The sequence below is a fragment of the Bombus huntii genome, chromosome 13, assembly GCF_024542735.1.
Source record: "Bombus huntii isolate Logan2020A chromosome 13, iyBomHunt1.1, whole genome shotgun sequence".
Taxonomy (NCBI): domain Eukaryota; kingdom Metazoa; phylum Arthropoda; class Insecta; order Hymenoptera; family Apidae; genus Bombus; species Bombus huntii.
This window is the reverse complement of record NC_066250.1, coordinates 5321214-5375002: the sequence shown is the minus strand read 5'-3', so window position 1 is coordinate 5375002 and position 53789 is coordinate 5321214. Positions and strand designations below refer to the sequence as shown.

The 53789-nt window shown below is 34.9% G+C and overlaps 2 protein-coding genes across 7 annotated transcripts; one reads left to right on the top strand and one right to left on the bottom strand.

Annotated features, from left to right (window-relative positions):
* Window positions 1-1540: 1540 nt before the first annotated feature.
* Window positions 1541-21637, top strand: LOC126872389 (ankyrin repeat and death domain-containing protein 1A-like). 2 transcript variants are annotated; one of them, XM_050632287.1, is made up of 14 exons: window positions 1541-1708; window positions 11962-12122; window positions 12901-13004; window positions 13847-13945; window positions 14217-14315; window positions 14758-14964; window positions 16164-16361; window positions 16430-16528; window positions 16592-16690; window positions 16769-16867; window positions 18559-18654; window positions 19328-19562; window positions 19800-19928; window positions 20006-21637. In XM_050632287.1, exons 2-14 carry the CDS (start codon window positions 12029-12031, stop codon window positions 20089-20091), a joined length of 1644 nt encoding a protein of 547 aa, XP_050488244.1. In that variant the 5' UTR covers window positions 1541-1708; window positions 11962-12028; the 3' UTR covers window positions 20092-21637. The 2 variants fall into 2 exon arrangements, with proteins under 2 accessions (XP_050488244.1, XP_050488243.1); XM_050632286.1 differs by having other exon boundaries at window positions 19788-19928.
* LOC126872390 (heterogeneous nuclear ribonucleoprotein 27C-like) lies at window positions 21322-51997 on the bottom strand. 5 transcript variants are annotated; one of them, XM_050632288.1, is made up of 8 exons: window positions 51825-51995; window positions 50548-50755; window positions 50252-50438; window positions 48322-48404; window positions 47427-47820; window positions 45864-46064; window positions 43818-43973; window positions 21322-24289 (listed from the first exon to the last, which is right to left on the bottom strand). In XM_050632288.1, exons 1-8 carry the CDS (start codon window positions 51860-51862, stop codon window positions 24147-24149), a joined length of 1410 nt encoding a protein of 469 aa, XP_050488245.1. In that variant the 5' UTR covers window positions 51863-51995; the 3' UTR covers window positions 21322-24146. The 5 variants fall into 5 exon arrangements, with proteins under 5 accessions (XP_050488245.1, XP_050488248.1, XP_050488249.1 ...); XM_050632291.1 differs by having other exon boundaries at window positions 21322-22932; window positions 51825-51994; XM_050632289.1 differs by lacking the exon at window positions 21322-24289 and adding an exon at window positions 24833-26209.
* Window positions 51998-53789: the final 1792 nt, after the last annotated feature.

Below are 53789 nucleotides of genomic sequence, written 5' to 3'. Positions count from 1 at the left end.
ATACACGTAATCGTCAGAAATACAATCTTCGCAGGAGTTCATTCCTCGCGGTCATAAATCATATCGTAATGCAAAAATGCGACTTATGTAAAATCGTAGGAATATTTTGAAGTAATGCATACCCAAGAAAACATTTGTGGTGGAATATGGTGGAAGCTATTAGCGTGGCTCGCTAGCTATTTCATCCTTTGAGAGTAAACCCAGATGAAATGTTAGAGGAAACACGTCCGTTTCGCATTTTTCAGCTACGAAGCATAATTTGCACGTGTCATTGTAATTTTCCGCCAGCATGAAGAAACGAGCAACGAGCTCGTTTCATCCCTTCGTTTCTGATTGAAAACTCACGCTCCGGATCAAAGGAAAAATGTGTCGGTTGCTCATGATATTTGTGAAATTCACTTTTCTATTTCAACTCAGGAAGACGGATAGCTGTTTGTCTCGTGTTCAGAAATTTAATTTTCGCTGGAACGATGGGTGGAATAACAATAATGCAGGCAGCGACGAGGCACACATTGTGAGCCAGTTTTGCGTGTTTTATTTTTGATTATGAAGCAAATACGCGTTCCACTGACGGACGAGACAATGAGAAACGGTTGTAATAGGGGAAAACAATATCGGTGGATGAAAGCCGGGAATCAATCGATCTACAACGGAAAATACAGTTCTTCATGGAGAATTTAATTAAAACACGAATTAATCTGACCACTATGCAAAACGTGTTTCTGGTTATTAAAAGCCGTTTGCTTTATCGATTGACACGATATTACCGCGAATTAATCGTACGTATATTGATATTATAATTGACGAACAAAAATTACAATGCAAATGAAAATCACGATACAAATAAACTGATAATTAATATCAAAAAATGTAGAAAGTATGTACGGCAGTGATTTTAGTAAAAACTGAACGACATCGAGCGTGGAATTAGTCCAGGAATTATAAATTCGATTAAAAGGAGCTTTCACCGAAAGAAAATCCGTTTTTATCGTGTTTATCCGGAACTCCAAAGAAAGAGTTCCCGATCGATGTATAAATAATTACACTTTCTAAATGGCCGTGAAGGTGGCAACGTGGAAGTTGTATCAGAGAAATGGTACAAAAGCGAACAACTACTTTAAAGTAGCTTTCTGTATTCAGAGCACACGAATGAATTATAAATCAAAACTGTCGCGCTTTATAAATTTCATTCTTTCCTCTCTGAAAAAGAATACTTAACTCTAAATTTAACTTAACGCTAATATTGATATTTCACTTTAGAATCTTCGAAATGGACTGCAATTCCACTCGTGTTAAAAATATTATGTTTAAGCAGAAAAAAAGTCTTAAAAAAAAATCACTGCCCATTTTTCAAACAGTACAAAGGACACTGGCGAAAGAATAGGGAGAACTAGCTAGGTGAAAGAAACATAAAGAAGGAACAACAAAGCTCTCGAAATTCGACTTACTGCGAGCGCCTATCATAGTGGTTGCAACCACCACGTAGCTGCGCTGCCGTCGACCTGATAATGGGGTGAGTTGGGGGTGAGACGGGAACTATTCGGCCAGTAGCATGCCGCCCTTCGTGCTATAAACATCGTGCAGCTTACTTGAAACGAAACGTCGATGGTATCTATCCACTGCATTTGACTTCTTCAACCGCTGTTTCAACATCTGCAATCATAATACAACGACGTCATCAGCAACACACTTCACAGAGTGAAACCGCGTGAGTAAATTCTTTTAGTTATTGACAACTTTATCTAATTATAAATGCAAACATGGGTTAAATACAGTTCGTACGAGGAAATGCAAGAAACGCGGTGAGAGGGTGTGTTAATCGTACGAGCATTGGCTTCCACCGCAATTAGACAATGATAAAGGGCGTGACGATGCGAATGAAGCTGCCTGAATGCTGCATCCGCATAGTGTCTTCCTGAGCACAGACGCGAGTTCCGCACTATTCATTTAACATGCTGACTCTTTGGCGAGTGGCCGCCGCGATTTCGAACTTCCACGCAATACCGCCACGCACCTATTCGAGCTTATGCGAAAGAATTCATTGCATTCTTCGTGTTTTCATGTACGACGAGCGCTATGGAAAGCTTTTCTCAAGCTTTTCCAATATTTTGATGTACAAAAGAATGGAGACGAGGGAAAACTGAATTACGTCGAATAAATCTATCGTTTAGGGTAATAATAATAAATAAATTGAGGATCTGTAGGTATTTCCGGAAATTATGTTTGAAAAATATTTTGAAATATATGTGGTGGTAAGCAGCAAGGAAAACTTAATCGGGTGAATTACATGGTTTTGGGTAATAATAAATAAATGTTTGCCCATTTATTCGAAGAAAAGTGTTGCAGTGCAGAAATAAATATAATTGGAGTAGACCACGTATCTGATTCTATCGGGGAACAAGTAGTTCATGTAGTTGGAGTTTACCTAGTAGAAGTTCACAGATCCTTCGTACTATGTGTGACATTTCACCTGTCTAATAGAAGTTCGCGTTTAGATAAGTAGAGTCAATAAGTAGAAGTTCGTTTAATCTGGAACTAGTTAAAATTTTGTTCCAATAAATAGCATTCAAATACTATTATCTTCTGCATATTCAAACAAATTTATGGAATATCTTTGGAAAAATATTTCGAAATACGAAAGAGTATAAATAATCGAGAAAATAGAATTAGGTCGAGTGGATGGATTACGCATTTATTGGAAATTTAGAGCAACAGAAATGTAAACAATACGCAATCCACGAATATATAAAAAACATCAAAAATGTAATACTCGCGAATATAACAGAACTCTGGTTACATTTCGTTTCTACAATTGTATTAATAAAATATGAATTTGTAGGAATATTCGCAGTCTAACAATTGCAAACGTCAATCTTATTACTGCATATTAACATTTAAAGATTTATGTATTCTATTATATATAATCTCTTTTTCTAATTTATTCTCAATTTTGTGATGCAAATACATCTCGTTAAAAATAACCGAGTATCTGGATATTTTTAAACGATACATAAAATATAGTGAACCAACAATATCTGTTTTTATACAAACAACAAAGCAACGATTTCTTTATCTATATAAAAATATGAATTTGCATAAATGAATTCGCAGATTAATAATAAATATTTAACAATAGTTGCAGTCAGTATACTATTTAATAGTATTTTATATCATAAGATAGTTAGCGCAGATAGGTTAAACCAAAGAAAGTTACTTTCTCGATGCAAGTAACTTCTTGCATGTAGGGCGAACTTTCCCCTCAACAGGTCGGTTATACTCCAGGAAAAAAAATCATTAAACCCCTGGGTAATCATTGCGTGACCAATACAATAGTTGTGTGGCGGAGTTTATCTTACCCTTGCATTTCACTCGCGCACATTCATCTAGTGTAATTAATGAAATACACGATTATTTGATAACTTTGTTGTATCAACGACGTTTACTTTTCTTTTTTTAACTTTTTAATTATGCTCCCTAAAGGGTATTTGACTTTTTCTTGCGCATGAGAGGAAAAATTCTTTACGTAAATAAAAATTTTTTACGAACAAGGAAATGGGGATGAGAACAAAAGAGGCGTACGAAGTGCAGTTAAGCTTTAAAAGGGATAGATTTAAAGATCAATCTCTAGGTAGACGTTGCTCCTTGTGTTTAATTTATTTCCAGACATCATATGGCCGTGGACAATTTTTTAATACAAACTGTTTATTCAAAATTTAAGAAAATGATGAACGTGATACCTTTTTGTCAACCATTGCAGCAGTGAAAATAACAAAGAAGTGAATGTTAACTTTGGGATCATCTTCGTGTTTCATTTAACGACACATCCAACAGATGTGTAGCTAGAAGATAGTATAAAAGGAAAAAAGCTGATGGTTTATATACTTCTCCATCTTGTGTCCTTAGGGAAAATATATTACTGCCATGAATCGTTCTTCGTGAAACATTTTCAGCTCACACTACAAAGAATTCAAACGTATTTTTTCCTTAACATGTAACATTTTCATGACGCTCCAAGATTACTTTAGATTTAATCTTAATTACAATTGCGCTCAATTAAATATACTGTTTTTTAACTTTTATATTCCAATCTTATTCTTGTTCGAACAAGCAAAAACGTTTAGTAATAGAAACTGAAAGAAAAATTCAAAATTGTTATTATTTTCTTCAAATTTAAAAAACAACAGAAAAACACGATTGTGAAAAAAATGGCCTAAAAAATGCGGCAGCGTTGAAGAACGATAAATAATGATAGTAGTAGTAATAGTAAAGAAGAAAATAACGCATATGAATTGTAATATGAAAAAATTCCAACATGGAACAGATAGTGAGTAGTAAATTATACGAATGATGTTTATTGCTCGTATTAGCGAGCCTAAGAGAGTGTGTCAGGGAAATGAAAGCAGCAGCCCAGAAAAAGTCCTCTGAGTGATTTTCTTCGTTTCGAGTTTCGAGTTTCCAGCGTGGCTCGTTGAATGCTCATTGAATCCGTGAAACGCATGTGCATCGATGGCTATTCAATGCTAGCCCGAATTCCACCATCTGGGTTAATAGCGGTCGCTTTTCGCATATCAAGTAGCATCGATTACTTAACGCGTTATTAACTAACCTCACCAAGAGAAACCCTAAATAATCCGTCGAAATGATTCCTCGGAGAGAAAAATACGAGAAACCGTTTAACACCGATGGTTTCACTATCAGACATCAGCGCGCTTAAAATAACTCGTTCTTATTTCAAAGAACATGAATATTAAAGTTATTCGTGGAAACGTCAAAACCGAGTAAAAATTAGAGTCAGAGAATGAAATAAATGTATACAGCTCGAAACGAAAACAAATGGAAAGGGTGAATCGAATCGAAATATTTATGAAAAAAATTTGCTACGTTAGGAACATGCGAATAAATTCGTTCTAGAGCGAGATATTATTTCAAAAAATACGAATCGATCCGTGGAAATGTCAGAAACAACTAAAAATTTTATCGAAGAAGCGGAACAAATTTATACAGTTTGGCACAAAAACGAATCAAGAGGATAAATTGGATCGAACAGTTTATTAAAAAAGCTAGCCGTATGAAAATCACGCGAATTAAACTCGTTCTAAACCGAGTTTTGGCTTGTAATCACGTGAGTTTCTCCGCGCAACGAAATATTTTCCGAGAAAGAGGGATAAAATGCGTATTAGAGGCTGTGGTATCAGCGCGCGGGAGCAGATTATTGGAAACTTTAATCGATAATCGAAATGCAAGACATTTTTGTATCCGCGAATATATCACTGCACCGATATCAAACAGCTGGCTAGAAATACCTACATATCCTACCGCAAGTTCGGTTTAAATTATTGGCGAATCCGATGGAACTTACTTCCTCTCTCTCTCTCTCTCTCTCTCGCTTTCTCTGTCTCTCTTCCAGTTCAAGCTTTCTATCGAGAAACTTTGCTCTGCTCTTTCACTATGATAAGAGGTCGCTTTAACAGATGGTAATTAATCGCGTATGGAAGCAGGAAATTATCAGTTTTCCTTGATAGGACGATTATCATCCGGCATGACTATTGAAAACCATCGAGATTGAGAATAGTTTCATTTGAGAAATGGAAATTTTTGTCACGATTCGAGCCACTGAATACATCTTGCTCCTCCTTTCCTTCATATCTTTCTGCTATCTCTTTTTTATCTTTTTTCCATTTTTTTCTAACGAATCCTCGATCGATACTCGTGCAAGGAACTAAAACAAGATCGAGTTCCAAGACACTTAGTTACCTAAACATGTTATTAACCGAGTTAAATTAACGTAGCAAAGAAATGAATGTTATTTAATTCTTGAAAAATACTGTAGATTTATTTTGGTTACTCGACCAAGTTATTGTTAAAAATTAGAAAAATAACACAAGTGGGCTTGCATTTTTCTCCTTGTGATCTTCAATGTTAAGCAAACTGGAAACAGTTATAGTGATAGCTTCATAGATGAACTCGCGCTGTTTCGGAATTCGTGGATTCGATTTTCGTAACGACGCCAATGGGGAAGCGCTTTGACTCGAAAAGATACAGATATTCTCTATGTGATAGATAAATCCCGAGATAGCTACCGCGAGCGTAGCGATCGCTATGACGTCAACGGATAAAATCTGTTGCAAGTTAAAAATCAAAATTAGAATTAAAATAACAAATTTGTTCATTAGGCATCGAGAACATTGTCCTCTGAAAAATAATAATGGAATAACACCACGAACTGGAAAGAAATCTCCGGTGGCCGTGTATATTTAGCGTGAGTGGATCTAGGTTGGAGGAGGAGCTTCTTGTTATTTTCAATTCAACGAACTTGTTATTTTCAATTACAAAGTACTGTGGCAAGTCCGGCGTGTCCAGAGCCTCCTTGAAAATCGATTTTATCACGGCACGTAATTACTCGCTCGTGAACCGCGCGAATCCCAAACTGAGCGTTAACAAGCCGCGGATAAAAGTAACCGGGAGACCAATGGAAAAATTGCGAACATGGGACAAAAAGAGCGTACAATTCGAGGATCGAGAGAATATTCACCTATTTGGAGTAAATCGCAAATGTTTCTCTTGTTCTCGGAAAAATCGAGACGGTGAACGCCGGAAAGCACATTGGAAAAACGAACGCCAGGGAAATGAAGAAGGATAGAGAATAACCTACAGGCCAGTTGTATTGTGTTTATTTTTAGCTTGTGACAAATAGCTCGTTGCGTGTGTCTGCAGGTAACATAGGCAACAACACTGCAGCAACAACGGTGAGATCGAAAATTCGACCAAATTTTTTATCAGTTCCAAACTGTTGGTACAGTGATTTACGAAAGTTTTCGAACAATTGTAAAAGCCTTTTCTGAATATGTTATACGAAATATTTCGAAATTTTATCACCACTATAGCGAGATTCGACTATCACAATGATATTTGTGAAGCTCGGAACAAGTGCAAAAAGTATAAGTTACGAGGTATTATCGTTTGTCTGTTGCCTCCTGACTCTGCCGTTTCGACTGTAAATCTAGAATTGACAAAGAACTTGAGAAAAATGAAAGGGAAAATATATATTTTTTTCTATTATAAGGTGTAGAATTTTTTAAACAACCAGAGATGGAAGATATTGAAGTTTAATTGCAATGGATAACAGTAAATTACAACCGAGTAACTTTTTGAAAAATGTAATGACCTTTGTATAAGTTTATTAAATCTCAATCTAAGTCTAAGTCTTTAATCTCGAAACAACAAAGTTTATATCAAACGTAGTTTCATCGATGACTTTTACCCTGTAATTCAAATTTTTATCGAAGTAGAAGGAACACAAGTTAATCCACAATACGATCAGAGTCCAGTAAGGGATTATCGTTGACGCGTAACAACCTACCGACGACCTTTATTTTTAGCACAAAAGCGGACGAAGTAACGTGCACTGGTCGTTTTACCGAAGGCGTCATCTCACAGTCAACCGTCATTCTTTATCCGTTGACCCGCACGTTCTCCACTTTTGTCGCCAACTGCACAGAAAGGAAAGCAAACAGAGGGGCCGGTTACCGCTAATTACTTGACTTCTCATCTTGCAGCCACGCGCTAAATAGCCGCCCTTTTCTTTACACAGCTTCATTGACCCGTCGGATAAGAAATGGGTAGAGCGCTTTTTGCTCATCTTTCTCGCATTTTTCCTCCTTTTTCGTATCGTCAGCGTTGAGTTCGTGGGGGCGTTTATCGATCGCTCCGCAAACATTTGTCATTTTTAATGAAAGATATTAGTGCAAATGTGTGACCTCACGTGGGATGTTACGGGATTTTACATTGGAAACACCGGTGTATATAATTACAACGTATTATCATTTTAAACTAATTTATTATTGAATCGATGCAAGACAGAAATCGCCTGAAGTTTCAAAATAAAGTAAACATCACTGATGTTATATTGTATAATGTATTAATGCAAATCTTTGCTGAAACTATTTTGAAACGGCCTATTTAATATTTCAAACAACATTTAATCTATAGGAAACAATAAAAAGAGAGAGAAGCGGAGTTATTGGAATTTCATTATGTTCGGGGAAACACTATATTATACATTGATCAATCAAAATATAATTACTACTACTAAAACTATAATTACCATTTCCATAATTGACGACATTGTATGAATCTATCAAAGTACGAAATATTTTGAAAACCTATAACTTCCTCTATAAAATTATGCCCAGAAAATCATTATTTACTTAATTCTCACGACAGTATTATCGGTGGTCTTGAATAGCTTGTCATTTATGTCCTAACGACATTAACGTCGTGGCTCGATAGGGATTACAAAACTGTGCCATCAGATTATCGTAACACCGCGCCGAGTCAAACGCGACGTGATAAACGCTCTTCATTCACTGCTGACAAAATTTACCAAAGGTTAAAAGCAGTGTAATTGATCGCCGGTGCTCTCAGTTGCATTAACAGGGAAATATCAACGATTTGCTCGAGCGATATATTTCCGCTCAAAAATTGTTCCCATCTTTGCTATTTTAATCTCAACTTTACTTTTCTGTCAAGGGAACAGATTAAAGTTGTTCTTGATACATGGAAAACGCTTTAAGATTTATCTGGGAAATACTAGCAAAACGTGAATAAGAAACTTGGTCGAAATCTCGAGCGTTGATCGTCAAGTAGAAACTGACGTAATTAACCAGACGCGTCACATGGAACAACTAAATTGTATTTTATCTTCTTTTTTTATTTTTATCCCTTTTCCTGACTATTTTTCAGCATTATTTATTTAATTTGCGGAATACAGCGAGAGGATAATTGGCGAAAAACGCGTATTCTCTTTCAATAAAAATTTGTCTATCAATTGTACAGCCAGCCGTTCAAATATTAATCTTTTTCCACGGCCTCGTTTGTCAACTATTAATCGAGCTAATATTAAAAACCTGTTAAATGAAAGTATATTGGAAATCGTATCATCAAAACCATGAGCTATGCTACAATGTTTTATATTTAGAGACTCGTGTATTCCTTTACTGCCCAATCTTTCTAAAACTCGCTGCTCCATGAAATGTAATATTTCAGTTGAGTCAGCGAAAGCTGCAGTTAAGCTTGAAAAATATCGTAATTCTCAAAATTGCCTCTGCCGATACGTGCGTCCACAACGTTCCGTTTTATCCATTTATAGGTCAGTCGAAGGAACTTCGATGATTCCTATTAACGCTCGACTAGCAAAGATAATCGTAGAGGAATCGATGTCGCGATTAATTAGCTAATCGCGATATAATAGCATAATAGTATATTCTGCGAAAATAACGATTATCCTCCTACGTTGCGTTGCCATTAGTAATTTGAGTTAGCCAGGTTATATCAAACTCGCGTCATTAACAACTAATGAGAGCATGGAGTTTAGGAAATGGAACATTCGTGGAATTGTAAAACGAAAATATCAATGATACGATTAAGCTTCATTAACCTTATACACGAAATATTATCCAATAGAACTATAGTTAAACGCCGACTCCTATTTCAGGCGTCTAAATGCGATGGCAATAAATTAAAGATATACATAGTTAACGTTCGATTGAATTTCAACGATGTAACCGCCGAATACAGAGTCACGTTTGCAATGAGAATTATGTCAACCTTCAATATCATCATTCATTAGAATTCAATTGTCCAGTTCACTCGTATCTCGAATAACAAACGTATTATTTTTTTAAAATTTCTATTAAAGTTGAAATATAACAGAATTTAAATGGTGCAAGACACGCTTTTGCAATGAATATCATGAAGCCACTATTCGTCATAATCTGATTAACCAATCCAACCGTGTTCCAAGCAGCGAACAAGATAAAAAGAATTTTTTATTTCAGTGAAAATATTCTAAAAATTAAATTATGTAGACTCGTGTTTGCAATCAAAACTGTACTACAATCATCATTTATTTCAATCCAGATTGACCAGGCATCCTTTATTTGCAATAGACAACATCTCTCATTGCAAACAATTTTCTTTTCAATTTTGAAAAATTCTATTAAGATAGAAACGTTTCAGAAATTAAATCATGTTTGGTTAAAGAGTGCATTACATATTACCGTAGCAATTATGCAAAAATTGTTTGATCTGTGGAAGGAAGAAAGAGTGAGAGAGAAAGACAATGAGAATTACAGTAATCCAACTGGTCTTTCCAACCGATTGTGAATTTTCTCTGGAACAGCATCCACTCTTATTGCCACGTAACATTTTTTTAGACCGTGCTGCCCATCCCTGGCATTCTGCTCGTATTTCGTAATCATAAAAATATCAGAAGCGGAAAGAAGATTCTTATTAAAACTTTTCCAGCGCAATAAATTCGGTTACAAACAGTTGACAGAATTTCTCCGCGTATTCAACATTGTTGTCCGCATTTCATGAAGGTGTCGCAGATCAAACTCTCGGTTGGAGAATTTCATTTTTCTGGTCGCTTCTGCAACTCGTTAAACATTCCCCGCGAGTTATAGAACGCGACTAAAACACGATGGGAAGCGTTCTGTCGACGAAAAAAAAAAAAGAAAATAAATCGCGGAGAGTGCAAATAAAGAAGAAGGAAAAAAACTAGTTCGTAAAACACGTTGTGTTTTCATATATTTTCCCTGTTCGTATCCATGAAACTGACTCGATGGTGCCTCTCGCAGAAAATGTGAAACGGAACAAACAAACAACTGCGTTCGTCCGTGAGAGGAATGTTTTGTATTTACATATTTTGAAAGGGGGTTTCTCCTTTCTCATCTCGAGCCGTGATATACCTTCGCCTCTTGACGTCTGCAACACGAGAACCTTGCAAGCATTGATTTTCCGAGATCCACCTGAGTGATTTTGAGAAAAATTACAGAATACAAGATACGTATCGCCAAACCGATAACATTGAAATGGTTACTTGTGAAAGGAAAAACATGTATAACCAATAAACGCGAGTGAAACAGTTGTGAATCTTATAAATAAAGTATTTGCAGTTAGACTGACGACGACATGTACGCACGTTGCAGGATTTTGTATTTTCTTTTACATTATTCCACGCCTAAGATAGGGTTTTTAGTGGTTACTCGACCGGATCGATATCTACAACATCGTAACTTTTGATTTTGGTTGACGTGGGAGGATAATATTGTTATTAGGTTGATGAATAGAACATTAGAAAAACAGATCGATACGAGTTTCGTTGTGGCAACTTGTACATTCTAATTAAGCCGTGAGTGAAATCGACGAAGGAAAATTAGCGATGAAATTTTCATACGTTCCACTTCCATTTACTAACCGTCTATCTCTATGGCGTTACGTGTTTTAATTGTGATCTCGAACACCTGTTAGAGGACCATAGCTGTTCCATGAATACCGCTATTGAATCTCTTGCCAACGTCGTTTCGAAATTGAGCAACGGATTCCCCACATAATAACGACGTTAATTCGTGTATAGTGAGTGAGTCAAGTCACTGATGCAAATTAGTAAATACATACGCCATCCTTGGAATAGCATACTAAAGCGAAACCGCAAATATGCGTATAATTATTTCATTTGTGTTCGTCGAGCAGCCTGCCAGGCATGCGCCGAATTTCGATACAAATGGAAACTTTCAACTATTAATAACTGCAAGTTGGTCGAATTGCTTTCACTGTAGGATTCATGAATTAATAAATTCGTGGCATTATAATTAATAAAAGGTCAAAGCAGCATCAGAAAAAGTATGAACTCCAGGGCGAAATCAATAGAGTGATAACCGGAGGCGTTACACAAATCCGATGCAAATAAATTTTGCTAATGAACTGCATGATAAAATTGGAACGTGTACGAAAACTTTCGTTTGCATAACTTCACATTAAATATAAACGGGACTTGAAAAACTTGTTATTTCCGCCCCATTACGTAATTCCACGTAAAATGTTTTATAATTCATAGCCTGTTAGTGCAGGCTGGGAATAACGAGAAAACGAAGCACGTTCGTGTTCAATTTTAAATTTCAGATTCAATAAGTACACGGGATGAGAGCCAACATGTAGACCGAAGAGGGACGCGAGAAAATAACAAAACATGGTGGACAAAGAAGAAATGACGAAGACACCCTCGCCCCTGAATATCAACGAGGCGATCGAAGGGGAAGTGTTGAACCAAAAGACTGCTAGGAGTAAGTATCACAGAAAGGAGAATGCGATATCTTCAAGAAATTTTATTGTTCTCCCTAGTATTAACTCTTCATCCGATCTAAACTTGAAAGCAATAAATTCTCGTCTTTTTTATGTCATCGGTTTGAGTAAACGAACAAATTTCGAGAGATTACGATACAGCGTCTTTGATTGCTCTCGAGTCTGATATGAGAAATATTTTTTTTAAAAGACAAGATTTTTAGAAATCTCTTTGAAAGAAAGTTTTGGGATGTTCGAAAAGTTCGTTTATTATAATTTTTAAAAAGCATGTTTATTATCATTTTTTATTAAATAATGAAATGTTCAAACGAATACTGCACTTTATTGAATACTAAAAAAGATTAAGGAAAAACCAAAGACCAAAATTCAAATCAATCAATAAATTCAATAAAACCAATAAATCAATAAATCAATAAAACAGATACGTAAACAAAATATTAAATATTCTATGTAGAAACATGTAAAAGCTGTTGGAAGGAATTCTTTATCGAAGATGATGAAAAATATTTGAAGAGAAGATTCAAAAAGTTATAGATGGCAAAACATCTAATTCTAATGAAATCTTTTTTAATCTTTCGCTATAAATCTTCTGAACAATCTAATATAAAATAAAATGTACATAGAGGGTTTATTGTATCGTGCAAAAAAGATAAAAGGTTAGAAAGGTGAAAGTAGAATATTTAGTAGCGCAGGTTTCTAACTAACATTGTTTTTAATATTTATAATGAAAGAAGCTCATTGAAAATTTCTGTTTACCAGTACTTAAAAACGATCTCCTATTATACGAGGCTGTGATAAAAAATGAAGCGGACACCGTTCGCAAAGTGCTCAAAGAGCCCGTGGACGTCGATTCCAGGAACAATGTAAGTGGGAAAAAACAAGCTACATGATAAATCCAACAAATCTCAAACGGGAGAATATGAAAGCATTGAAAGAAATCCGCTACAATCGAATCACAGTTTACGTCGAAACAACTTCCTACACAAAAATCGAATTTCCCGGAATGGAGTCGAAAAATAACACGGTTGCAAATAGAATTTTTCGTTTTGCGCTACTTCGTTAACACTAATGCTGTGCAAAACTCACTGCGCTGTCGAAAGCAGATAACATGATACGTTCGTGGTAATGGCGGAGATGTAAGTCGATGTAAGGACGCGCGTCTGACTACATACGAGGCATTACTACTAGAGGCTCCATTAGCGAAGCATTAAGGATTCAATTAAGGAAATTTATCGTTTCCCCAATTTCGTCGTTGCTTTCGAACTATTTCAATCTTCTTGCATTTAATATTAATGCAATGAAATTTGAATTCGAATCAACCGTCTGACTGAGTACGAAATATTTCGCTTTAACGTGTTTACATATTTCTTCCTCGAGAGTTTACGTTGGTATTTGAACAGCACGCGACGAAGGAACGAACATCGCGTTCCCTACATGAAAATTAATTATATTTATCTTATGTCGTATTCAACGGAACTATTCGCATGAAAAGTGATCGGAAACGAAAATATTAGATTGTTCCAAAAGTTTCTTTCCTTTTACAAAATGTCGTGCATCTATTATTTTCTTATAAAATGAAATAAATTTTTGTGCCAATCTAATACAAGACGAGTCTCTAGTGACTAATAGCGGTAATTTAATATCGATTGAAACGCTAGAAACACGCACGATACGCGTATGTTTGCACTGGAAAATGATTGTTTAGTATGGTCGGGCGCCAATTCATTGGGCAGCATCCAGGGGGAACACGGAGATCATAGAGATGTTGATACAAGCGAAATGCGACATCGAGGCCAGAGACAAGGTAATATCGCAATGAAAATATTATCATTCAGATATTTGCTTCAAATAAAATTGAACTAAACCAGAATAATTGTCAGAACAAATGAACATATGACGATTCGAACGTTATTACGAATGTTTCTCGTCGTTTCGTTCAAATGTTAATTATTTTACATACATTTCTATATTTGAAGAGAATTTTATCGAATGTCAGAAAACCAGTGACTGGAATCTGAACAAATTTTATATAAAATTGACATAACGTAATTAAATTCCATTTGCCATGTTTCAAGTTCGGCATGCGTCCGTTACACATGGCTGCGCGATATGGACACAGGGACGCTGTTAAAATGTTAATCAACGCCGGAGCGAATGTGTCAGCGGTAAACAAGGTATATCGATAATTATACCGATAGATTGATACTAAATGAAAACATCGGAATCGAATCAATTTGAATCTTTCGAACCGACTGCAACTTCGTAAAAAAAAGAAAATTTAAGTTGATATAAGTGTACGTCTACGATTTCATGCATCGTTCTCGTATAGGATCATAAATCGAGTCACGAACCTTTCTCGTAGAGTATTTCTTACGATAGAAGTTTTGAACGTGACCTTATCTTTTAAAGAAAACCCTTCACTGTTCTCGGAAATTCTTAAAGAAACCGTTCAAGATTATTTCTAAAGGAGCTTTTCTTTTGGAACATGTTTCAGTTCGTTTGGTTCAATAACAATACGATCCGATAAAAGATTTATATGTTGGCGCTGCAACGAGGCCAACATTACGATGACGTTCATTTAGTAAAGTAGTATGCGTAACTACTACTCTGTTACAGAAGCAATATACTCTCTTAATGTGTGCTGCTCGGGGCAACAACGTTCGCGTCGTCGACTACCTTGCTGAGGCAGTGGAATCGTTGAACGGAGATGCAACCGACTGTACCGGTGCGACAGCTCTTCACCATGCAGCCTGTGCCGGTCACCCAAGTATGATAACCGCGCTTACCAATGTGCCAAGAATCGAGCTGAATGCTGTGGATAAAGTAAGAGCTATCGTATTTCGTTATTTTCTTTTGTAACCGAGAAAAATGTGAGTTGAGCTGGAAGAGAAGTCGATGATGCAGGTAATGGGAACTGTGATCTTTCAATAAAATAATAGATTTAATAGTTAAAAATTTCAAGCGCGTGAAAATTTGAAATTAGAAGATTGCTTCTCGTTACTTCGTGTTCTTTTCATTTTTGTTCTTTCTTGTTTCGTAACTGTACACAGTTACGAAACAAGAGTTCAGCTTGAAAAGAAACCACTGGATTAAGGTGTATTTTTTAATACGCAAACTTTTAAATAAAAAAGTTTAGATTTAAAGTTCCAAATATTTGTAAATGTAAAATCTAAAGTTTCCGTTGCTTTTCGTAACTTTCCGTTATTCTCATTTTGTTACCTTGCATTACTTTAAATTTCATGAGCAAAAAGTACTTGCAACTTCTTTCTCAACTTCGTCCCCAGAATGACAGGTTATATACCCAGTTCCTCGAAAGCAGCTTATTCAATGTGTCGTAAGATATTAATCCACCCTAAATTGATAGGAGAATGTAAATATTTGCAGACGAACGGATGCAGAGGAGGCAAGAAACTTCAATTTATACGGAGACTGGTGCCCGTTTTCTCTCTTTACCTCTGTGTCTCTCGATTTAGATACTGCGAAACTAGGTCTCCGACATTAGCTATATTGCCTTCTTATCGCGAAGACAAGTGAAATCCCCGAAGGACAGAGTGCAACGTACAGCAGCATGAATCTAACTACAGTCCTTTGAGGGAATTTTATAGAACTTGCATCGTTTTGCTGGTGCTTCCGGCTTTCCACTTCCAGCTATCGTACATTCGATCATGACGACTCATCCGTGACCTTTCCCTCTATATGTATCTTCTTCTTTGAATGAAAACGTTTGATCTTTTCAGTATTCCGGAAAAATTGAAAAATTTGGACAGAAAACTGCGGGAATATTCAAACTTAAATAAACTCAATAATAATGATAACATTTTTCACAAAATATCATTTAATTCTTTCACAGCTGAATCTTTTCTTATTTGTAGAAAATATGTTTTTCCAGCTATTTGTACTAAAAATAAACTGCCCTCTGAGATGCACTAATTTTTATCCAGAACTAAATCACATAAGAAACTGGAAACTCTTCAAAACATAACAATGCGTGACGAAGTTAACAATTTCGCGTTGATTTACAGAAAGGCCAGACGCCTATACATTGTGCCTGCGCGGAAGAACATCTAGAAGCCGTGGAAGTTTTAATAGGACTGGGAGCTAAGGTGGATGCTCAGGACAATGAAGGCAACACGTGCCTTCATGTGGCCACGAGAACGAGGCACACGGCTATAGCTCAATTGCTATTGAGAGCCGGGGCGAACACTGAATTAACCGACGAAGTAAATAACGTTTTAACTTCGTTATCACCTTACTAATCAACGAACGTACTCGATCGTTCCTTTTATAGATGGGCTTTACTCCGCTTCACGTGGCTGCCAGTCAGGGTTGCAAAGGGATATTAGATTCGATGATTCACCATGGGGCAGCACTCAACAAACAATCCAAGGTATACTTAAGATACGTGTGATCGATATTTAATAATCATCCATCACCGGGAATCGGTTTGCAGCATGGAAACACGCCTTTGCATTTGGCCTGTCAAAACAACGAAGTAGAAACGGTCGAGATACTGATCAATAAAGGCGTCGATCTAAATTGCTTAAATTCGGTGCGTACGACAGTGTTCGTGGATGAAACGCATTTTTACACATTCGCTTGTGACACGATTCGATTCTATCTGTTCCAGAGATTACAATCGCCGATTCACATCGCCGCAGAAATGGGACACACGGATATTTGCGAACTGCTGCTAGCAGCAGGTGCGAATATCGAACAAAGGGAACAGGTAAATACCGATACTATTCGCTTTTGGTAGTTTCGTTCTTTATTTGCTTTTCCAAAATGATATAAATAGGTTCATGAAAAGATTCGAAAACTCGTAGATATTTTTTATGAATACATCATGTATGTAGTAGGAAACATTTCAAAATTTTGTTAACGCTGTAATGAGACGCGACTGTCGTGACTATATTGGCATAGTTTAAATCCGATCTAAAAATGTACATTCAGTGTGTTACGACCGTTCGCGGAGAGACGCGGTCGCGAGGAAAACGCGTCATCGAGAGGCGTAAATTCTCGCTACGATTCGGTTAATCGACGCCGCGAAGTAGTCGTTCCCCTGTTTCGGTTAAGATAACAGAGGTGGTTGAATGAATATGACACAGTATAGTAAGTTATATTTCACCGTTTATTCCAACAACTTATAACGAAGGCAGTTACGCTGGTGCGTATGTACGAGATGAATGAGTGACTGATCTGCGGGTGTGTATACCCGGTTGAAGGATAGCTAAGGATGGGTGTGTCTAGCGCACGGGACCATCGGATTTGTTGGTGCCGATTTTAGTTAAGAGAGTGAGGGAAATAGGCTTCGTTGTTAATTGGTTAAACGAAGGGTCTTAACCGCCCTCGAGAGAAAGTGATTAGTGGGAGGAAAGTTGCATCATACGTGAGAAAAACTAACTTTCCCTTGTCAAGCTGTAGTAGACAATAGTCTTTAGAAATGCAGACGTTTGTTTGGTTTGAAGGACCTCTACTAGGAAATTCCTGAGATTTATGGAAGGTACTTGAGACTATTGAAGGTACGCAGTGAGTATCCGACGACATCTGGTTGCCATCTTGCCAGCGGTGTGTGGCCTGGGCTAGGTAGAGTGTTACGCGACGTAACACAGTGGAAATATATATTTCCTAGAGAGCACAAAAGTATTTAAACGGACAATTAACCATTCTATTAACAATCTTCAACATTCAGTTACTCCATTTTTTACATGTATTACATGTTTAAGACGTTTGTTTATGGTATGCTAGTTTTTTGCTAAATACATGATTGCAGCGAATATTTCCTCTTTTCTATCTACGTTTTCAGATTTGTTTTAAATTGTACGAATATAACCATAACAGTCGTATCACGTTACAGAGCTGACAAAGTTTCAAAACGTTTTCTATAAACCATGTAATATTACATAAAAGCTTTCCACGGTAACTGTTGAAATATTCGTATATCTGACGTGAAATTACCGAAATAGCTGAAACTGGTACAACTGGTAAAATCAACGTTACGGTGGAAACTTAGTTGCACAAGTGTATCGCGGTTTTACTACCTGCAACCGCGAACGTAGCCCCGGACGTGTCGTAATGTACTCGACGTCCATTTCCATTTCCAAGCATTAAACTTCGTTTGTAAAATAATACCGGGGTTATTCCATCGGGAAAATTTCTCGCAGCGGTGTGGCATGTCGACCCAACACAATCAATGTAGGCGTCTCTTTGTACCGAGTATGTTAACCCCGGTTTAACACGAATGTGACGAGCTAACATAGTCAACAAGGCTACCTTCCTTGAACAAAGTTTACACAGGCAGGGCAGCGTGCATGATATGCTTCAATTCGAGAGTACTCCAACTTGACATCGACACCGCTGTGGCATTTGTGAACTTAATAAAGTTAATAAAGTTAAAACGAAGTTGTCGGATGTTCACAGAGCGGCAGGACACCGCTTTACATCGCAGCAAGAGGCAGTTTCACGGCAATCGTCGACATGATAATTAAAACCGCGAGATTGGACTATCCCACACCGGTAGGTGGCTTAAACGTTCCATTAAGGTGACGTAAAATTTGCAGAATATTATGTTCCCTTGGTTTACAATTATTATTCAGTCGACGACTCGAGACTTTTGTGTTAACTCATTAAGAAGCGGTGTATTAACGTAACACTTCCTTTGCATATATTTTTCCAATTAATTTGCATCGTTGAATCTCGCTTCCTAATATCAACGAAGAGAGGAAACATTCCGACGATTCGTTTGGTATTTTCTTGCAACAAATTTTTCATTCGAATCTCACGATATTATGAAATTCAAAATGCGAAGTATTTCTATTCTTTTTTAAAATCATGGAAATTCTTATGTGTGATTCTTACAAACAATTCCAAGGATTCGTTTAATATTTTTATCGTCGCTATCTCTTCTTCCATCTAGATCTTAGAATTTTATTAAGCTTCAGTCTAAAGTCTTGAAATGTCTCTATACTACTGTAATCTAGAAATTCTTCTTGTGTGTCTGATGTGTATAATAAAACATCTAAAGTATCTACCTTGATAAAACAATGCTACATTTTATCAACGTTCGTCAATAATGTTACGTTTACGTAATTTTTACACTTCAATTTGGTTCATAAAGAATAAACAACCTGTAGAAGGATCAAAGTTTACACGTACAGCAGACAAAGGTGACAGACAGCAATCTTTTTAGGAGGATTCAACATCCGACAAAGAAATTCGTGATCTAACGCCAGCTAGAAGAAGATGGCGAGAAGGATCGAGGGGTGGAAGCATTTCCAGTAACAATGGCGCCTTTTCGGAGCATATTCGATCGATTTTATGGAAGTTGGCATACAAACAATTAGGTCCCGAGGATTGGAAAAAATTGGCGTTGCATTGGGCGTTCACAAACGATCAGATTCGAGCAATCGAGCATCAATACACTGGTAAAATAATTATTTTATACATATTTTATAAGAGAAAATTTCAAATCGAAAACGCGAAGATTGCAAAGAGTCATCGAGGTATAAAGTTCATTTCTTAAAATAAGTAGTTCTCGAATGATAAAGACGATTAGATGATTTAACGATAAATTGTAATTTACAAAAATATTTTGATCCTCGATGTTGCCTCCGTAAACCGAGAACAGCCTTACGAAAAGGACGATAAAGCTCCTCTTATAGGTCCTTCGAGTTACAAGGAACACGGTTTCCGAATGTTGATGATCTGGGCGTCGGGATTGAATCCTGAAATCTCCATAGGGAAAGAGCTTTGCGACGCTTTGTTTGCAGTAGACAAAAAGTCTGTCGCTGGTAAGAGATTTATTACAAAATTACTAATATATTTATTTTGCAAGGAAAACAAAAAACTATCGTGAAAATAATTATAGAATCCGTTCGTAAGCACATGGATCAAGAGAAAGACGGGAAAGAGAAAATGAACAAACAGCGATGTCATAAATGCTCGATCACTTAAAGATAATTGATGATCCTGCTTGAATGAGAAGAAAGTTACGAAGGACAGAAATTAGGAAAATTTGAAGGATCTTCGGTAGAAAATTTTAGCGATACTCACTATGTGGCATATCTGTAGAGACGCTGATCTTACCTTTTTTACAGTATGTTTCAATATAGAGGCGTGTATCATAGTGAAATTGTCGTTTAGCATTCGAAGATCAACGAAACGAAAATAAGTTCTGCGAATCAACGAAAGCTTTCGATATATCGCGAAATCTGATTTGAATCTTTCAAATGAAATGGAACAAATTCATATCATCGCGCAAATGTACAAATTTTCGAGTCTAGATATTTTAATGTTGATACTTTATATATATTTTTAGAAAATTCGAACAATTCAGCAGTGTTGTAACTTTCATTTTCATTTGTTAGTTAAAGAAATGATCGACGTCCGAAGCCGTCCTATTTCATTTTATCTTTTATTCGATATATTCATCCAGTTGTTCGAAAATCCTATTCCAAATTTCTACTGTAAATACGTCAGCGTAATACGTAAATACTTCTAGAATAAGTGCGAAAAAACAGAGAAATTATACAGGGCTTTCGATGTGATAAAAGAAATGCATAGAGAGTAGACGAAGGAAACTATCACGAAACTTTCAATCATTGTATAATTCGAGGAAGACAATCTACATATCTGAGTATTACGTACAATTAAATAAATGCCTGATTAATAGTCTATAGTAAACTATTTTTAAACCACTATACCCCGTCCAATTATGAAACAATATTTAGCAGAATTATCCATTAGAAAGAAAGAAAATCTGATTTATATTTCTCAACATTTCAAATATTGAAAACTAGAATTTCAATAATAACTTTAGAATTATAATTGAAATTCTAATTTTAGAAATAATAACTTTAAACATACAATTTCTTAATAATTTACGAAAGAAACTAAAATCCGTAATTTTATGCGATAGTTTCAGGCATCAATATCTCGGTATAATAAAATTCCGTGAAAATATACTGACAAAATTTCGATATTCCATAAATCTCCAAATAAAATATGTATAAAAATTAAAATATCTTACCTTAAATCGATCCTAATCCTTGAATTGTTGATCTTGGAAATGATAACTTGCAGCGGGGGATGATAAGGATGTTAGGCAGTGTAAGGTGGTTATCAGGAAAATTGGCAGGATACTTATCAGGACAATGGTGTATCTGGAGTAGCCTAAACAGAGTATTCTATTAAAATGTGAATGTTTATTAATCCATACGGAATATTCATTTGTTTCTATACTATAAAAGAATGCATTTCTTGCTGTTTCCATCCTCGCAATATATAACAAAATATTATGAACGATATATCTATCATCATCATCATCATCATCATCATCATCATCATCATCATCATCATCATCATCACCATCATCATCATCATCACCATCATCACCATCACCATCACCATCACCATCACCATCATCATCATCATCATCATCATCATCATTATCATCATCATCATCATCATCATCATCATCATCATCATCATCATATTATTATTTCATTACTAATTTATAATAACTATCAGCGGTGATGGTATAAACAAGGCTCGAGTGCCACCAATGGCAATTAATTATCATAATCGTATATCGTACCCAGAATTGTACAAATCGTACATTAAATAGGCATATAAATTCACGCCAGGCTTCCTAACTCTTAACATTACATTTAAGTGTTATCAATAATTAATTATTATTAATACAATGAGAATCACTATAGCTCCGTGGTTCTGTCGATTTTCACTCCTCCGTAGAATGTCAGCCTTTCTGATAACTAATTATTCTTTCTGTTCGAACGCTTACATACGAAAAAAGTGATGATGTATGTCTCATACCATTGCGAAAAAGTACGTGCGTGCCGGTGACCGAGAAGCACAATGGTGTTTAGCATCTTTATTTTCATTCTTTGTCTTTTATTTCTTCCGTCTGGGAAAAGAACACTGACATATCGAGGGAAACGTTCACACGTGTTTCTACGCTTTTTTAACGCCCTTTATCGTAACAACTTCCCGGATGTACGAAAATATACGTTATACTTAGTCTCATAGGCATATACAATTAATAAATACAAATATCCACTGTTAACTGCACTTACGTAAATAATGAGGTCTACTTAGTTTAATATTTTTAAATTACACATTATTCTAAATATGGACGAAGCTATTGGCTCGCACAAAACGCAGATACGTGACACATCTACGCATTTTTTAAATCGTTTCCACTCTTCTGCCGCTTTCGTGCATACTTTCGTTCTCTATATTCTTATTCTCGAACCATGAAAAATATATACTCTTCCTTTACCTCCATTCTCTTTTCATCGTAACGCACGAAACCTTTCTAATCCCAATACATACGAATAATTACCGAGGAATTCGCGAGGATTGGAGTTGCTGCTCTTATTACGATGTACATGAATAATTCGTGTTTCGTTCGTTCGATATATAATAATATATATGCATATTTATATAAGTCTCCGATTCTCGAAGCGGAAGAAAGAAGTGGGTACCAAATTAATACGCAAACAACTATACAACAGACACAACAAGTGAAAGAGTACAAACGTAAAACACAAGAAATAAAAGGAAACATAAAATATATAGGAGATGGAAGATTGAATTTAGGACAAAGGACCAGTTTGATTGTTTAAATTAATATGCAAAACATCCCTTTTAATTCTCGCGGCCCGTTAAGCCCGACCGCGGCTAAACGCGTGTTTCCGGTTCTTTTACCTCAAGTCCACAAGCCTCGCGTCATCCAGTCAGTAAAATGAACAGGACGTCTAGGAAATAAACTTCCTACGGCAGAAATTGAAAAAAACAAAGGATTAGGTTTCTTGTCGAGTTTTGAAACGAATTTATTTTTTGTTTGTTTTAATCGCCGGTCGGAATTATTAAATTTAAAAAATGAACAAAATTGGTATCAGCTTATTCTGTACATGTCTTTTCTCATAAAATGTTCCGTCGCGAGATAATTCAAAGAGATATTATCTACTTTTTGATTTGATCACAGATTCGAGGTAATTTCCTATTTTAACGTCTCTTACAAATTAACCAAATAAAGGGGTGGATATGAAAAAAAGAGAAAGGCAATCAGACAAACTGATAAGTCCCGTTTCTAAAGTACTTAATCGCTTCTTGTAGCTAATTCTAGGACGAAGATTTCAATGGATCGATACGTTGAAAATGCTTACATCTAAATCTTACAATACCTATAACCGTTTTGGATGAACCAGTCAACATTAATGCTTCTTAATAAGATCCCAGTTTCCTTACCACATCTTTCTTTATATTCGCGAAACAAAAATTCTCGACCGATCTGTATGAATTTTCCCATAGAAAATAAGAAGTAAATGATTAATTCGACAGTTTGATCTACACAGCCTGGCCGAAAGTAATTTTATCTCTTTAAAAGCGATCGTAAATAGTTTATAGTACAATGCTGGGAAAAACTTCTTCGCTTTGAGTTCGGAACTGGTGTTTCCTGATCGTGTATAATAATTGGTCCTTGATGCTCTTCCAGAACTGGCAACTCGCCTTTTTCTAATGATCTCTCGTCACATCTTCAGAGGACTTCTATCCTGCAGTCCACGAATACTCTCCAAATGTACAATTTTTCGATGATAGTCCTTGAGATCTTTTTTCGCTCCTCTTCTGACTCAAGTCGTAATGAGAACAGCAAAAGAACGACCATTCTGCGTTCCATTCTTATAAAAAGCGTAACCATCGTTCTTTCATTGCTCTGAAACCGTTATTCGAGAGATGCCTCTTCTCTCGTTGACTTAAAAAAGCTATACAAAAATTATCTTCGTCTCTTTTGCTCTATTATGATTCTCGTTGCCATGCATGCTCACTCATACACGCACACACAAACGAAGATTTACACGTGTGATATGCAAGTGTCGTGTAAGCGCGACATGTATGATGCGGCAGTCGATCGTTGATTAATATGAAAAAAAGAAGCGAAACATCGCGTAATACGGCGAAAAACCGATTTGTTTTTCAGTCCATCTCTAGCGACGATAGGGATGGTAATTGTTGGAGCTGGATGAGGATCCTGTGTGACCCCTTTTGGGTCCACCGCCGCCGTTGTTGCCGTTGGTGGTTCCTGGGGCAGGAGAAACGCTTCCTAGTCTCGGAGGTCCGTATTCGGTGCCTGTTAGAATCGTATAAATGAACGTACGTGTGCCAGGACGCGATCCAGGATTGTAATCAAGGAAAGATCGGTAGAGACAGAGAGCAGTAGCGCGTGTAGTCACGAACGAAAGATGGGACGATTCGAGGACGATCGAAGAGATTGACTATGAATCAAATAAAAAATTTCTCGAATCATCGAGCCCAAAATAAAATAGCATTGATCGAAGCATTGTCAACCTCTTTGATAATCTCGTCGGGCACAGTGGCGGGTTTGAAGGCCACGTCGCGATAAAGAATTTTAGGTCACAGGGAAGAAATGGTGGATTAAAAAAGAGATTGACAGCGTTAATGGAAAGGATCGCCCCCGGAATTACGAATTAATTGAATTGGCTCGAGCAACGCGACGCGCGCGTGAACGTAAAAGTAAATTAAATAGTAATAGCGATTGAAGGATGTTAGGTGGTCGATTCGTGGGCGAGAATCTTCAAGATCTTCTAGAACGTGCTCTGTCAACAAAGCTCCGAGAATACACTTTACATAAGATTTATAAAAAGAAAAAAAATGGTGTATTAATATCGATATATTAGAATTAATTAATAATCTATATGATTAACGTATAATAGAAAAAAGAAGCAGAAAACGATCAGGTCGTGCAACAAAGAAATAAATTCTATCAAAAATGTTTCGTAACGTGCAAGTACGAAAAGCTTATTATATTACGTCCTTGATCATCTTAATCGTATAGTGCTTATCGACTAAACACCGCCGACTTAAATATACGAGGATTAAAACAATGAAGTTATAATATGCTCCTTACTTTTCATCCAATTCTCGCTCTCTCCCTTTCTCTCCCACTCTTTCTCTCTTACAATTTTCAGTACAAAATTTATATTTCTTCCATATCTCTCGCGGCCTTAATAATTAGTATAAAAGGACTTAGTACTATGTATCACGAGCGCCGAGCAACTTCGAAGCAAATAGAGTTTACGATCAAGTTTAATTTGAATCTCCGCTGGGAGCTTCATCTTCCCACACACGAATTTCAACGCGTTTTCCCGATTCGAACAGGACGTTGACGCAAAGGACGCAATTTAATAGAATTTAGTCGAGCTTCGACTTTGCACAGTAAATGAATTAAAATGATCCGATCTTGAAACAAGTTGCTATACTTTCAAGTTCAAGTACAACAAAGGACCCTGCCCTAAATTTCGACTTATATTTCGCAGCCTCTTAAATAAATATACAGACAATCATTAATACCATGATTCCATTTTCTACATTAGATCTATGCGTATAAATTAAAAAAAGGGGGGGGAGAATAGCATAGATATGTCACAAATCTAAAAAGCTCCCGTATGGTAAAATTTAATTAATATACGTAACTTAATAACAGATCTAAATGGTAGGCCTTAAGTAATCTTAATTTTTAAAAGGACGCGTCACTTGCACGTAGCTTATATAAATCCTTAATAGATAAATCATCTTACGGGCTATTTACGAATCATCGTTCGGTACGAAACGATCAAAAAGTGACAACTATAAAAGGAATTTTCCTTAATAATGTATCAAAACGTGGACATGAATTCAGGCATAGGGAAACAAAGAGGATGATGGCCACGTTTGGAAACGTTCTCATCGAAATCTACCACCTTACACCATTTCTTTCTTTTTTTTTTCATTCCTCCATTACAGCGCCGCCAACCTCCCTCTTTTCCATTTTCCTAAATTTTGCTGTTTTTTTTTCCTTTTTTATATTAAGAACCTAAAGGCTTGATTTGTCTTTGGTAGGCTGTTTTTGCTATTTCTTAGCGCCTATAAGGGTGATAATTCGTGTGCTGGGTCAAGGAAAACCGTTGGGGACCTGGGGCTGCGTCTCCGTTCGGAATGAAGGTCGGACTTCCACTTTCAGTATTTTTGAACTTTGGGATCGGGGTGTTGTCTGCGGGAAATAAAGGAGGAAATTAGGTAGTGCGGGCCGTCCCGAACACGCCCTTCGCTAGGCGTAAAAGTGTAAATTTAGAATGACGTGTCTGCGCGGCGACACCAATGCAAATTTCCATGATTTACACTGTGATAGTGAAAAGTACCTCTGTTTTCATATGCTTAGAAAACATGGAATTTAACTTAACTTAAAAGAAACTTATATATTGATACGGATGAGAGATACTAAAGGGGCAAGTTACTTAATTATGAATGAAAAATATTACATAGATATAAAAGTAAAGTAATTCATCGTTAGAGATTGTCAACTAAAATCTGATGAGAAAATAAATAATTGGCCCCTAAAGTATCGACAAAGACAGGATATACCTCGAACCTGAGTATCTTTAAATATCCTGGTTTTGCAGTAAAATATAAGAGAGTATACTTGATATATTTTTAATCTAGTGAATACATTTATTAAGCTCAGTTTCGAGATGTAATGAACTGATACGTTGGGACGCGCATAAAACACTGCACCAATGAAAAGCTCGTCTCCATCGTTTCTTTACTTATGTCAATGATATAAAAAAAAAAGAAAAGGAATTTAAAAAATATTCTTTAAAATAGTGGACCACCTCTGTAATTCCGTCCTATACAACAAAATCATTTACGTTTGCGTTCGAATCGTACCGGATAAAAAGAAAATTTTAGTTTGTACAAAAAAAAAAGTTGAATTAGGACCGAAGAGGAACCAGCAACCGAAATTCGCGTGGAACTTTCACAAACGAAATGATTTCGGAAAACGGAAGTTGTTGCTAAGAGCTAATTGCAAAACAGAAGCGACAAAAAGAAAGTAGAAGGAACTAGTTTAGAATGACAATTCTATTTTAACAACTGTTTGAGCGAATGACGGAAAGGCGTGGCTACCGAAACAATTAGGCGAAAAAGGAACTTTCACGTGCACTCGCATGCTCGCTTTCATTCGCGCGCTCATTCATTCGCAAAATATTTTCTAATTTTATTTAGAGTTGCATACATTCCTCTTACGTAATTAATTCACGGTTATTAAAGAACGGGAATAGATAATGTAATGATAACAATATCAAACTGTGCAGTGTTTTAAGTCTCTCAACCTTTTGGATAAAATAAAAGTTCTAAGATTAACCACTTAATAATACGAAAAACAGATGACTTTAAAACGAAGGAAGAGATTGTTTGGATTCGATTGACAAAATTCATTTGTTTTTTTTTCATCAATATCATTTTCTATTTAATCATCCTCATAATCTATACCAGTATGTACTTTACGAATAATGATCCACTCTTTTTCTTCTATATTATTATCATAATAATTATCAGCATATCAACTTATCATCAGTATATCATATATATATATATTCATATATTTTTATATATAATTATATATATCATCATTATAATCGTTATATTAATATTATTAATATAATATCTTAAGTATCAATAATCAATTAATCCACTAGAAACACCGTTAAGTATATTAATATATATATAATATATATATATTTATTTATTTATTTATATTTATATATATATGTGTATGTGTGTATTTAATGAATAATAATAATAGTAGTAATAATGACAATAATCAATAATAATTAATAATAATCATAATAATAGTAGTAGTTACAATATAGTAATAGTAGTAGCAGTAGTAGTAATAGTAATAGTACGGTAGCAATAGTAGTGGTACTGTTTTTATGTGTCATTTTGGGAGTGAGGAGAGCAGGTAGAAGTGAAACGTTACACAATTATAAAAGGATATATTCATTGAGTGAAAATAAAGCAGAAATCGGCAATTCACAAATAGAGATTGTGCCCTCCCCAATTGGACCTGCCTGACAACACTTTTGATATCGTAATTTAAACCTTTCTTAATGAATCTCCTTCTATGGTTGACCGTTTCTCGTCTTATTTTGACAGCACACGGAAAATATTAAACACCAAACTCGGAGAATTTTCTTTCTTTCTTCCCTCTTGAATGAAAATATTCATGCACACATGATCATGCACACTTTTCGATGCTCTGACGATTTTCCGCTCTATGTCATTATCAACCATGTTCGTGTTACCTTTTCTATCGTTCGTCTTTCCTCGTTTTATCCGTTCCCTCACTCCACCCCAATCCTATCGGACAAATAGCAAGATTTACGCAGCTGATTTTTTACTTCCTCTCTCATATCGTTACCAAATCACACACGTGACAAGGGATGTTGTGTTATATATGTATGTGTTTCTTTGTTTCAGCTTCACGTGTGTGAGATTTGTTCCATCAACATTGTGTGTAACTATCAAATCTATGTACCTCCATCGATCCAAGGACCTACACGCAACATTCGTGCCCTATTCTTTGCCAATCACTCCCTCATTCTTATCAGATTAACTAATGTCGCTAAAATTAGATAACGATCGTTAATCCGCTATTAAGCTACTCTTCGAAATTTTCGTTAGTCTCTGTCCCTTTCTCCTTTCCCTTGGTCACCGTGTGTCGCGTATTTTACATACACTATCATAGAACGAAATTTAGAATTCACGACCAAATCAAGTGACAAACAACCGTACCCTAATAAGAAACGATCCTGATGGGATGAGGAGGAAAACAATCACCTCTGTGTTCAGCTCGTCTTCGATTTATCTGGAAAGTTTCGTAATGCTGGATCTAATTATTGGAAAAAGTTTCTGATGAAAATTTCAGGTGGTTAGGGAGGTTTTTCTTCTCTTGATACGATTTGGAAATATTGCGTCGGCACTTTCATCACATCGTCGCGTTTTAAGCACTAACGGTTTAGCTATGATTCTTTTAATGCAAGTACTTCCTATGCACTATATACGTAATGCAGCTTAATAAACTTTTACATTGTCTCGCGTGTTTTTATCTTTTTATTTTAATGTTTTTTTTTCTTTACTTATCAAAGATTTGGCAAACCTTAAACCTGGTTCGGCACCAAACGGTGCCACTTGTACATCGCGTACAAACTATGTTCTTTGTATTACTAGAAATCTTGGCGGCACTGTGTGTCTCTGTCGTTTGAACGTCGAAAATTTATCTCTACACGCTCTCCTCTCGCCACTTCCACGCTGATCCCATTCGCACCTGTTTGCCTTTCTCTCCCTCTCGTGTCCATGAAACTTTCCAACAATCGTTTCCTCTATGTCACTAGATTCTCTCTTCTGCAGTCACCAGCGATTCATGCTCGTTTTATGATTTTCTTTCTCTAAACTTAATTTCGTCGGCTCTCGATTCATTCCTCGTACTATATACCGCAATATCCACCCGTCTCTCATTCGTCAACATTCGTCACTCTCTGTTCTTGTAATCATTTTTATTATCTCCCCTCCTCATCCAATTAACCAATTAACCAGCAACTTAACAACGCTCTCAGTCTCTCTCTCCCTGACCTTTCGTACACCCGTTTATTACAATTTGCTTTCTAACAAAAAAATTAAAATTACAACGACTAATTAACGACTTAGATACGCGATTTTTCCTTTTCACTTAAGAGTTACGGAACAATTATGATTCTCACGAGAACACAATGGTTGGCATTTGTTTGTTTCATTAAAAATATCTTCGTTTCGCTCTCTATTTTAATACTTCCCTAAGCAACGGTTTTCTCTTATGTCAAGTTTATACGCTTTAATTAATTAATTAGATAATTAATGGATACCTTAAGTATTGATCCTACGCTTTGCCTCATCCCCATAAAAGCACGGCCTGGAAAAGTATTCGCGACCTCAGCCAAAAAGGCCCAACCGTATAAAAACGGGGGAGGTTTGGGAGAAAATTCTACGTAATATTGTGTGTATGTATGTGTGTTTAAGTCAAAAGTGAGCTTCGTTTTTCTCTCTCGTTTTCTCTCATCTTTCTGCGTTTAAGGTACTCTGAGGATAATCATTAATTTATAATACATTTGTACACAACTTATCCCTTAATCAATAATTATATCGATTTACCTACAACGTTGTCCGGATTCCCTCATGCACTCTCACGTCTATACATATACGCTCGATTCACACAATTCTCACTTTCTCCGCCGAGTGTCGACCTTTCTTCCTTCTCTTTTTCTTTTTTTTCTTTTATTTTTTACGATTACTAGAATCGTACGACTAACGTACGCTTTTAAGACACGTTCTAAGAGCCTGCCGTTTTATCGAAACGCTACGTAAACGTTCGAAAGCAGCATCGAAGTATAACAAAGCAACAGCAAGATAGCGACAGGATACAAACGTGGCAAACGAAAAATTCTACGACTGAAAAGTGAAGGAAAAGAAAAAAAGAATTAAGGAGAGGAATCGGTAAATGTTCTTGTCCAACGACGGTAAAACGGAAAGATAAAACAAACGTTATCTGTTCTTCTCCCTTAGGACTATAACACGATTCCCTATCGCTCGAATATACCGGTTCCCACTTCCCCTGGTAGCACTTTTGGTGTACTTTCGAGTATTTATTGATCAACCCCCCTCCCCGTAAAATTCTATTTCATTATTTACTTATCTTATTTTCGATTCGCTCTTAACCAGCTACAACTTTTTGTCTTATCGTCATTTTATTTTTCCTTATTTTCTCGTTAAATCGATTCGTACAATCTATCCTTAGGCAGAGGTAAAGTTTTCATGTAATCATTTATCGTGTAAACTAGACCGTTAAACGTTAGATAGCCTTTAACTATTATTTAATATAATAAACATGATAGTCGATAATAACCTTAAAAACGGCGTCCACTTTTAATTAATACTTCGAGGATTTTGTGTCCGCGGGGCCTGATCGTCAGCACCTCGTGCGTTAAATATAATAATTCTCTGTTTAAATTCACTTACTACCCTTATTTATCTAACTACCCGTTTACGTTAGCTGCAGCCTGTTTTCATACTCATCTTATTTTTCACTTTTTCTTTTACATCTTTCTTCCTTTGTCCACACTTTTCCACTTTCTTAAAATGATTCGTCCCCGTTCGTTCATTCACATTCTTTCGCAAAACACCAATCAAATTGCGTCTCATTCTCGCTTTAACTCGTTCACCCTGCATCTCGCGATATCTCGTTCTCCACCATTTTTACTCTCCATGCCATACAATCTCACTGTCGAATGATTTAATCAACCGCTCATTCCCTCGTTTTCTCCTCTTCTGATATAAACTTAAGCTACGCTGAAACGCACTCGAGAAGCTGTAGATATAGGCATTTATTCAAGAAAATAGTAAAGCCATTGTAATTTGTGATAATTAATTAATTACAATAGAAAATAATAACAACAACAGTATGGTTCCTTGTTTATGTGTTACTAGTCGTAAATAGTAAATAGTTTCATAAATCGTAGCAGTACTTTGACACTTCTTTTACCTTTAATAGTTTCATCGACGTCCCTCCCCCTTTTGTTTCACGTTTAATAATCCTAAGCCTAAAGTGACACGGCAATATTTCCAAATCGACGTATCGTTCGCAGGAGAAAAAGCAGAGGCGCTTCCTTTCAGCTCGAATAATTAACACTGATTTACAATTTTTTTTTTTCATCTTTTCGTTCTTCGTTCTTCCCCTTCTTCCTCTTATCATCTTTTTTCTTTATACGAACCCTCGCCTCCTTTTTCGATATTCATCTCTGAGAATCTCAGATTGAAGAATTTTTCGTTAACCTACGCGAAAAAAGGGTCCTCTCTTTGCTTAAGCTGTTGTCCTTTTAAAGGGCAGTGGTCGTTGGACGTATTTTGCTCAGCGAAAAAGTACCGTAATGATTAAATAAGCAAAGAGTATGGTCTTTTAAACGCGAAAATTAAGACTTACCATAGGAATCGTTTTTTACGATACAACATATCTTTACTTTTACTTTTTACAATTTGTTTCATCTAAGATATTCTTTTATTTATTATGTTTTTGTTATTTTTTTGTTATTTTTCGTTTTGTCCGAGAGCGTCAGTCTTATTAGGACCGTTTCAGAGGACTCGACATTCTTGGAATGAGCAAAGTCAATTTCATTCGTTTCAGCCTGCTTATGTTCGAAGCTAGTTGTACTCGGATACTTTTCAGTCGGGACTCAAACGTAATTAGCAACTATCATCGAATAACTAATTTCCATCGTTAAAATCAACATCTTAGCAAATAAAATTATGGAATCTTAAACACGTGCTACGATAGACAGAGTTATCGAAAATTCGTTCCAACCACCAGCCGGCCCTGATTTATTCTCTCGTTAATATTTGTTTGTTTTCCTTAAGTTATAATTATACACGGAAACTTCTATTTATCTTCGCGATTTCTCTTTTTCTACGTACGTACGTACACACGTATATTGATAGATACACATCGAAATATTAAATATTACTCGTTAAAGTACAAACAGTTAATTCTATGGTAAAATGATTAGTGCATGCGCATACAAGACTCGTAAAAACTTCGTGTTTTTCGTGTCGTAAAAACACATTGTGTTTATCGAATCTCGTTTTATACCGTCGTTTATGTCGATTTTATAGTTGAACGGTATACAGGTATATGCATACTTGTCTCTAATAAGGGTAACGTGGTCTTCTAATTAAGTTCAAGCAAAGTACGCTTGTGTGTACAAATTCTTCAACATCCTATTATATTCTGTATCTTTTTCGTGACTTGTTCAAGTTCAGTGAACTATGCCTACGCTTAAAAAACGGAAAAATGTCCTCCGTTGTCGTCACATTTACTGTTTCGAGCACATCGAATATCATAGAAATTCTGGTCGCATGACGGTCACGTTTGTCGCGGCGGCACTCGTCATTACGAATGCTAAATGCAAGGGTGAACTTATTCCGACACGAATTCAGCTGATAGAAAGATACGTATCTGCGTATCCAACTAGAGAACGGTTGCTTGTTTAATTCGACAATAAACCATTACGTTAAATCCCTTAATTAATTAATCAATTAATCGATTAATATCAGTAATAACAATCTAACAAGTTTTGTATCTTTCTGATCTGGACGTACCGTCTAAGTATATTAACCAGTAGATTTCTATACGAAGAGTAAAAGTACCGTTTTTTTTTTTTTTTGTTTATCTGCATTTTAAGGCTTCGTTCATGATTCTTTCTTATCGAAAAATTCTACTCTCCACCCCTTCCCCCTAGTCATACATAATCCCCGCATTCTACACCCAACTTTTTAATCCATTCGATTCATTCGTTTTTTTTACGTTGTACTTCTGCCCGATCACGATATCCCTAGGAATTAATTACGTATTATAATTAACTAGTACTTAATCGAAAAACGTTTCTTTCGGGTCCCGAATTGCTTAGAGGCTGACTTACTTAAAATTGAACGGTCTAATCGTGAGCTACCATAGCATCTCTCTTCGCCGGTTCTGCAAATAATGCGTGAAAATCAAGGCGAGAGTAATAACTATTCTTAACCGCTTAGAGAGTTTCAGTCTGAAACGTCGAGATTTCTTCTTTTTTTAACCCGTAACATCGATCTCTCGGACTTGGCTGTTATTTTGAGAAAATATAAAGAGAAAATGGGAAAGAAAACTAACCTATCGTTACGATTATATACGTGATCTGAGAGACTGACGTTAAGCGTTAATTTATGGACTGAACAAACGTTCGACTGTACAAAATTTCTACAGGCTACTCGATTATTTCTTTTGATTTATCTAGTAACTCACGATCGCGGAAGTATCATAGAAAGAGGCGTTGAATGAATGCGGACGTGCCTGTCTCTGTGTGTCTGCGTGAATATGCTTAACTATAGTGTGAAAAATCTTGTAACACGTTAAATCCTTAGCGGTTAGTAATTTACATCTTTAGTGGAATAATACCATTTAATTGTATGTAACACGTAACGTAATGGTCGACGAAAATCGACGGCCTGGCTGCCTGCGATATCAGCTAACGAGCGAAGGACTTATTACGAAAGGACCGACACGTTTAGGAACTCCAGGAATAAAAAAGAAGCAGCTGACGCCTCGTTGAAAATCACGGTTCATTAGTTACAATGAGGTATATGTTATTCGACAAATCCTTAAGAACGATTAAAAAACATCTGAGTATCCCTCTTGCGTTCCATTCTCGTTTGTTTCTTTTTTCATTATCTCTAAAAGTATTCTAAAAAGATGATGCCTGCGAGTAAATTGTATCCAAACGGTAGTTAAATTACAGAAATTGCTAGCAGCTTTTATTCTGATACCAAAAAATCTCATTCTCTCACTCTTTCTCTCCCTCCCTTTCTCTCGGTTTGTCCTCTTTTTATCATTTTATTTTCACAAAAAAAAAAAAAGAGAAATTTACGGATCATTCCACTGTCTGCTAACAATTCGACCTATTAACATGATTTATAACTACTCTTATCTTTCAACTTATCACGTCGTTTCGGAAAGTAAATGGTACACGTTCAGACGAACGTGACGATCATACGAATCGGACGAGAATGTAAATGTGACGACCAACAAGATGCATATCTGATCTTTATATTTTTATATAGTCGACCTTATGAACTTTTGTTGCTAGATACGACCATTAGTTATTGATATTGTATTGTAGTTTTAACACATAAAATCATGTAACCCTGACGAAAAAGGACAATAGAGCAAGAAAACTAGGAAACAGTTAGATTAAAATATGAAAAGAGGAAAAGCAATATTTGCAAAAGTGAATAGCGATAATCTTAGTTGTGAGGAAAGTAGAAGAGTAATAATAGCATTAGCAACAACTACTACTTAAGTAAATAACTACTATGGAGTGACAGTAATGACAATAATAAAAGTAGCAGCAATTGAAAAATAGCGAATCGTAATAACAAACCCACACACCTCTCTATATATTTATGTAGTATTTACCCAATTTTCTTTGTCGACTTCTGTGCTAAGCATGCGAAATTAATGACTCCCACATGTTTCATAGACAATGTTGCGCATGTATACATACACATATATACGATGTTTTCAAGCACTATACATTTGAATGTGAATTGTTATCGTGTCTCGTTTGCACAACAAAAACAAATCGAATAATACGACTCGACTGAATAACTCACCACCCAACTTGACATTATCGATCGAACCATGCGTACACCACCGTTAAATATCGTTTAGGAAGATAAAGACTACGTTCAGTCTCCAAGAAATAGTTGAGTTATCGAATTAATTAAAGCTAAAACTATCGTTAACGCGGCAATGCGTAAATCGATTAAACGTATCTGTACAGAAAAAAAAGAAAGATAAGAATATTTGTTTTTATCGAGACGTAATACATGCGTCGAAAAAAATGTGTATGTTTTGAATGCAATTTACTACCCTTTCCTTCCTACTTAATTAAAGACTAATTAATTTACCCTCTGTCTCTCTCTCTCTCACACACAATCTTACACTTTTCTCACTCTCTCCCTACCGAACACGTTTCTTCTCTTCTTCTCATTCTCTCTCTCTCTCTCTCTCTCTCTCTCTCCGTCCATTACCTTCCCCTTTCGTTTTCTTTATTCACAACTAATTAAGACTAATAAGGTATTTGCTTATCTCATCTGTTCTTTTTTCGTTCCGTATTGCAATGTCTGAATATCAACCGTTAAATTTCCCTTTTTTTTCAATGAATTTTCCCACCCTCCCTCCATTCCTTTCTTTCTTTTTATACGGCCATTTTCCCTTGAGAGTAGAATCAAAACAAAAAAAGAAAAATAAAGCAGATCGAAGAAAATTGTAGTGTGTACAGAAGTGTATATATGTGGTATACATAGATGTTAATATGTCGACATTACGCGTGCACGAATGGCCGTGCATGCAAAATGTACATAACATTTTTAAAAAAGAAATACGTACGCCCCTATATCGATATATTTTGTCCTGCTTTTTTTAAAGATATACATTTACACGAGCAGACATACGAGTGCGTGTACATACATATATGTTGTAATGAATAATATATATATATATCATATATATGTATATATACATATATATTTGGAATATATATACATATATATAAAAAATTGTATATATACGTGTATATATACAGAATAGCACGTAAACATGTGTTCTCTCTCAACATCTCCGCTCTCTGTATTATGTGTAATAATAGTAATTAATAATAATAATCAATCATCGTTCATTAAATCGTTATTATCAGTAAACGCGCATAATATTATAATGTTCACCGCGACAAAAAATCTCTCTCTCTCTCGCTCTCTCTCTCTCAATCTGTAATATTTTTACTCCTCCTACATAATTATTCCTTTCCTTCCTCTCTCTCTTTATCCTGTCCTGTTTTCCTTTTTTTTTTTTACTTCTTTCGTCTCTCTTTCTTGATTCTACAACTCTAATTTCTTAGACTCTTCCTTAAGAGAATTCTTAAAGGTAGAGACAATGCGCTTTGGCCTGGTGTGTGTGTATATATATATATATATATATGTATGTATATATATATTTTTTTTTACTGCTACTGTGCTGATAATGGAGTGTTCGACTTCGTCTGGATTATGAATACACATATCCCGAAAACAGAAATTCACGTGCAATTTTTTCTAGCTAAGGAAACTTTTATTTAAAATTCTTGACAGCGTGTTATTTGTTTAACACGATTGAAAAGTCGGACACTCCATTCGGTACAGAGAGTTTTCTAGCCTAGGTCACTGGGAATGAGATGGACAGAAAGCGTGCGAGCGTAAAGATCCTTAAATGTATCCTTAAATCTGAGGTAAAACATGATGAACATGGATACGTATTACTTTTTCGCCGTTTCATAGTCACATCGGCTAGGCCGTTTACTTTTCTCGACTGGCAGCCGATGCGACCGTAATCTTATTAACATATATCATTTTCATTTAATCATATTTCCTTATTTTTCTTCGTCGTCGTTTCACATTTATCTATCGTTCCACTATAAATATTCTAATCGTTTGTCTCGTACAGGGGGGCACGATCTTACCAATATAATGCTAAAAGTTACAAGTATACAGGTCATGTTATTACAGTTAACAATTTCATTTATTATCGTTACAATCGTCATCGTCGACTTTATTTCATTTCTTTACGTTTATTTTATCTTATACTTCACACTAAAATATGATAAAAGTAGATCGATCGATTCTCGTTCGTTCAATGCGAGACAAAGCATTCCAAACTGTAGGAATTCCATTCACTAAAGCGGATAATCGTTTGTTTCATTTTTCTCCAGCGAAATAAAGATATATCAATTTCATTTTTCTCCCGTTTTCTTTATTGTTTAATTGTGTGTCTGCTTTTGTTTGTTGCTTTTTCTACTTTTCGTTTATGCTGAATTTTTCTTTTGCGGTTAGTGGTTCTCGAGTAACATTTCAGGAAGAAACAAGCCTTATTATTATTTAGTCGTTCCTATTCGATCGTTTCTCCAATCCGCTAATGCACTCACGGTTTCGTTAAGAATCTTTAGAAATGTTTTCCTCCCCCTTTTTTTTTCTTTTTCAAATTCTCTCCCTCCCAAAGCCCTTAGTCTCAGAATGTGAAGCATTTTAATGTAGTAGTGTGGAGTGGTGTGTGAACATGTGTGTCGATGAGTGTGTGTACACGTGTCGATTTTTCTTGCGCACACAACGTGTCGTTAAACGGTTCGCCTATACACCATCTATACGTCGATATAAAGTTTCTTTCTTTCACGCTTATAGCAGGGTACTTAACATAAACGTAGTACATTTAGAATTTTTCAATCTATCTGTCTCTCTCTTATTGTAAAACTTGAAGTGTTCTCAATTTTTTTGTTTTTCCTTTAATTTTCTATGTTTTCCCTTCGCTACTATACAGGTTTCTCTTTTTTATTATTATTATTATTATTATTAATTAGTTTCTTTTTTCGACAACAATTACGTCGTCCTAACAGGCGCGCAGAAAATCACTTTGCAGAATTAGAATTTAATACCTTAACTGCATCTACTGTAAACGTAATTTAGAATATTCACGGTGTGTACCAGTGTACTCGCGTGTCTCTAACAGTGTATGTACGTCTATATATGCATATACATATATGACACACATTCCGTTCCTTATTATTTAATTTTGTTCTATTTCGTGTTTTCCTTCCTCTCTGAAATCGCGTGTATTCTGCCTACGTTTTCGTGTAATACCGAAATCATTGCACTACCTGAACGCTACACCAATGACAACTTCCCCATTCTTCCCTTTCCTAGCTTTCTCTTATCGTTTCATTCGAACGCGATCAACTGAGTGTTAAACAAGTTTCAACTTTAATCGACGTTTCATTTGTTCTGTTCTCTGTTGCTTTTCTTTGTGCCTCACAATGATTAAGATACAATTGGCAACAGCTCGAAAAGTTACAAAATTCTGGGGCCGTTAACTGATCATGCAACGAAACCGATGATAGACAAGGAACAAGCTCAGGCAGTGGTTAACTTTCTTTTTGGTTATTACCTATCATCGATGGAATTTGTGCTTTGAATGATAGTTAAAAATGATTTCAACGTGAAAGTTAAAAATACATCGTCGTACGACCAACAGATCTTTCCCGAACGTTATTCCTTACAACTTGGAAAAATGCCCACGTAGTTTCGTGCCATTTTGATTCGTGGCAAATATATGTACTCTATTATCGAATTTCGACGTTGTTCTTTCTCGCCTACTAAGCCAACAAACAAGAGGGGGAAAAATGCGAATGTGTTAGAAGAATCAATTGAAATACAATAATAAGCGTGTAGAAATGCAATAGCCAATACGTCGTTGTGATACCAACTAATTACATTAATATCCATTAAAAGTACAAGATAAACTCATCGATAAAAACTGTTTCTTGTATAAATTACAATATGAATAGTAAGTTATTTAAGTATAACATTTAATTATAATGACCAGTCTTCAGTGAGCGGGACGTCAAGTATGTGTTAACGTTAAAAACAGACATGTAACGCCCCCGGAATTACAATATATTTATCGTATCTCATCTTTAAATATTGAATGCTTAACTCTTTTTCTTTTTTATTATTTAATTACCTTGCAAACTAAGTTCGTTACATTAAAAATATTGAATGCGTGCACTATCTAATTAAATTAAGGCAAACGGTGAATTAACTAAATATATTATATATCTTTAAGAAATTCCTCGCAAAAACAAAACAAGAAAAAAAATACATAAAAGAGACAATGATTAAACGAATTTATGAAATGCATGAACAAATGAATAAACATTATTTTATTATTTCAATACGCGAAAAAGACAGCAAGATTATTTAAATAGTAAATGATTCGGTAAAGTAGAGGGAAAATACTAAAACATGCAAAAGTATAAAAATTGTAAAAATTACACATCTAACATTGTTTATAAAGTTGAATTGTTTGTTTCTTTTACTCTCCCTGTTGGTAATGTCTTAAAAGTAACGAAGAATTAAATCTAGCTGTATGTGATCTTCTCCCCCCTCCCATTACTTAAACCTTAATGTACAATTATTACTTCTCTATATGAAATAAAAAGTGTTTCAGTCCTACGAATCAACAATAAATATTTTACAGCAAAAACCATGCTTTTCCGCATGACACCGCTCATAAAATGATTTAAAAAAAAAACATTTGAGAATGCTTCCTTCAAATACTGAGTTCAGTGCCTATTTATTTAACAAAAAAAGAATTAACAAAAAAAAAGAAAAAAAGGAAAGAACAAGAAGAGAAATGAGATACCAACCTAAAAAATATAAATACAATCATTTTCAAAGATTCTAATAGGAAGTGAAATCTTAGACAGGGAGAATATAAAAAAAAGTGATTGAAAAAGGTAGAAAATTAAAAGATAAAAGAGGAAAAAAGACAGTAACAACCCTGAGAGCAAGTCGTAATTCGTAAAAACGACGAAATTACGACAGATAGTAACAACAGCTAGAATCAAAGTATTTTTCCCTATTTGCTACCTATTACATTAATTAGATGCATTATTTCTGTATTGAAAAATACTAATAATATCGCGTTAAATATAAATATATTATCTGTTATAATTATTAATTGTCAATTATTCGAATAGTCCCGCTTTCTCGTCATCATTTTGTGTGTATTTTTTCAAATCCATTGCTACCACTTTCGCTTATTATCTCGATATTATACTTTTCCAGCGTACCCTAAAATATATGTATATACAAGTGCGGCAAGGCAGCCATTTAACTTTGTGTCATTATTTACTTTTTTTTCTCCCTCACATTTCCCATCCCTTCGTACTAGAGTAATTTAATCATCCCTCTGAGACTCGTTAATTATAATATAAATTAATTTACCTGGCTTACCGATTCCAGCAAACACATTAATTATATCCTTAATACATCTATAAATCAAATGTTATTATGATCACTTTCTCCTAACGCTTTGCATACACTTAAAAATCCTTTAAATTTATACGCTTTAACTTTATTTTAAAAATCGATAATAGTAAGAAATACAATAGTTAGTAGTAATAATTATAATCATAATCGATATACTAGTGGCTTTTTCATTTACGTTTCTTTATTATATTACTTTATAAAATAAGTTCTGAAAAAACAGCCGTAAAGATAAAAACTTTCTCTCTCTCTCTCTCTCGCTATTTAAATTTGCTGCTCTCACAGTCTCTCTCTCATCTTTCTCTCCCTCTCTCGCTCTCTGCCTCTCAAGTAGGTATTAAATAACGTATTATTTAGTACAACCACAAAGTCATCGCCCTTTCAATTTAACTTCTTTTTCATTATCTACTTTTAGCATCTTATTAATTTACTATTATTTGGATGTTCAATAACTTGTGGCCTCTGTTTAATTAGTTTACTTCTTTATGCGCGTAGAAGTGTACGTGTTACATGTGTATCTGTTGAGAGTACGGTTATGTTTTACGTGTTTCGTGTAATTACCATAATAATTAGTGTAAAAGGTGGTTTTCCTTTGATTGAGCTCCCTACTCGTCTTTTCTTGTCTTTAGTTTAGTCAGTAAATGTGTTATTGCGTTGATCCCAGAAGTTTCCACGAGTCGCGTTTGTTAATGCTTTCTCATCATCCCATCGACTTTTACATATCTGTTACTACGATGCTACGCGATACTGTTAATTAAACGTATCGAATCCGAAAATGGTAACGAGCACTTTAAATAGACAATGCGGAGGATAAGTACAGGAGTTAATTGATTTGAAAGTCGATCAATGACATATACAAAAAAAAAAAATTCGCACCGCTTATTACGAATTTGTGTATTACGAGAAATATGGCAAGGTGAAATAATAAAGAAAACAATGTAGAAACGAAGAAAAAGTGGTTAAAGTTACAACAATTTGACGAGAGAAAGAACAGATGCCATAAAGGGAAAGAAAAAGCTAAATCGTATTGAGATCAATAGTGAGGAAGCTTACGCAAATTGTTGATCCGTTATTAATTGTAACCTACTGATTATAGTGTGACCTCGTAAAAAATTTAAAATTACATTAGCGCAATACTTGCAATTCTTATTGACAAAGTAAGACACAACGCGACTCGCTCAGTAATAAACATGAGCATTTGAGAGCATTCTTCCGAAATATTCCTTGTTTAGAACTATGGTAAATCCTACAGAGTAAATACAATTAAGTCATATATTTAATCAGGTAGACTTTTCAGATCGACGCCCCCCGCCGAGTACACCGCACATATTACAAATACCCCTCCCTCCATCCAGTAGATATCATGATCTCTTTCATATCTAATCATCTAAAATTTAAACACTTATAAGCATCATCGTACAATATTTGTTAATTATCATAGACAGTAATAATAGCGTGTATAGTAGTGCAATCATAATGGTTGCAGTAGGAGCAGTCGCAACAGTAAATAGTGATAAATAGCTGTAAATAGTTCATAATGATAATAGTAGTATAATAGTAATAATTATCATAGAAGTAATAATAATAGTAACAATAATTGTAGTCTTAAAGGTGCCTAATAATTAACTATTATAAATCCGAGATAAAAAATAAACTAGTTTCCATGTTTGATGCAATATGACAGTACAGAAACGTGTCTAACGATTCAAAAGTTCTTATTATACAAATTTTCTTTTTTTTTAATCTTCATTAAAAAATTCGATATCTTTTTTTTCGTTTCCTTTCTCGTCCTCTTCCCTCCAAAAACAATCAACTTTTTTCAGATACATGGAAACGGAAAAGGACCAGATTTAGATTAAGAAAAGTCATAAGTGAAGAAGAATAAAAGAAAAAGGAACTAAACATCAATATGCCTAAGAGATACAATATGAAAATAACAAAACACACAAAAAAAAAAAAAAAAGGAAAAGAGAAAAAACATGCTTAAGGAAACTGCAGCCTGCTGTCAATAAAGTTATAGATATACATACATCATATTAAAAGGATCTATTTATTTTACACTATCTCTGTAGTTTAGATTATAAGTCAGCCTGTGTGAACACCTTACTTAATTATTTCATTAATTACTCCTTACGTTTTCATTTTCCTTCATTCCAGCATATCTGTTTTAATAAATACGAGATCGTGGAGGGACGGGTGTCTCAAATGTGTCAGTCATTCGATGACCTTGCACTGGAGACCGTAATATAGTATTTCTTTTATTTAATTATTCTTATTTTCAAATTACCGAAGTGTTCACTAAAAGTATCAAAAAGGTGAACGAGCATCGAAATTTGTGCCATCCACTGAGAAGAAATTTCTCAAAACGAAATTTCATCCATCCCCCGCTCAAATGCTGGTAAGTAATTAATGTTCAGCATTCCCTTATTCTTTACACTCGCTTTCGTTTTATTTGCTTTATTTTACTTATTCCATTCAATCTAACTCTTATAATACTTCTATGTTCCGCTTCCTACCCTCTATCCCAGTGCCATACAAAAATTTACTTGCACCATGGGTGTCCATTTACTCTTTGTCCTGGCATTTTGTTCGTCTTGCTTTTTTTGCTACTTATTCCTCTCTGTTTATCTGTTTTTAGTGTGTGGTTTCAATTGTTTCCACAGTACCTTTGAAACCCAATAAGATCATGGGCCGTTGTCGCGAGCGATCAATGAAATCAATATTTCTAGAACCTAATACCCTCTTTTCCTTGGCGGTTCCATTTTATTAAGTCGGGCAGATGTATTCTCCACTTTCCTTTATACGAATACCAGAAAAAGATATGTCAGAAAATTACTATCTTCCATCAAAATTATCGAGGGGACTGGAAAATACGACCGCTCGCGAACGACATACTGGCTTGATCGAGACATTCTTTGAATTAAACGATTTCTCGTAAATTCTCGAAAGAGTTTAAACAAGCGATAAATAAAACATTTCGCGTACGATATTTCGATAGAAAACATGATCGTGTAATTCGCAATAAATTCTAGAAAAAATAGTATAAAAGTCTCGAAAACTTTTTAAAATAATCCAACACCGTGACGCTCAAAATAAAATCTGTTGTTCGTATACCCATGAAATATAAATAGATCCAAAGAATGTCCCAAAATTCGAGCACAGATTCTCACGATCAATGCGCAATATTGTATGTTTTCGTGTTTCTCTAAAAATGTAATATGAAATAACCCACGAGCAAGGCCAAGCCATTCAGCGCATCTCTCCATCACGGATCAATTAAAATGGTCATGAGGTGGGCCACTCTTTGAAATCAAAGCCTTGCTGGGGTTTAGGAGCGCTGGCGGCATACCCACCTTGGTTGCTTTCTCCTCCTTGGTACGAACGCTGAGGATAACTGGTGTCAGCGTAATTACCATATGCAGAGTACCCAGTATAATCCGGAGTTTTAGCTGAACTGCTACTGGACCCAGGTGCACCTGAACCAGTGGTCTGTCGCGAATACATGTCACCTGGAACATTGATTTTCACCGTATTATCCAACTTCCCCACTTACCTCGTTTCGTTTATTCATAAGCTGTGAGACAGTTTTCCCCACGACAAAGATACATTTTGGATACTTCCCATGGAATAACCGAGGCACCGATACATAATTCGATTACTTTACGACAGAGAATTTATTATGAGAGTGTTCGTGAATTACAAACGATCGGATGAAAGTATCGAAAATATATCTCTCTCATTTCATTTCGCTTTCTTTTATGAACAATTTTAAATAAAAAAGCAAATTTAACATAAAGGGATTATTATTGTATTAAATAAATTAAGATCAGTACGTGTAGAGAATAGACATAAATACGTGCAATTAAAAAGCATCGTGGACAATTACGAATAAATGTAAATGCATTTGGACGTGTTGACTTTGTAAAAGACTGATTATGCAAAACAAGCAGAGAATTGTACTGATCTCGACAGATTAAAAAACGAATCGTTGTCTATTACTATCGGAAACGTAAATTGTTATTATGTTATAAAATTCTATGCAATGTAAATTTTAATAGGAAATAAAATCGAAGACAAATTCGACACAAATTCTACTAAACTCTAGAGGAACTGGAAGGAGCGAGAATAGGATTGCACTATACTACATTACAGCAAGATATTTTTTTTTTATAAAATTCCACATTTTTATATTCCTTTTTACAATGACAATTACAATAGCTCAGAAAAAACAACGTGAATACACTTAAAAAATTATTTCCAGATACCTAATCTACTCTAAAAATACCAATACTAAAAGAGCACTGACCAATTACTAGTCGTGGGAGGTATTAAAAAACAACCAATGAAAATAGAAAGAAAATACTTGTATTGAATTACATAGGACAAAGAATAACCCATTTGGGAAATAAAAATACACAATTAAGAGTGATGTAGTGAATGAGTAAGTGCGAGATGCCGATGATTACATTACTACGATTATCCAGCGGACCTTGTCTAACGATTATAAGCATAACAAATATTCTAAGCATAGCTCTCTCTACCTTTAAGTATACACACTAATAAAATAGACATATATAAAATAACGATTTACAATTTTCGTAATCCTAAGTCGATCTGTATAAAAACTACGCATATTTATAGTTTGTACAAACGAAAGTACATGCTCTCGAACAATTCTGGACGCAAAAAAGGGAAACAAGCGCTGATACTAGAATTTCCGGATAATTAGGCAAACTAACGAAATGTGCAATTACATGGGAATCGGGGATCTGTAGAGGATCTTACAAATAGGAGAAAAATTTTATTCAATAAAAATAAACTTCTTCACTTTCGTTTTACAACATAATTAAATTCTTCGGTTTCTCGTTCCTCCAACCCCAATGCATGAAAAGCTCATCTCTTGTCGAACTCCGAAAGCCAATTTACAATTAATAAATTGTACGTTAACAGACAAAAGACATTATAACAAAACGGGTGTTACATTCTTGGATGATCCAAGAGGACACTTAACTATAGAATAAATTTTCGCAGTAAAAAAAAATGCTGTTAATAAGCGAAACGTGATATCTCTCTCGATATCACGCTAAATTACAATCATGCGGTATCTCTCTTCGCCGCGTGCTTATTCGTTATTAGAACATCATTCTGGATACAAACACACCCGGATATGATCAATAATAAAGATTTTCTAATGAGCTATTTATTAAAAAAAGAAAAATAATGTGTTTTTAGTTGAAATAGTAAGAAAGGCAGACAGGGACACAGAGAAAGACAATGAAGGATAAAAGAAATACGAAATAATAGATAACTTATAGCCAGGCTCGACTATGTGAAAATGGAACTGTATGCGAAAGGGTGGTAAGAGGACAGAGTTTGTTTGACTGAGCTTGAAGACTCACCCTGCGGGCCAGAGGGGTTCGAGTTGGAGTTGGGCTGCGAGGAGTTAGGCTGAGGGGGCTGAGGTGGTGGCTGGGTCCCAGGAGGAGGACCGTTTTGTGCCATGTTCCAGGAGTTCCAAGAACCCCCGGGCCCGCCCCCCGCAGCCCCGCCAGTACCCGCCGTGGGCCCATAGCCCCCTGAAGCGGCGGCCGCCGGCCCACCTGCGATTATCAATCACACAAAACACGTCACCGACCACCGTTCTCTCTAAAGCGTTTTCTTATTAATTTCATCGATCACTTTAGTGCCAAGTACTAATAAATGTACTAATAAACGACGTTTAAATCCTTACCAAATTAATATTACCACCATTAACGGTTTTTAAAAATATTCGAAGATTATTACTAAAAAAACTGAGCACCAAATGTACTTGGTTTATTATTGAAAGGGTTACTATTACTTGGAAGAGTAATGAACACTCCGTATCAACCATCAATCGAGAAGTTTTGCAATTGTTCTTGGTATAGTAAGAGTTGAAAAGGATAAGAGTCCTGCTTACAAATCTTGTTGCGCAAAAGCAGGTAAATTACTTTATTGTAACAAATAAGAAAGTATGTAATTTAGAGACAGGTTGTATTCGCTGTTCTTAACTGGTCTTGGCACTCAAATGTTCGGTTTTATATATGGAATGTCTTTTAGTGTCCTTAACATTCAATGTTACCTGACCTAAAAATGTCCATGCTTGATTTTCTCGGTAGATAATCCTGCGATAAGAATGTATTTAAAATGTATAAGCATAGTAAATGTTTCATCTCTTTTGCTTGACTATCGTAAACTTCGGTTTCTCCGGATCTGAATTATTTTATAAGAAATGCAAGCACAGACATAGTAGATAACACATCATGAGGTTCAATATCTCGGAAGTGTTCATTATCGAGAAAATGTATTGATTCAGACTCGACGAAGAAAACATTGTATGTTTTAATTCCAAATTACTCTGCAAAAATAAAATGTAATTACTGGTCTCACGATATGGTCAAACGGAAATTTGTAGCAACACTGATAAACATATGATATTAAAAAGTATGTTAAAGAATAAGTAAGAAATGAGTCTGAATTGACATAATTTCGATATACACTTAATATTTATGATGTCCTATTGTATTCTCTTTCCATAATAACCTCCAAAGAGTATCAAAGAAATGATAATTAATTGTGTATTAAAAATATTTGCTTTCTCATCTTTATTTTTTCCTAACATCTCCAAAAAGGATGGAAGGGGTAAGGATAGGATCAAAGTTACTGTTAACCTTTATAACTATGACCTTATAGTATACTATCCTTCCGAAAAATATATAAATAAAATTATCAGATGGTTTTTAAATTACAAACTGAATTTTAAGAAAAAACTTTCCAATTATCATTTATAATGAATTACAATTAAAACTGTTTCAAAACAATTATACAGAACGTGACGAGAAATGAAATCATATTGGTACATTTTTAATGTACTTATAACCAAACTTATCAAATATTTTGTTATTTTTAAGAACAAATTGAATAGTCAATTTAGTAGAACTCACCATAGCTTCCATATCCTTGAGTAGCCGCAGCAGGCTGGACATTATAACTATTCCCCCACTGATGATGGGGAGGCGGCGGTATTTGTTGTTGTTGTGGAGGACCAGGAGGTGCACCCCAACCTTGCGAATTATATTGAGTAGTGTATCCAGCAGCATATCCTCCAGTCTGAGGACTGGTACCCCAACCTTGATACTGCTGCATCATGTTTCCTGGTGGGCCCATTGGACCCCCCATCATAGGTCCACCCATCTGACCATTTGGACCGCCCATAGGTCCCATATTCCCAGCCATACCCATTGGAGGCCCACCTTGTTGAGGTGGTCCCCATTGACCTTGATGGCTATCATTCATTTTGCTAGAAGAATCTCGTGGTTCTGCACGTTTGATTTCAACCTGTAATCAAAAAATCGGGACGATATGTATGAAACACAACACTCTTATTATCCATCCTCTATGATTGAAATTAATTTGAGATAAATAGGATTTCAACCTCGATTGAATATAAATAATCCTATTTATATCTTAATTTTTATTTTTCTTACTTTTTTGTGAGAATATGATTAAACCTTTGGAACTCGCCGAGTCTTACATCGATTCTAAAGTATATTCTAATTTTTGACTTGCCATATAACGCATATATATACGATATTCTAGACCTTTCACTCTTTTAAATTGATACTTATATATTAAGGACTAAACATACAATAGTTAAGAGTAACATAGTATGAGAAAATTGTGTAAAATAAAATAAGTACTATAACTAACATGATTATGTAAAACTATGCGGTACATAACAATAAATTATCGTTAACACATACATTCGTACTTATTATTATTTTACATTACAATAATCTAATGATATATAATATATACTAGTGTGTAGGTATGCTATACCTGTTTTCCATTTAAGTTGACGAAATGCTCCGCTACGCATCGGTCCACTGCGTCTTCATCCTCAAAACTGAGAAAGCCAAATCCTATCGTCCAAACGTGAGAGTATATCAAAAGGTGCCCCATACATTTATACAACAAATACATTTCCTTTATATATAATCCCAACCTTCTGAATTTTTATCATCATACCATTAGCATTACATTTTATTCTTTTCTGCATATTTTATTTGTACAAATTGATCGTTACATCAATTATCCTTTATGATATTAATGATAATGATTACGAGTATGATTTGGAAAAACATATTTTTATAGTATTTTACACGTAATTTTTTGGTATCAATTGGAACATGCATCTTTCAAAATTTTGTAAATATTTATTGTACAGAACAAGTTCATATAGTATTTATTTTGAATAGTCATAAACTTAAAATACTTAATCTAGTAAATTTATGATGGCTGATTTAAAGAAGCTTCTTAGATTCCTATTTAATGCTACAAAAAATATTCACATATTTTGAATGATTATAACGATGCTAATTTTCTTTTTCATTATTAGGAAAAAATTTTGCTTACAGAATAAGCTGTCACCACATAAGATTATCTACTAATCTAGTTAAATAAACGCATATCATCTCAATTGTAAAGGAATATATCTTGTTAGAAAGATATTATGCATAAAAAAAGGTTTATTTGTTGTCCTCGCTAAATTTATTAACTTCTTGAATGCAGCCACCAAAAATGAATATATAAAGAATAAAGAAGTAATATACCTATATCTGAGTATTGAATAGTTAATACATATTAAAATATAAAGATATCAGTATTAAGATAAAAAATTTCAAGTAAAAAGACTACTGAAATAAATAATATTCTACTTTATGTAAATATATAATTGTTATAAACTGTAAGCTATACGTAATTTTTTATACACATATGATATTAAGAATAAATATAACTAACTCATTTATTATTTAATGAAGAACAAGTGGGTAATAGTAATAAAAAATCAAATTACAGCGTATCTTACTAGTAGCTTAACTTGACGTAAGTTATGTACATTTATGCTTATGTACTTAATAATCTGATAGTCTTAAGCTATCCTTAATAGAACTTAGCCAAAATCACAATATATATTTAATGTAATTTAATATAACATAAAGTATCTTAACGTTTTTTAAGGTAAGACAAGGCGAATTATTAAGAGTAGCAAAGTAGGATAAGAATACTATGTAAATAACTATGCATAATGCATTGAGTTTTATATATAAGTACTTAAAATATTTTATAAATATGTATTGAAAACAAATAATATTAATTAAGAAGACTGTGAGTCAGGATGTATTAATCATAATTATTAAAGGAAGCAAGAGCAGGGTCTTTAAAAAAGGGTAATCAAGCAGAGGAAGTTTAATGACCACAAATTATTAACTGACTTTAGGCACAAAATCATATTACTCAAATTTATATTAATTAATTATTATCTTTAAAGTTTACGCTTATTTTCTTTCGTCTTTTTATATGTTAAAACTAGATAAAATTTTAATGTTGTACTTTAAGTAATGGGTGTGCTGCATTCAAGTCAGAATTTTTGATTCCTTATAAAATATACTCATATGCACATATTTATTTTGTTATGTTACTATAATGTGTATATCAAATTACATCAAAAATATGTTAGTGAAAAAAACTTATTTCAAGAATTCTGACTGTACTTTCGGACACATAATAAACAAGATGATGATATCCAAATATTTATAAAGCACATTGTTGACCATGGTTCCCATTACATTAAAAAAGGAAATACTCTTATAAATGCAAAACATCATTGGATAAAGTGATATCTTGGATATCATTAATGTAATAAATGGAAACCATTTCAAACAATGCCAATTTAGATATATACATATAATTATCACATCGTACTCACCTCTTGACTTCTTCTTTTCTTGATCATACATTATGACAACCTCCATAACTTTACCAAAACGGGTAAAGAATGACCTCAAATCTGTTTCAGTCACGTTACTTGGTAAGCCACCAAGGAAAACTTTTGGAAAGCCTCCACTGCGTTTCGGCTTTTGCTGAGTGCGTGGATTACAAGGCTTCGGGTCAATCTGTAATAGACACATAAACAATAGGCATAAATAAATTTGTTATATTAAATTATATCAACTCTAGAAACATTTATATTATTTTTATTTTATTAAATAAACTAATACTAACTGTGCGCCCATCAAGTTGATGCGGTCCATTCTGAAGAACTAATGGAACATTAGCGGGATCACTAAATGTTACAAATCCAAAACCACGACTGCGTCCAGATTCACTGTTTTTCATAACAACACAATCAATTACTTCGCCATAACGGCCAAAGTAACGTTGCAGGTTTTCTTGTGTTGTCTCCCATGACAAACCACCAACAAACAGCTTTCTGTAGCAAAAAATTAAAAAAGAGTTATTAATATAACCATATAATTAATACAATCTAAAAAAAAGTGTTTTCAAGACAAATTACAATTAATTAAGAATAAACAAATATTTCGAATAAAATAACTACTGGAATACAATTTTTATAACAGGTTATATAACGAAAAAAATTTCGAGGGAGATATTGTACGAAATATATCTAGGTTATTTAATATAATAAATAATGAAAAACAAAAAATGATATCTGCATTTCATACATATTCATTTCATATTTTATATTTATATATATAAATAATAATATATATATTATAATATATATATAAAAGTACATAATATGTATTACAAAACCATTTGTCAATAACTTATTCATTCCGATAATAATTCATAACATTAACGTATCCCACGATACAATTTTTCTCAATAATAAAAATTCTCGGAAAAATCGGTATATAATACACGGATTAGCACGTATCTAACAATAATCGTAATTAGTGAAGCATGCACGAAGAAAGTCATGTAGCGAGGGAGTATTGAAATACTTCGATCTTTCAGGATATAGAGCATAAAAATAGAGAATCTAGAGCTAAAGGATGTAATGAGCGACGATGCAGTAGCATACTTTCACACCGAAATAATATATAGAAAATATACGATATCCCTTAGCTATCATACTCATGATCAACGATATCTCCAAAACGGTACTATCTAAATGACTAAGAATGCCGGGTCGTGCACGAGAAGAACACTAGACAAGACCGGCATCGGCGAATTATTCCTCTCTCACGAAATGCTACATATCCCAGTCGCTTATTGCTATGGGGAAAAAGGTTGGCCTCGCGTATCGTAGAAATCATATACAAGTAGCAAAAGCTAATGACGTTTTACGTTGTACGGATAAGAAATTGAGCTCGAGATCAAGAAAAGATTGTAAGGAAATATGAAATACGAAGTAACTGCAATACGCAAATGGAGATCCCACGCAATAAACCCGACAGCCCGTGAACGCGTCGATCGAAAATTCTCGCATAAAAAAAATAGCTTCAAACGGCTGCTAATACACAATTCAAACTTACCCCTTTTCGTCGTCGTCCATTTCGGTTTTCACTCTCATAATATTTCACTTAAAACTACGAGAATGTTGTTAGTATTAGGGCGCGAATGGGAATATGGCACGATGCTTAACGCGGACGAGGCTAATGGCTCCCTACGATGAACGCGACGTCGAGAACAGAATGTAAACGTAACGAAGCGACTCGCGTCACTTCCGTTAATGAACTAGTCAAATCAGCAATCGTATTCATTGGCGCCTCAGGGGTGTGCGCAGTGGAGCAATACTCCCTCTACAATACAAGTCTTACAGCTACATTTTATGTTCGTTAAATAATTCACGTTTTGACTAACAGTATCTTTTTCCTAAATAAATGACACACATTTATGAAAATTAATGGATATTTCTCTTATTAAGGAAATAAATTATAGTTGCAAGTTTGTACCGATTAAAGTCTCATTGCAAGGATTTGGTTATTACAATCCTGAAGAAAATATTATACAAGTTCAATGAATTCAATATGCAAGTAAACAATTAATGGAATGATCAATAAAATTTTTTTTTATATTGGTATTAGATAAATAAGAAATATGTCGGAATAAATATACCAGTTGAATGCAGTAGTGCTTCTGGGTTCAACGATCTGTCGTCACATAGCTCCCGCCATTTTGTCCTCCAACTGGCGGGAAATTTTAAATCGGCTGCAATTTATCAGCGCATTGAAGATACGCTTCGTATACAGAGAAAATTGAACCCTCTTTCTTTAATCGTGAGAACGTGTCCGCCCGCATGAAAAAAATGTATCTACATCACAAACTATCGTATATCTATCGCAAATTCACAGTTTTATCAGATAAAATATACTAATTTCCTTCCTACATAAAAAGCAATCTTCTAGTTATTGCATAATGTATAAGAAACCGTGCATTGTGCAACGCATTAGTGTCTATACTAATATTAATTTCATGAAGAACTCAGGCAAAACGATGGTTTTATTAAAATCTGTGTAATCTCCTGCGTTAGTACGTGAAATCTAATTAAACACATTTTGCTTGAATTTAAAGTCAAACATCATGTTCGAGATGCATACCAGAAACAATAAATTAAATATATAAATCACACCTACATATGATGCAATGCAAAAATAATTTTATGCATTTTTTCCTTTTTTCCCGGACGAATTATTTGCATTGCATCATGTCGAATCTCTTATCTGATAAACTGCGATAATGTAAAACAAGCAGAACCGAACGATCATCAAAGCAATCGTTAGCCTCTGGATATTTTTAAAAATGTATATCTCAACTTTGAATTTTTGTTTAAGTATTTAGTGTTACGTCACTACGAAAAAAGAACACGTGTTCATTCGAAAGGAGCTGATCAAATAAATTTCACTAGAGGATAGAAGTAACAGATTCTAAACATCCGAGACATGAACAGTTAAAGACTTATGCCGATACTGTTACTTTTTCAAATGTGTGCCTAGATACGTTTTCACCCTCTTTTCCATCCTACACGTCGTTAAAGATCACGCATTTCTCCAAACGCAATAAAGCATATTCGTCGACCAAAAACCATAACGAAGATGGCCTAAACTAGAGGTTATCACATGTGTAGAATTCGAGGGATTGGTTCCTCTTTCTCCACTGCTTTCCGGCCCGGAGGATATCCACGAAGCGGCTAAAAATAAAATTATTTAACCCGTCTCGTCACGAGCAAACTTTCCTCTTTCGACTGATTCATCCGGTCTAGACTTCACTGTAATCATTTGAATCATCATAGAACTAGCGTTATCCAATCGCTTCATAGTTCGTCTTGATCAACGATCGTGAAATAAGCAGCTATCAAAATTAAACGAATAGAAGTACATATTAAAATACCAGATCAAGATATGGATAACCAAATGTCGCTGTAAATAATCGCGTGTCGCTAGTCGATCTTTTTGAAATTCTCATAGTACACCTACGTCTACGATTTGCGTCTTAATCCT

Excerpts from the sequence above, each read along its gene's own strand:
- LOC126872389 (XM_050632286.1), top strand. The coding sequence starts at position 12,029 with ATGGTGGACAAAGAAGAAATGACGAAGACACCCTCGCCCCTGAATATC. Across the intron at positions 13,005-13,846 it reads ACGTCGATTCCAGGAACAAT|TATGGTCGGGCGCCAATTCA; the intron begins GTAAGTGGGAAA and ends ATGATTGTTTAG. Across the intron at positions 16,691-16,768 it reads ATCTAAATTGCTTAAATTCG|AGATTACAATCGCCGATTCA; the intron begins GTGCGTACGACA and ends TATCTGTTCCAG.
- LOC126872390 (XM_050632288.1), bottom strand. The coding sequence starts at position 51,862 with ATGAGAGTGAAAACCGAAATGGACGACGACGAAAAGGG. Across the intron at positions 50,439-50,547 it reads ATCAACTTGATGGGCGCACA|ATTGACCCGAAGCCTTGTAA; the intron begins GTTAGTATTAGT and ends TGTCTATTACAG. Across the intron at positions 48,405-50,251 it reads AGAAAAGAAGAAGTCAAGAG|GATTTGGCTTTCTCAGTTTT; the intron begins GTGAGTACGATG and ends TTTGGACGATAG.